The sequence below is a fragment of the Pseudonaja textilis genome, chromosome 4 (genome assembly GCF_049901715.1).
Source record: "Pseudonaja textilis isolate UNSWEBS1 chromosome 4, rPseTex1.2, whole genome shotgun sequence".
Taxonomy (NCBI): domain Eukaryota; kingdom Metazoa; phylum Chordata; class Lepidosauria; order Squamata; family Elapidae; genus Pseudonaja; species Pseudonaja textilis.
The window spans coordinates 35,823,306-35,895,394 of NC_141993.1; the positions used below are offsets into that span (position 1 = coordinate 35,823,306).

The following is a 72,089-nucleotide window of genomic DNA, read 5'->3' on the forward strand; positions in this document are numbered from 1 at the left end:
CTGTGTGAAAATTACAGCACACCTGAAGGAATCCAGTGACTTTACAAAAGCTCTCTGGAAAATCTTGTATGATTTATCATTATACTACTTTGTATTGGTCAGTAAAGAATTCTGAATGCTTTTGAGTATATAGAATTCCATGGAAAGAAGATTCATAGATTTGAATCATAGATTCAGCCAACATACAATGGAGAATGAAGTTCTTGCCTTGTACTATGCTATAATTCATGATGCAAAAATCAGAAATTCTGTTTCTGTCTCTCTCTCTCTATGTTGGATACCAAGTATGCATATTTATCATCTCATTTTATTAAAAACATATAAAGCAGTATGGAAGATGAATCCATATATGTTGCTTCTCTTCCAGTTGTAAGAATTAAGATTAACATAATAACCAGAAAGTTAACTTAGCTTCTTAAAAATGACAGAAGCCGTCATCAGGGAATCACTTGTCCATCTACAGAAGTTCTCAGCATACAATCAAATGATGAAAGTAATACCCTGGCATCAAACAAGCCTAAAATATACTTGGAAACTATACTTGTTTGCATATGAAGTCATACTATTATATGTCAACTACTAAATGGGAGGGAGGGGAGGGAGGGAGGGAGGGAGGGAGGGAGGGAGGGAGGAAGGAAGGAAGGAAGGAAGGAAGGAAGGAAGGAAGGAAGGAAGGAAGGAAGGAAGGAAGGAAGGAAGGAAGGAAGGAAGGAAGGGAGAATCTAATACTGTTTTACATGACTGCGCAAGAATTTTGTATTAGTTCCATACATAGCTACCCCCAAATCATTGCAGGACAATGAAATACCATTCAATGAAGATCTTATTTGATATCAGAAAGATCTATGAGGAAAGTATAAATATGTTTACATAGACATGGTTATAACCTTCCACAAGAGCAGGAACTTTATGCTTGACTGTTCATTCTTTACAATTCTTTTTCTGAGAAGGGCTACATTTTTTGAAAGCTTGAAGTGTATTTAAATAGGGGAAAGCATGTATGCAAAAGTGTTTTTGAGGAATGACTTTTGCAAAAGATGTAAAACCAGGAAGGTTTGTCTTTTGAATGATACATTGAGGACAAATACATGGTAATTTTTCAATGAAAGTTATTTAGATGTCCCAATTCTGGGTGGGTGTGGGTGTCACATTAATATGTAAAAGTATAGTATTCCTTTGGTGTGTGGGCACTTGTAAAGAGGAGAGGGGGGAAGGAGGGAGGGAGGGGGAGAGAGGGTGGGAAGAGAGAGATGCAACTTCAGATAATAAACAACATTTCTTTTTTATGATTCTAAATATAGCTGAAATTCTCAGAGGGCATATTTTTTAATCAAAGCTGATAGTTTTTTTATTTCACACCCTTTCCTCATTTAAATAAAAGAGCCACTTAGCATAAATCTATCTTCTTCCCTCCCTCCCTTTCTTATATATATAGGCACAAAGAAAAAAGAAGGGAGAAAATTGTTGCTGTTATATACCTGTTGGAGAATTCCTTATTCAAAGTATCCATACTTTCTATTGCCCCAAATAGAGTGTTTTTATTTTTTACCTAAGAGACCATTTTCTTGCAATTATAATTCTAAGATCCAACTATTTCCTCCTTTTCAAACCCAATTATCAAGGCACACACACACACCCTCGCAAAGAAGAAAACCAGCAGGTGCGATAGAAAGCTAAGCCTGAATTCCTATATATTAAAATAAGAATTACATATTCTAGAATATCTGTTGAATGGCTGCTAGTTTTAAATACAATTGTACAGAAAAGTGAGAAAGGGTCTGTTTTAGATGTGGCAATTTTATTTCATAAATTTGTGAAAAAATTTTTTGATGTGGATCAATGGGCACAAACAGTACACTGGGTACAGATGGAATACCAGTAAATGAGGGGGATTCAATATCAGTAGAATTCCACTCTTTAAGCCCATCCCAACATAGCTCATAAAAGAGGAAAGAAAAGAATCAACAGAAGTCTGAACAATATATCCTTTCATTTAGTATTACTCAGTCTGAATGTTTTCTTATTATTATGCTGAAAATTTAGCGCTAATAAATTCCCAATGTTTCTTCCGGTTTAAGCATTCCAGTTACTGGAAAGAAATGTCTAACGCTGTTCAGATTCACTTGATGGTAGTTTCAGACTTAAACACTTATTTTTTCATACATTGTTTTTAACATAAATATTTTCATAAACAAATACAATGAGCGCATAGAACTGTCTGTATGGAATCCGTGCAAACTGCAAACGTTTTGATCCAGTTCTGAGCACTGACAAAGGAGTCCTGTACAACATTTCTGTATACACCTCTTGAAGCTGTCAGTCAGGGCTTCAGGACCAGACAGAACACAATGTCCACAATGACTCTTATTGTGAAGATTACATTCTAGACTGCCAGCAGTCTGTATTTAGCCAGTGTACTGCAGACTCACATTAATGCAAAACACTTTAGGTATTTTTTTCACAGTCAGAAAACAATAGCAATATGGAAACAATTTAGGTGAAACAGCTTCCACTCTTGTGGGATGTCAGTGTAGCACACGACTGAGAAAGTCCAGAAGGAAAAGACTAAACCTGTCCTCCAATGGACACATGCAGATTGCAGAATATATTATCTCATACAATGGTGGTTCTTCTCAACCACTGAGATGGTGGGCCATGAAAGCTTCTACAGCTTTGACTGAAAATAGTGAAGCAGTGTAGTTAATACTTGAAATCTACATAATATCCCCATTTTGATGTGTGAAAATGCTTTAGTGTGTAAAGGGGCATGAGCATCACTTTAAAAATGTGAGCAGAGTCCTGGACCAATAGTAGTACATTTCTTGTATTTGTACATAAAGAAAGCAGTACCTCAAACTAAGAATGTATAGATGAGATGCCCTGATCCTCACCCAACAGGTTTATGTGCAATTAAGTATGACCTCATATGGCCATATCTTAGGAAGAATAGTTATGTCTATTTATAATAGATCATGTAGTTTATGTAATCACATTTTAGCAGGTGTCAATTTGCCATCACATATCAAAAGTGTCACAAGGTTCTCCAGTGTTTTTCTGTTTCAAAGGGATAGTAGGTATGTAAGCACCATCCTTTATTCTCTAATCCATACCAAATCCATGTTTAAATAAAGACAAGATTATGTCTTTGCGGATATGGATGGACATATTTCATGAAGCTGAAGGAGATCTTGTAGGTTATGTTGTATAGCAGAATTAAAAGGCATCCAACTTTGCTTTAAAATTAATTACCTACATTGACAAACACTTAACAGGCAGGCTTTCTGAAATATTGTCAGCTGATGATCCCAGAGATGTCCGCCTATCATTCCTCAGCTTTTGTCCACCAGTATTATGCTACATTTTCAAAAATAGTTCTGCCCTCTTCATTCGTTCCCTTGCAAAAAATTTCGACTTTGTGATTCACTTGTGAGAGCTGATGAATTTATTGAGCCTCTTTTCAGCATCTTGTTTATTATGTCTTTCCACGTTTTCTTGTACTGATGTCGTAACAAAGAATAAACAAAGGGATCTGAAACAGCTTTACTATAGGCCAGACACTTGGAAATAACTCCCCAGTGAGCATTGATGGGAACTATTGATGACAATTCTACTAATCTGCCAAGAAAAAAGACAAAGAAAGAAAAATTAGTGTCAGATAAACATATCAAACATTTGAATGATCTATATTAAAATATCATTCAATAACTCCATCTCTACCAAATTTATAATCTCTGGGAAATTTAGAATAGAATAGAATTATTTTTTGGCCAAGTGTAGTTGGACACACAAGAAATTTGTCTGATGCAAATACTCTCAGTATACATAAAAGTAAAGATACATTGATCAAGAATCATAAGGTAAAACACTTAATGATAGTCATAGAGTACAATAAGCAATCAAATCATACTAGGAAATAGTCAATATAAACCATAAGGATACAAGCGAGAAAGTTACAGTCATACAGTCGCACGTGGGATGGGATGGGTGATAAGGACTAATGAGAAGATAAACAGTAATAGTAGTGCAGACTTTGTAATAGTTGAACAGTGTTGAGGGAATTGTTTAGCAGAGTGATGGCATAAGAAAGAAAGAAACTATTACTGAAAATACATAAAACTGCCACTTAGTTTGTGCGTGTTCTCCAGTCAATGTGCATACAGTGTCTAAGAAATACACCACATACCTATCAAAATGAGGTGGGGATCTCATTCTTGAAACTATATTAAATCAATTGCATTTATGGAATTAGTGGAGACACTTTCAACTGATCTGCAGAGAAGAGGCTTGATTGCAGACTTCTTTTCCAACAGATATTTTTTAATAGGCATGATTTTTTGGGGGGGTCAGCATTGTTACTGCAGGCCACTTCTGCTGACTATCAGCTGCCTGTAATTTGGCAGTTCAAATCCCACCACGCTCAATGTTGACTCTCTCAGCCTTCCATCCTTTCGAGATCTCTCAGCCTTCCATCCCCATGTTGTTGGGGGCAATATGCTGACTCTGTAAAACTGCTTAGAGAGGGCTGTAAAGCACTATGAAGCAGTATATAAGTCTAAGTGCTATTGCTATTGTTGGACAAAGAAGCGGGCTATATCTCCCTACCATAACCTTCCTAATGCTAACTGGGTGATCAGTAAGATAATGACAAGACTATCTCTCTTTTCCATTGAATAAATGATGGCTGGTCTGAGGAAAGTAGATAAATCAACATAAACGTATATTTCTCAACATAAGTCAAGAAAAATGTTTTTTTTTCTTGGAGACCATCAGATGGATTGCAGAATGTCTATACAGCAGATAGAATTATAGTAGAGAAATAAAGCATCCCCGGGGGTTGTTAAAGATTGTGCAAGGAGTGTATGTCAGGGCAGTGATGAGTGAGTGATTAATTAATGCTCCAGTAAATAAAGGAATTTCAAGCTTTATTATTATCTCAAGCAAACAGGTTTAAAAGCATCACATAAAAAAGCATACATACCAAGCAACTTAATACCCACATCTCTTACAAGCTGCCAGGAGCTCCTTTATAAAAACATGAGAGATACCCCAAAGGTAGCTACTTTGCACAGTACCTGTCCTAGGTTCTTTGCAGAACCTCCCCACAAACACCCCACCCCCCAGTTTTTTTAATTAAAACCTGATAGCATGACCTCATGGCCCTGCTATAGACTCTGAGGTTGTCATATGACTCGGGAGTGGGAATTGAAAGTCTGAGAGTTTTTATAGTAAGGAAATCTTTGCCGGGACAAGAAGATCCCTGATTCCTGACACCATTATTCAGTAAAGAAGAGTGAAAAACAAGATGGTTAACTCAGAATGAGCTCTAAACTTCTAGACTTTTCTTAATATGAAGCAGAAATAAAAACTATGTCACTAAAATTTTTGAAATAACAAGAGTCTTTTGCATTTTGACTATAATTCCCACAGAATCTTCTGTGGGAAATTATACTGATCAGAAAATATGTTGAATTCTTTGGTTGTGGACAGATTATTTGCACAATTTCAATGAGCGATGATAAATGCTCAATATTTGTTAGTTTTAACCAAATATTTCCTACATAAATTACACACACACACACACACACACACACACACACACACCCCTTTTAAATACTGGCTGGCCTGGTGCATTTCCTGAGTGTAATTTCCCATGAAAATGAGTGTGAGGGGAAGAGAGATCAAACAGGATCCTGAGTTCACCAAAAGCTTTCTTGCCTGGTTGAGAGACTATATCATGTGCTGAGGATATGTCTGCACAACATAGCATCCATCTTGCTAATGGCCCATTCATGAAGCAGGTTGAAGCCAAGTCAAGGGGATCTTATCTTGAAACTGGTGTATTTCGTCACAAAATAGAAAATTCTTCTATGCAAACATTCCATGTTGCACACTGAAAAAAATTTATGGAAGGTCAATGATCTGGCCTGCTTCAGGATTTCTTCCCCTACCCACAGAGCACTGTTTTGGCTAATAGAGTAAACATAAACTTGTTAAATTACTGTTCCCTTTTGAGAGGGGCAGGAAGAAAAATAAATTTTAACATGAGCTATCTCCCTTTTTTCCCTCTAGCTGAAATGAAGACATTGGCTCTAGCCTAATCCTAAGAGGAAATGCAGTAGAAAAATACAAGGAGATAGTGGAAGAAAGTGTGCTGGGAATGGTAACTTCAAAGAAAAGCAAATTCCTCCCTACTCCACTGAGGCATTTGTTATGAGTTTCCATCCAGATGGAACCTCATTATTTGCTCTTTTTTGGTTGATGCTCTTTCTGGTTAAATGCACACACTAAATTTATGAGTTGGAGAGTCTGGTTTTTGAGACAGGAAAAGTTCTCAAGCTCCCATTCCCCACCCCCACTGAACTCTGTCATCAAAGAATGAGTGATAATAATAGCAGAAACAGAAGTTTGCTGCCTTGATGTAAATATCATGATTCTACTAGTCTCACTCCCGAGATCAACATACTTTTTTTCATCTCAAGGACAAAAGGAAAGCACATTGGTCTCTATCTTATTGTCTCCCCCACTGTCAGTATATATCGGTGGACATTCTCATTCATCCAGATCATGGCTGTCCCAAAGGTACTTTTTCAAGAGGTAACTGGACTTTCTTATTTTTCTTTGAAAATGTTTCGCTTCTCCTCCAAGAAGCTTCATCAGCTCTGAGTGGATGGTGGGAGATGGAAGGATTTGTAGTCCTTGTAGACAGCTGGTCATTTGTATTCTTTTAGAGAATCATAGAGGCCACCTGGAGGTTTATCTGTATGGCCTTTATTGCTCTACATTTAAAAGACAAAGGCCACACTTTTGAATCTCCAGGTGGCCTCAACAACTGTCTAAAAGAACAAAAATGACCAGTTGTCTGCAAGGAGTATAAATACTTCCATTCCCCACCATCCAACCAGCTTCATGGATGAGAAGTGAAACATCTTCAAAGAAAAACCAGAAGTCCAGTTGCCTCTTGAAAAAGCACCTTTGGATGGGTTCATTAAATCTTTTGGAAATTTCCCTTCATAGAGAACTTTACCTGTGCAGTCAAAGAATATGCTCACAATTGCATCTGTAGAGGTAAACTATAATGAACCAATACACCAAGAATATTTATGAGTACAATATAATGGTATCATTGAAAAGCTGCAGCATATATTACCTTCAAGTGAACAATTAGTTCCACTTTCTTATAATTAATTTCTGTCAAACTGTCAGTTTCAGGGTTTTCTATCACACACAGTAAGTCCCACTCTTATCTGTAAGATCTCCATTAAAAATATTGAAATGTACACAAGCCATTTTGGATTTTCCAATATTCAGAAGGTTTTACAGTATTGTTGTCAAAGAGAAGCAACAAGAGAATGTAGAGATAAAGCTAAAGTAGTTCACTATAGGAAAAATATAATTCATACACTAATGTTAATTGATTGATCTTTAATCTATATGTAGCTTTGAAAAAATAGATATGAGCCACTGGGATTCATTCCATGCACACTGAAATAAACCTTTCAATGCATATTGAAAATAATTAATTATGACCTTTACAGAGCTTGGCAATTTTTTTTCTGTTAGGAAATCAAGTAAGTGTTTTAGATGCAATTATGACTTGAACTTTAAAAGCCTGGGTTTAATTCCCTCCCCCTTTTTGGGTGGGAGTAATAAAAGACTATATAAGCTACATCAAGAAGACATCAAAAGATAACTTTAAGCCATTATTCTAAGAGAGAAATTATAGGCAGTAGCTATTATCATTATGTGATTGTGCCTTTCTGAGTCTAGATCAGAGTGTCTCAACCTTAGGAATTTTAAGTTGTGTAGACTTCAATTTTCCAGAATGCTGGGAGTTGAAGACAAGGTTGAAACATACTGGTCTAGACCATTTCTTGATCCAGACAAAGGGTTACAAATTTGACTGGTTTCAGTATTTCAAAAAGATATTTGTATTGGGTATTCATCAGAGCCAGAGAGAGTTTAATTCCCTCACATTCTTGATTTCTACAAGGAGAAAATATTTTAGCAAATTTAGAAACTGCTAACTACAGTATATATTAGTTATATAGCGAGACAATCTGGTGGTCTCTCTCTCTCTTTTTCTCTCTTTCATCCATCCATCCATCCATCCATCCATCCATCCATCCATCCATCTGAAAACATACTTAACACTTCTTCTTTTTCTTGTTTTCCTCATAAATAGGGAAATCCTGTAAGCTGAATTGGGCTGAGGGAGAGTAACCGGCCCTAGGTCACCCAGCTTGCTTCCGTGACTAAGGTGGGATTAAATCAGTTTCCCAGTTTCTAGTTAGGTTCCTTAATCACTACCCCAAACTGTAACTGTATTAAACATACTCTCCTTTATCATATAAATATTAATATATTCATAGAACTGGTCCAAAAAAAGTAGATACCACATGAATTTTTAGGATATATATATAGTTTAAATCAATGACAGATGACTTCCAGTTTGGGCTTCTTCAGCGATGGACTGAAATCCGCGATTGTGCGTGGTTTTGATCTGTGCTCGCTGCTGGAGCGCCCCGAGCCACCCAGATACAGGCTGAAGCCACCCTGTAGAGGTGGTGAAGAAGGGGGAGCCATCAGCGGGGTTGAGGAAAGCCACATCTCTCCTCCTCAGCTGGCCATTACTCCCTTTCCCAAAGGGGGTTGCAGCAGTGGTCAGAAATGGCCACATCAAAGAAGAACCCGACCAGACAAGATTGTGCAGGAGGAAGTTTAAAGGAGAAAGTTTGACTGAGTGGGTTGAATGGAGAACATCTATTTAAGGTACCTGGAACCTGAATTTTAAAGACTAATACTATTCCTAAAAAAGATGTTAATCAGTGAAAAAGAAAGGAAATGGAATTGGCTTTTTTTCCTTTCATATTGACAGTTTTAATTGACTTGGAACATTAAGAAAAAGCAATTTGATTAAGAAATTGATACTAATCCACTTTGACATTAATAGGCTATTTCTAGCTGAAAATAAAGTGTCAAAGGGATATAGATTCTTGGATAATTTAAAAATTTTCTTAAAAAAAGAAAGAAAGCTGAAGAGGGAAAAAAGGAAACAAGAGGGTGGAATCTGGAAAATGGAGGAGACCTCCTGGAACTTAAAGAAATCAATAGTGGAATTTTAACAAGGCTTGCAAAGGATACATTGCAGATGAAATTTTGTTACAAGATAAGAAGGCCCCTGGAAAGAGAAAGTGAGAAAAGAAGCAAGAAACAGTTTTGGATTATTGGATGATTCCTGGAATTTTGGATGGTGGATCCTAATGAAACAATTGGGGGTTGTTTAAATTTTTTTAAAATGGCATCACTCCTTGAAGAGTTAAAAATGAGACTTAAAGAACAAAAAGAAGAAGCACAAGAGGGAAGAGAATCTTTTGGCTTCATATTTCAATTTTTAGAAATGGAGATTTTGAACTATGAAAAACAACAAGAAACACTGGCAGAACAAGAAGGGCAGGATAAAGGAGAAGCCATCTTTAATGACCAAGTAACTTTAAGTGGAGTAAAAAAGGGAAAGTGGGGAAAGGGAGTTAAAAATTTAAGCATTGAAGCAAAAACCAAAAAAAGAGTAATATGAAAAGCAATCATAATATCAGGCAGAAGCAGAAGGGAGGATCACAGAAGGGAGAATCAGATAGAAAAGGGAATAAAAAGGAGAGGGAGAAGAAGAGAGGGAAGAGGGAAAGGAAAAGAAGCTACAAAGGACAGAAACAAGATATAAAGGTACAGGAAAAGCGTACAAGAATTAAAGGTATAAACCTATTTAAAAGACACAGAGACAATGGTTAAAATTTAACTTAAGGAGAGGATACTGCAATGGTGCATGGGATAGCATTTTTATATTAGAAATAGAAAAGGGTTAGAAAATATGTTAGCTGATTGAAGTGATAGAAAAAATTTCTATTGATGTGTAGTGGAATATTTGTTTGTAAAGAGAATAAGGCTCTCAATGATTTAAAAAGAATGTTTAAAAAAACTGAACAGAAACATGGAAGATTTTTATCAGTTGACAAGATGAATTTGAATAAGAATAATAATTTGATTGACTACTGTTAATAACTATTGTTTTGTTTTTTATTTAAAGACAGTAATAAGTAAAATATGAAATATAGATGATTAAAGTGAAAGACAACTGATATTACTAGGTAATGTTTGTTAAAAGAAATAGAAATGTAAAATATTGTTATTAATATTAATGGCAGAACTGTACTTGAAAATGAATGTTATCTGTAAAGGTGTAACTTAAATTTTTAAACAAGGTGTTACACTCCAGTCTAGTAATTACTGGTGAAAATTTGTTTTATGAGAAAAGATAATATGAAATTGTAAACAGGACACACGAAAGTATAAAAACATTGAAAGATTTTAAAAATTAGAAAAAGATATATAATTGAATTAAGAAAGGAATGAGATAATTTAAAATAAGGCTATAGGAAATAAAGAAAGGAAAAAGCTATTGAAAAAATTGTGAAAATAGTTATAAGTTATGGATTAGAATGTATAAGATAAATATTGAGTTTGAGTATTGAGTTTATGTCTGTATGGAGAAGTGATAACCCGGGGTCATGCTGTTCTCAAAAAAAGATATTTTATTTGTATTTATGTTTTGGAAAACTTAAATAAAACTTTTATTTAAAAAAAGAATCAAGCTTCCTTATATCCTTGTTGTTGGGTCTTTAAAAGAATAGATCAATGGTTATTACTATGACATTAAAAAACTATCAACTATTTTTTTGCAGTAGTTGATCCAATTATTTTTTCCAGTTGTTTTTCTAATGATTTTTTTGAAACCATCATATGCTTTTTTGTTTGCTGAGTGTTTAAACTACTAGGCAATTTTGGAGAAATTAGCCATTGATTTCTACTCTGCAAAAAAGAGGTCCCAATAAATCCTGCCTTTTCTTTCTTTCTGCTATATCGTTAAGTATTAGATACTGGCATGGGGAAGTGTTGAACAAAATATTCTCAATAGTCTTCTAAGTGGTCTATCTATGTCTTTTTTTCTTTGAGCATCTGAAAAAGGCAGAGTGGGAGACCTGCTCTTCGGTTGGCCATGTTTATTTTATTTAGAAAGGAGCAATAATTGGGAACCATCTCCAAGAAAGGAGTTGGAGTTGGAGTTAGGCATCTGTAGAAGCTGCTATGTAAACTTGACAAATGTTTGATAATACCATTGACTTTCTCTATGATAGTGATACATTATTTTTATCCTTAAGAAGTATCCATTCTAATCTGTCAGTTCTGTTGTGCATCCAAACACAAGATCATCCAAATGTACTCTTTCTTTTTCTTCTTCCTCCTCCTCCTCCTCCTCCTCCTCTTCCTCCTCCTCCTTCTGCCACTGCTACTATCTGTTATTAGTACTACTAGTAACAGATATCCAAAAAGATCCGTAGGTTGTTTTAAAAAAGACTATTGATTGCTATCCTTCCTCAGCACACATTCTGTTGTTTCTCTTCTAATTCTACATTAGATAGTTATTTCTAATACTTCCGCATTATATCTATGTTTTTTACAACCGGCATTAGGTATCGTGGTCTCTTTATAGAAAGGAGTCCTTGAACTTACTGGCAGATCAATTGCCATTAATCTTTCCTTCTAAAAAAGCATTTAAACAGTCAGCATATATCTGTTATATTTTCCATCCATTGGATACAACATAAAAGAGAAGACAAAAATAAGACTAGCAAAATATTGCAATATGGTATTAACAGATACTCAACTGTATGAATACTGTATAAACAAAGTTGTTTGTTTATATATTTTCAGAAATTGCAGATCACTCCAGTCAGGGAATTTTGGATGACATGCAACTTCCCAATACATAATTAGGATTAAAAGAACATAAATATTTTTTTTTAAAATGTACAGTAAACATACAGTAAATCCTGGAGAAAATCTACATTGCTACTAAGAATTGACAGTGACATAATGGAACATCAACAATTCATCAATAAGACAAAACTGAGACATATATTTAGAAGAATAAAACCAATTCTCCCTCAGGAAAATAGTTGCAGTGACCATTTTCCAGTACTGGTAGCCTAAATGTTATTTAAATGTAATTATATTCGATAAAGTTAAGCACATTTAACATTAACTGATCAGTACTGGTTGTCAGGACTCCAGTAATGAGCCCCATTTAAATCATGTCTCTGGCCTGATTTTCAAAGCTCAAAGAAGATTTATTAGGAGAAGACATGCCGGTGCTGCTGGGTGTAGCTGACTCTGAGACACATCATTCATTGTCACCCTTGACCCTGGTTTTCCCCCAACCCTGGGTGTATCATAATTCATATTCTCCAATGGGACACATCCATAACCAAGTGTCATCAAGCATGCTCTCCAGTTAGAATTTTGTGCAGCAGAAACTTTGGTCGCCTGGAAACTATCTATGTGTTCTGACCCAACCGGGTTCCCAGAGAGCAAACACAAAGGCAGCAGCCCCCACCTTTCAAGGTTTAATCATGAATGCTGTTCCTTTACAGATAAAAGGCTGCTTTCCAACAATTATCTCCAACAAGAAAGAGCCTTGCCAAGATGTTTGTCAAGGCTGCCAAAAACACAGAGATAAGAACTAATTTACAAGATTCACAAACTAAGATGTCCACCAGTTGAGCTAAGAAATTCTTTGCTGTCTGCAAAGAATGCTTTTCCAAACCTGGCTTTTATCCTCTTAAGGGAGGGGCCATTACCTTGCAGCCTTACTCCCGAGTCGCCTGTGCTGCTGTAATTGCTCTTTCCTATGAGTAATCCTTTGTGCGTGTGCACTTGGCACAGGCTCCTCAGGAACCTCCTCGTCACTGCTGCCAGTCCCCACAATCTCTGAAGGCAGCAGTCCACTCCCTGATGGTCCTGGCCCCTCATCGGAGTCATAGCTCTCCTCAGCCATCTGCACCTGCTGCCGGCTAACCACAACACTATGAAAGCATCCATGGAATGCAGTTTCATTTTTGCAGATGCTACACTACTCCCCCCTCCCTTTCTGTTGGCAACTCTGCAAGACCAGAGAAATATTTTATGAATTGACATTGGTATCAAATAATATGGTGGTTCAAGTATTAGCCTATTACAAGTTACATACCTACAGAAAACAACTAAGCTTGAAACAAGTATTAGTTACTAATTAAAATAGGCAATAGTCAACCCCTGCAAGATGCTATTGGCTAGGACTGATTTAGAACAGTTTCAGAATATATTTGGGGCACAAGCAGAGCACTGCTTTAAAGCAGATGCTTTTTGATCCCTGATTCTCATTTGAGCCTTAAGTGTTCCTTAATTATAAGAACAGAAAGCTGTCTTACATTTATTCCAGTGGCTACGTAGAAATGGCAAAGGTCAAGCAAACCACTAATTCATGGGTGGATGTATATATGTATTTACTACAGTGGTGGGATTCAGTTTATTTTACTACCAGTTCTGTGGGCGTGGCTTGGTGGGCATGGCAGGGGAAGGATACTGTAAAATCTCCAGTCAGAGGTGGTATTTGCTGGTTCTCCGAATTACTCAAAATTTCTGCTACCGGTTCTCCAGAACTGGTCAGAACCTGCTGAATACCACCTGTAATTCACTGGATATATATATATTTATTTATTTTAGACAGTATTAAATTATATTTTCCATTTTAAAATGATCCATCAGAATCTATCTATCTATCTATCTATCTATCTATCTATCTATCTATCTATCCTTACCTACTTACCTTCCTACTTACAGTATCTACCTGATCTATCAGAATCTATTATCATCTCTCTCTGTCTTTCTTTCTCATCACTCTCTCTCTTTCTGTCTCTCTGCCACCTATCTATCTATACTTTATAAACATACTTTATAAAGATCAGGCAGAAGATAAGTCAACTTTAAAGCTGTTCTTAACAATCTTATAGTCCGGCTACATAATGGTATATTCATCCATCTATCCATCCTAATCTAATTTATCAACTCATGGGTCATCTATTTATGTTTACCTGATGCCCCAAACTAACCACTATGGGCATGAATCCAAGCTGTAATGAAATAATATTTCACAATCAATATGTCAACTGACAAATTAACAAACAAAAAAAATCAAATGTTACAATGAAAAATAGTCATTCTGCACTATGTCTTTTGAGAAAATAACCGTAAAAATGAAAAATCTGATTATACATCTACTCTCCAGAGAAGAATCTAAGAGAAGCCATCTCTTATTCCAATACTTTGCAACACTAATCCATTATCTTTCCTCTCCCCAATGTATTGCTCTGTCCCAATACATTGTTTTCTCCAAGCACTGATCTAATAGTAGGATAAATTCATCTTATATTGATAGAAAAGAAGACCCAGCTATGTATTTACAACATGCTATTCTTAGATCCCCTAGTAAGTCCTTTAATTTCATGCAAATATGAAATATTTTTAAGGGAAGAGCAGTATTGGGACCTCATAACACAACTGCCAAGATCTAAGCAATGTTACATCACTGTTAGTCTCTGGAATTGACTGGGGAAGTAAGAAAGAATTATTTTAATATAATGCGTCAGATAAATCTAGATGATGTAATGCAGGGACCTCTAACCCCTGGTTCATGGACTGGCACTGCATCGCAGTATGCCAGCAACCATGCTACACAGACAAGTGAAGCTCCATCTGCAGGATGCAGGCAGCATGTAAAGTCCGCAGGAAAGTCTTTCTCCCGAAAACCTGTCCCTTGTGCCCAAAAGATTGGGAACCACTGATATAATGATTTATCTATCAGGAACCAAAGAAGTTTTCTTTTCATATTTGGAGTTTGATTTAAAATGTTTTAATCAGCCTACCTAATGTCAGTGTCTCCAAATGTGTAAGTATGAATTCTCCATAGGTGTAGCCACAGACTATTATATCTGAATATTTTGGACACTAAAAACATTTGAAACCACTATGGAGATAGCAAGGCTGAATAAATAATTTATTCTAAAGACAAGCTGGACAAGGGCTATTACATGTATCAGATAAACATTTCAATTTATGAGTCAAAATATAGAAGCAGAAGATAATAACTGTATTTGATATAAACTCCTACAGTTTGGACATATGTGCATGAAGTATTAGCACCAGGAAACTAACATCAGTATGCATACTGCTTTAAGTTTCATATGTGTGCCAAGATCTTCTCATTTTTTCCATCAACTGTTCTGTTAAAGATAAATATACACATTCCAAATATTCATAAAAGCTAACATAATCTTTCAGATTTTTTCCCTCTTGTGCTGTTTCTGAAGTACTGCAATCAACATTTCAACAATTTAGTTCTATTCGAACAATTTAAGTGATGTCTTTGAATATAGATTTCCCCTCAGTCTTTATTTTGCAGTAACAGTGAACTTTTTTGACAATCATGGCAGAACTGAGATTTTTGTGATCTTGTGTTAGTTAAACTGTACACTCTTATTCATTAATAATTTCATCACCAGCGGTGCTCACTTACAAACTGCCTGATCTAGTGATTGTTCAAAGTTATAACACTATATAAAAAAACAACTTTGCAACCAATTGTCACATTTACAAATACTGAAATCACTTGTGATAAGCAGACTTAATGGAGAATGAAGAAGTAAAATAATAAGTTACAGACACATGATTTGCTTAATCATGATAATTCGCTTAGTGACTAAATGGGAAGTTAGGTCATAAGTTGGTCATAGTCATGTGATTTTTCCATTTAGTGATCATCAACCTTAGCAACAGAGTTGTCAGTCCCAACAGGAGTCACTAAGCAAGAACTACCCTATATTTGGGCCATATACTCCCTCCCTATTATGCAGTGGTAGGCTGATGCTGGTTCAGACCAGTTCTAGTAAACCACTAGTTCCAGCCGTCAGCTGGCCCTGTCCACCTGCCCCTGCATATTTCCTTTTTTCTGACTCTTCTGATTTACGTGGCACAGCTGATTTTCATGCCTCAGCTGTTCTACCTACCAGGGCTGCCCTAGAAAGTAAGTAGATGAGCTTCAAATTGCTGTTTTTGAAAGCGGCGCGCATGCGCAATGAGCGTGTTAGGCTCTCTCTCTCTCTCTTTCACAGAACCGGTTGTTAAACCAGTTGCAGCCCACCACTGCTATTATGTTACTATTACTAGAAACATTTTTCTAATCTTTTTTAATATATTTAGCAGTGATAAATCCTGTTTGGGGTTCCACAGTGATAAAGTTGAACTATTACTAATAATCACCATGTGGGGGCCACTTGAAATGTTCTTTTATGGTGATATATTTGTAACATGGCACAGAGCAGATATGTCATTAGTAATAACTGAAGGGAACAAAGAAAGATGAGAGAGTCAGGAAAATATCCAAGTTATACAGCCCAAACACTAAGTTTTATCAGATAAGAACATCATAAAATACAGGTCTATAAACATGGAAATATATGACATGACATCTTCCTAAAATTGTTTGCTATGGCTTGAAATATCTGTACACAAATAAATGTGTACTCATATTCATGCATTACAGAGCTTAAAAGAGTTGTTGCATTTTATGGTCAACATTTTAAAATCTTTCTGATCTTCTTCTGTGAGAATCTGATTCCAGTCTTCACAGCATTTATTGGACTATTTGTAATGCAAGAAACAAAATGCAAGCTGTCAACACTTACTAGTGCAGTGAACAATAAAAATCCTGAGCAGAATGTTGCCAATTGAATATTGGGTATATCTTTGGAAAGGACTGAAGTGTCATAAAACTTACCTTGTGATTACATATGGTGCAAAACAAAGTATAAAAGTGCCAATAAATGTACTGATCTTCTTGGTTGCTCGTTGTCTCCGTCTCTTTTGCTCTTCTAGGCATCGCTCTCTTACACTGTACAGCATTTGACACAAACAGGAAAATCAATCAATAAACTGAGGTTGCATTTCCACATTTTTTCTTTAGCCATTTCAATATGCATTTTTTTCCAAGAGGCATTCAAATTATATAGAATTATTTTTCTGAATCATAATATTTCTTGATAAAAGGTTATGTAAATAAAACATTTCAACTGTAACAAATCATATTATAATATAATTTATACTTTTGTAGATCCTACGTAAATAGACAAAAGTTAATTTATCGCATGTTGCTTATATTCATGTTGGAAACATAAAGTTTGAATATGTGTGTGTGTGTTTATGTGTGTATATATACGTATACAATAACATCTATATATGGTTGCATACTTTTAACTTTCAGGACCTTGCAGATTTGCAGAAAAGAATTGGCAATAACAATCTGCAAAATATCTGAAGGCTACTATGCAATATATACTTGTATTCTTAAGTCTGGAGTGAAATGAGAAAAAAACCCAAGGTATATCAAGACAAGAGTAAGGAATGAAGAACTAACAAAGCATTCAGAACAGAGTATAACAAGAGTTGGAAGAAGTCCAACCCTTTGCTCAAGCAGGCGACACTATACAATTCTGGACACACGGCTGCCCAATCTCTTCTTGAAATCTCCACTGATGGAGTACCCACAATTTCTTGGGGTAAACTATTCAATTGATGAATTGTTCTTGCTCTCAGGAGAGTTCTCCTTGGTACTAGTTTGCATCCCCCTTTAATGATATTCCACCCATTTTCCTGAACTCAGGTGTTTTGGAAAATAGTTTGATCCTCTCTTTTCTGTGACAGCCTCTCATATTCTGGAAGGCTATTAATCATATCACCCCTAGTCTTTCTCTTTGTTAGACTAGAGATACCTAGTTCCATCAATTGTTCATTGTTCATCTTATCATCTTTGATGTTCTTCTGTGCATTCTTTCTAGAGTTTCAGCATCTTTTTATATCATGGTGACCAGAACTGGATTCAGTATTTCAAGTGTGGTCTCTTAAATCAATCAATAAATAATTCAAGACTGTAATTATGTACATATCTGCATTGACCATCTTCAAATTGACCAGAGATCATTATGTCCTCCCATTGGACAATTCCTCTTCAGTGAGCTCTCTTATCTTTGCTATATTGTTTACATTTTTACTTCAGGTTGATGGGTCTTTCTGGACATACTTTTTATAAATCTGACTGCCTCTCTCTCCATGTTAAGTTTGCATATTGGTATTTATAAATTCAAGTTAAAGCATCAACAGAAATGAAATCAGCTGGATATACAAACAGGCGCAACAATCACTATTAAATAAAAAGTTATTTCCAGTTACCCTGTTGCTCTTTAATAGTTCCAATTCCCCCCTTTTCCGGCATTGCTGAAGTAACATAATGATTATGATTTGTCCTTAAAAAAAAAAATCTTAAGACATAATGAAATACCGCAGCCCTGGACTTATTTTTAAGGGGAGGGGTGAGAACAAAATATAGCAAGGTCAAGAAAAGTAAAATAGCAAAAAAAATCTGCTGACTTTTTGAAACATCAAATAAGTTCAGCAAGATCATAGCCACTGTACTATTTGAATACCATAGTTAAAAGAAAATTCTAGAAAATCATTAAAAAATCAGAGTACCTGTTGACTTATTCAAGCACATATTTCTTTCTCTAAGAGTTGGCCTGAAAGATACTAAAACACCATAGTTAAAATAGAATGAACTGTTCAGAACAACATAAAGGAAAAATGGTTTTTTAAAAGCTTGGCAAGAAAATCCACCTGAAGATCATTTTTATGATAAGTAGAATACAGAGTGTTATTTTCCATTTCTACCTTCTGGTAACAGTTGCTGGTGTATTCTTGCAACAAGGCAACAAACAGTGTGGATAAGCCCACAGTAAGTGCGGGGAAAGAAAAAGTGCTAGAATCTACTCCAGCATTTCAATCTCAATGGGTTAAACTGCTTCAGAAATACTAAAAAAAAAAAAATTGCCTTGTTTGAAAGCATAGCCTTTCTTCAGAAAATGAATAGCACTGCAGGTTTCTACATGGATGATGCACAGAAATCAAAACATGGCTATTATTAAAATAAACCTTTAATCTAGTTCAAATAATAAAAATTTCCTGGCACTAGCTGGTCTGTAACTTCACTCAACCATCAAGGCAGTGGATGGGTTCCTTGAAAGACCCTGAAAGACCCTGTTTGTTGATGGAAGCTTCTTTCTGTCTATATTTATATCTTGTAGTGTTTATGGCGGTACTAGAAAACAAGGGATGTTTTCAGAGTATAGCACAGCAGATGAATGGATGGATGATTAGGACAGGGGTCTGCAACCTTAAACACTCAAAAAACCATTTGGACCCATTTCCCATAGAAAGGAAAACACTGGGAGCCACAAAACCTGGGTGGGCGTGACCAACTCAATGTCACTCCCACCCAGCCACGACACACACACCCCGCCATGCTTACCCAGGTTTTGTGATTCCCTGTGTTTTCTGTGGGGAATGGGTATCTTTCCCTCCCTCCCATTTCTGTTTTTGTGTGTGTGTGTGTGTGTTTCACCTTCTCGGGTATGGTGAGGAGTGACTGGGAGGAGAAGTTGAGGAGCGGGGCCAGCCAGTGGTGGGATCACCCAATAGGGAGCCGCAGCAGAGGGCCCAAATGTGGCTCTAGAGCCGTGGGTTGCTTGACACCCAGATTAGGAGAAGGAAGGGAGGAAGAGGCGGGGAGGGAAGGAAGGAATATAATAGGAATAGGAAAAGATATCTCCCTCCCCATTTCAATTCTAAGCAGCAGGGTCCAAGTGATCTTCCTATGCAGCTTTCATTTCCATAGGATTTCTCCTTTTGTTTGACATTTTAAACAATATTTACAGATTTGATTACAACAATAAGCAGTCTGACAATGACCTGTAAAGCTGAAATAATTGATAGATCATACATTGAGCACTTTAAGATTCAGGCCAGTACCAAAACTTTAACTAAGATTAATTTGATAATTTTTAAATATTCATCTTAATCATTATAACTGTAAAAAGAGGGTTTCCACAAGGAGATAGCTCTTTAAAAATTAACTTCACTTTATGGGAAAGAAAACTTCTGTTAAATGCAGCTCTAGTGACAGTCTGGGAACCTTTTTGGGGGGCGAATACCAGTTTCAGGTCAGTAAACTTTAGATGAACCATAATTCTTCAATCCAGTCTGGATCTTTCCTATTTGACTACTACTATTGAAAGCAGAAAACTTCACATGAAATGAAATGAACTTAGAACATCAATCCTTCAGCCAAAAATTGTGTACAATTCAGTATAAAAATCTAGTTAGTTGTTCCTGTTGTGTCATCTGACAAAAGCTGAAATGTTATCCTGGTCTGGGAGTCCAGATAAGTGGCAAACATTTATGAAGTTTATCAAGTTATCTTGCAATATCATAAATGACTTGTAAGCTGAGATCCAGCTGGTGAATTATAAATTGCTCAGGCTTGATATAATTATAACTGATTCTGCCTTGAGAACAATGTACTTTGAATTCGCCCATACAATCATAATATGCATATAATGTTAATACATTCAAAGAAGCTGTTCTGCAGGTGTTTAAAAATTTCTTTTATCGAATATATATCATAGCAATTGTTAATCAAAGCAACAAGTACAGGTAGTCCTCGACTTACAATAGTTCATTGAGTGATTGTTCAAAGTTACAACAGCACTGAAAAAAGTGACTTATGGCTGTTTTACAACCTTTTAAGCATCCCCATGATCATGTGATCAAAATCCAGATGCTTGGCAAGGGACATATATTTAGAACTGTTGCAGTATCCCAAGGTCATGTGATCACCTTTTGCAACCTTCTGATGAGCAAAGTCAATGGAGAAGCCAGATTTACTTAACCAGGCTAACTAATTTATGAACTGCAGTGATTCACTTTACAACTGTGGCAAGAAATGTCACAAAAAGAGGGGCAAACTTCACTGAACAAATGTCTCACTGAACAACAGAAATTTTGGGCTCAATTGTGATCCTAAGTCAAGGACTACCTGTTTGTGATTTCTTTCCTTCCTATCTTCCTATTCTGATTTGGAGAATAAAGAAGAAGTAACAAGTGGACAATAATAAGAGCCAGTTTGGTGAAGTGATTAAGGCATCAGGTTTAGAAACTGAGAGACCGTAAATTGTAATGCCACCTTGGTTGGCTGTGTAAACTTGTGTTAGTCATTCTCTCTCAACCCTACGAAGCAGTCAATAGCAAACCACTTCTGAAATCTTGCCAAGAAAACTGCAGAGTCTTCTTTAGGGAGTCATCAGGAGTCAATACTGACTCATAGGCAATTCAAAGAGAGAGAGAGAGAAAAGCAAAAATGGCTTGTAAGCTGCGTTATGATCTCAGGGTTCAGGTTATTGGGCCTGGGAATGGGTGAGAGCAGGAGAAGATTAAATTTTCATGAGACACAGTTGGACCACAATCACTGACAAATTGAGCCAATTTTAGGCTTTTTTTCAGACATGTGAAAAGCGATCAAATTCCTAAAATAACCATGAAGGCCTGATGAAACAGTTTATTTTTGCATACAGTTTAAAAAAGTAACCATGAGAATCAAGGTTTTTTTTTTTTTTTAGTTTAGGTTGCTTTTGACATTTACATCATATTAAACATGGGGCATGCATAAGTGAACCAACGTGCCTACCGTCCCTGTCCTATTGTTTCTTTTATTTATTTATTTTTTCTTATATGTATCCAGGTTTTCATAACTATGTTTTTATTTATACCTATTATCTTGTAAGAAATTGACTAAATAAATAAATAAATAAATAAATAAATAAATGTACTGTCACTGGTGTCAACCATCCTTTTCGGGTGACACTATAGCCGTCTATGAGCTGTTCCTTTCAGAACCAGGAGGAAGTAAATTCAGAGCCAGCTTATTAATGTTATATTATATAGTACTAATGCAAACTAGTTCTCTTATAGTGCTCAAAAAGTGCACAATAGAGGCATAACATGATTATTTGCTATAGAGCAAACAAAAAATAGAAAAATCCAGTAAAATGGAATTAAAAATGCCTTTTACCACTTTCACTAAGAAGATAACAAAGCATGTACAAAGAATACTTATCTGGGGATGCATTCAAGGAAAAGCCCTTGTCCAGAGTGCTGTGGCTGAAGGTTATTACAGTGAAGGGTCATTTCCAATTTGCCATCATCTGCATTTCAATATCAGGTTACTTGGAACAAGTTTCTCATAAATGTCCATGTTATACACTTAGAAATATCCAATTATGTACAACTATGGTGGAATATGATTTATGTTTGTAAATTGGTTTGTTCAACTGACATGAAGTCAAGTCATTGTGGAATAGGACCATTTGGAGAAAATTTTAGTTATATACGAGATAGGATGGATGCCTTTAACTCACCATGGATCCAAATCAATATGTTCTAATAAAGTGTATAAGTGAAATGGTACAGCAGAGCCCATCTCCTTTTACCATATACTTTCTGGATCTATATACTGTACTGTATTTCTATTTCCAATCAGTGTTTAACAGCTTTTTAAAAATGAACTATAGAAATACAATATAATTAACAAGGCTTTATAATGTCTTCATAAAATGGATTAAAATTATAATTGCTAATGCTTTAGAAAGCCAGTTTATTAGAAACCAGGAGACTCTGTGTTCTAGTCCCACCTTAGCCATGAAAGTGACTTTAGGCCAGTCACCTTCCCTCAGCATTTAACATCAGGCATGGGCAACAAGCCAGTTGATCAATTCCTGTTGAAATGCTCTGTTTATCTTAAATACCAGATCCTGCACTTGTAAGAAAAATGCTCCCACAAGTCACCATAAACCTATGTATTTTGCATATGTAAATTAAAATAGATAGGGATTACTCTAGAAAGTTAATTTCTCAAGAGAGTTGGAATCAAATGTTATTGTTTCTTTTTGCAATAGGAACCAAATCTATCTAATCACCTCCAATGCTGAAAAAAAATTGCTAATGTAATCAATCAAACTACAGATATATGTAATAGAACTTAATAGAACTTTAAATGTATAATTAAATCATTGTGGTCAATGCTCTTTTTATTTTAATACATTACTGTACATATAATGAGAAGCATGACCAATGATATTATTTAAAAACAGGAAAATAAATCATGCACTGTATAGAATGTATGTATGTATGTATGTATGTATGTATGTATGTTTGTATGTATGTATGGTATTCAGCTTTGTTCGGGTATTTTCCCACGTAATTATAGTTGTGCTTTTAAAGTTGTAGCAACATTTTGGCAGAATCTCATCTGCCATCATCAGGCTTCTGTATAGTGTTTGTATAGACGAACATGCTGAAATGTTGCTACAACTTTAAAACAACATGCTACGTGGGAAAATCTGAACAAAGCTGAATACCATACATGTAATACCAGCGAAAACTTAAGAAAATATATATGTGTGTGTGTGTGTGTATGTTTGTTTGTTTGTTTGTTTTTGCAGGTACTTACATGTATGGTATTCAGCTTTGTTCGGGTATTTTCCCACGTCATTATAGTTGTGCTTTTAAAGTTGTAGCAACTTTATATATATATATATATTAACATCATTGCTTTTAAAGAAATATCCTGTGTCAGGGCTCCAACAAATCTACCCTCATTCAAATCAAAAGTCTCTAGCTGCATCTCAGAAAAAGTAAATTGGTTTATTAAAAATTGCCAAAGGAGTATCTTCTTAGCTGACAATCCTGAATATCCTGAATATTTGTTGCTTTCCTAAAATATTAAACATTAACTTAACAAAACAACAAAATAATAGAGTTGGAAGGGATTGCAGCTGCAGCACTCTGTTGGCTCATATTTAAATGTTGTCCACTAGGATTCCTAGATTTCTCTCACAATTATTGCAATTGAACCAAATACCACCTATTCTATACCAGTGCATCTGGGTTTTTTTGACTAAATGTAAAACCTTACTTTTCTATCACTGGATTACATTTTGTTGGATAGGGCCAGTATTCAAGTCTGTCAAGATCCTTCTGGATCTTGAGCCTGTCTTCTAAAGCATTGGCTATTCCTACCAGCTTAGTGTCATCTGACAATTTGATGTTCCCCTTCTCATTTTGTCAATCTGATATAAATAATTAAGTGGAACTAACACTGATACTATTCACAAAATATGCCAGTATAACAGTCTGGATGCAATGTTACTGAGGAAATATTTTTCATATTACCAGAAAATCATTATTCTTTACTAATAGAATTGGGAAGAAACCAGCAAACTTGTGAATGCTGGGTGGTAAAAGAGCAGGGAGATTAGACTGGGAAAGAAAAAAAATGAAAGTTAGAAGGAAGGAAGGAAGGAAGGAAGGAAGGAAGGAAGGAAGGAAGGAAGGAAGGAAGGAAGGAAGGAAGGAAGGCAAAGAAACCTTAGAGGTATGCAAAGCTTTTCAAATTTAAAAGATTTTGAATCTTTAAAAGATTCTGCCCATTCTGGAAATGTTTGAGCTCCAATGTTATGTTTTAAGTTGAAAAAAATTGTACACCCCTATTCAAATACCAAAAGAAAGAACAAAGATATTGAAAAGCTTTAATAGATTCTATTTTGATTATAAGGTATTGTTGATTGATTTTAGGACCAATTTGAATAATTAATTTATTCATTAATATATTCATTAAATCAATACATGCAGTCTTAATTCAATAGCTATTTTCAAATAGTGCTGTTATGTATTTTTAAGTCTGAATGGAGCACTGTAAAATTTGCTGCATCAATAACATAATGGGAAGAGTTAATGTAAAGGCTTAATATAGGTTTATAACAGGGATTGTGAAAGTTGGGGTTTCAGCAAACTAAAAATTCACACAGGGGAAGAATAAATTCCCCTGTGTGAATTTTTAGTTTGCTGAAACCCCAAGTTTTATCACAGAGATAGCTAGTGTGCATATTCCCTTCTAATTTCATGATGCCTTGGCATTCAACCATCAAGGAGACCAAATTAGTACACTACCCTGACATAAAGGGCCTTTGGGAATTATTTTTTGGGAAATTTTCCCAGTCCTAAATTTGCAATATACAATCAGTACAGTACTGTAAAAATATGAGTACCAAGATAAAAAGGCCGGGTATAACCAATACTGAATATTCCAGTATGTACCAATCTTATCACAATGGTAAATTATATCATAAGAAGTACTATAGTACTTCTTAACATTTTTGTCAGACTGTGATACAAATTTCAGTGCTACAAGAGGAATAGTAGTTATAGCTGGGCTATTTAATTCTTTACAACCAAGGACTGAACTAGCCTTTAAATAATGAATCAGCCAAAAGGTAGACAGAACAACTACAAAAAGAGGAGAAAAGCAAATATGATCATTAAATGGCTTCAGTTTAAATCTAATATCTTTAATTCAATCCCAACTGATAAGTTTTTTCTGCATCTTAATCTCTTTTTGTCTCATTAAAAAGTTACAATTTGATGGCACCTTTTGGAGTAGTTTTGGAGTCTCATGTTGCTATTTTGAGGGTCTATGGATTTATTCTATAATGAAATGTATATCCCATTTTTATGTTTGAATAAACATAAAACACAGTCACAACATTTTAAGGATGTCACATATAAGTATAAAATCAAAATCAAAAATTACAATCCAGGTCAATAAAATACATTAAAATAATGAACATAAAGAACTTGGTGACATTTTGGCAATCATCCTAAGTACTTAAGAGAGAAGATGATCCATCTCCTTGGAAGAAACACCGTCTCCCACAGAGTAAAAAGCTGAGCTTCTGACAGTGGAGGCATCTTCAGATGGTCCTCTAAGTTACCAGGCAGGTTCATACCAGGAAAGGCAAGCTCTCAGTACAGGTAGTCCTTGACTTACAACCACTCATTTATTGACAGTTTGAAGTTTCAATGGCACTGAAAAAAGTGACTTACAACAGTTGCAGCATCCCTATGGTCATGTGATCAAAATTTGGGTGCTTGGCAATTGGCTCGTATTTATGACGGCTATAGTTTTCCAGAGTCATATGATTCCCTTTTGCGACTTTCTGACAAGGAAAGTCAAGGATTTACTTAACAAAAGTGTCATTAACTACAGTAATTCGCTTCACAATTATGACAACAAAGGTTGTAAAATGGGGGCAAAACTCACATTGCAAATTGTTTTGCTTAGCAACAGCAATTTGGGTTCAACTGTGGTCATAGGTCAAGGACGACCTGTAGTCAAGAACGTGTTTAGCACTTAAAATTGTATCCAGCAGAACAGAAGGTGGGAGCATTGAATATATATGCTACATTGAGTTCCTAAAAAATAAAGGAAGGACAAGTGAAGTAAATGTCATTAAAAATAAATAAATGATGGGGAGGCAGAACAGATCTTGCATCATTGCTCTAGAAACATGATCCTTATTATAGCACTACAAATCCAACGACAACTAGGTATTTAGGAGCACTCCCAAAATGGCTATTCTGTTTTAATTCTAGTGATATTTTTTACTGTTCATGGCCCAGAGTCCATTAGGAGTGGGGAAGCCTAGAAATGTTATTTCAAAATAGCAGATAAAGGACAGAAAGCACAATGGCACATATCACACTCAGCTCTGAGAGTAGATAGGCTTAGATTATTCACTTGTGAAATATCCCATATCTAACCTGTCTCAAATATCAGCCAAACCTGTTTACAAAAAGGAAAGCTTGGGCCTTTGTTGATTTTGATGAGTTAAAGTGGAAGTTAGCAGAGGGAAGGATAAAGGGAAAGGATTTTAAGAAATATAGTAATATTTTTGAAGGGATAAAAGACAGGAAGAAATGTACAAAATTCTAAAATACTATACTTACAAAAGTATTTATGTACAGTTAATGGTATTAAAGGTGAAGAAAAATATAGATATTAGGTGATAAAAAATTTCAGGTGATTTCAAGGACACTTTTTGCAATTTTCTTAGCAACCATAGTGAAGAGATTTGTCATAGTCTTCTAGTGTGCAGAATTAAATAAAATATTGAACTTTGTTTTGCCAAGACTCAACTATCTCAGTTTTTTAAAATATTCTTCCTTTATTTGGTTACAGTATTATTCAAACACTTTGCTCTGAAGAAACAAATACTGGTTACCAGGATGAGATGGCTGGCATTTTAGTTCAAGCTTATTAAATATCACAGTATCAATACTTAGGCTTGCATTGGTTATATGGCTCAGTTAATGGATTTACACAGCAGTTTTCTACATTCAGTAGAATTTATTCTCAGGATATGTTACTTAGAATGTTTATAAAACTCCAAGATTAATGCATTTTGTTATATAAATAAATCACTTTGATCTATTATTAGATATCTCATAATATGAGATATCATGCCGCATCATTTCTATATTTGTTCTACTAGTTACACTATATATGTACATAAGTCTCTTTATGTATGAATTCTGGTAATATGCAATTCTCCTATTCAGAATAATTTTGATTATCTTCTCTTGTTTATCTAAGTAATGATTCAAACTTTTGGACACCTCTATTTTTATAAACTGCTTTCTGCTTTATCAGTTTTATCTGCTTTATCAGTTTTCCCACTAATAGTCTTTGTTATCACATTTCTTGCCATTGGGAATTTAAATGTGCTTAAAAATGTAGACATTCCATGGAAAATGAAATCTATGCCAGCATACAGCTAGTAGAAATAATCTTGCTCTTTAGCTTTGATTAAGATTTCCCAGCCAGCTAGGAGTGTGGGAAAGCCAAGCACACACTGCTAAGGCCAACTTGTAGTTTGTTAGTTAGCACTGGAAAACAAAATAATATTAATGGTAGAGCAGCCTTTCAAAATTAACTCATATAATACCACATAAAATTGAGCTTTTGCTTTGAATCTGGAGTGTATCTTTATAGCCATACAATTTAGGAATGCAATGATATACACATGAAGCAAATCGTCCATCTGTCTGCCATCCTTAACGTGAAATTCAAAAAAAGGCTGTGATGGAGGAAGTTAATCCAAATTTAAGTTAATGCCTTAAATCAGAGGAATCTAAGGTTACAAGATTGTGTTCATGTGGAGGTAGACAATAATTAAAATCATGTTCAGTACTGTATAGTTACACTAAAAAGAAAATGAGATAAAGAAAATGAAGGGTGAGCTGACAGGGCAAATGAATAGGATTAGAATAAAGAATCCCAAGTGTAATTTTTCACTTAATTAATTCATGTATAATTATTAAAATTATCAATATAAGTTAGATGCTTAAGCTTTCCAAATGATATGAATAAATAATAACTACTGTCCTTGTAACCAGTGCCAATGAAGTATCATCAAAAGATCTAAAACTTCAGCTGATACCGCAACCTCATGTGCACATTATTCAGTATTGGGTTTTCTTAAAAATTCTATCTAGAAGGCCAAGACGTCATCAAGATTAAGTTTTGTTCTCAACAATAATTGCAACGGTACCATTTTCAAAATTGTTATTTGTTTTATATTTCACAACCTTCATTCAAGTAGTCATCAGAGCTGGTCCTGTTTAGGTTCTGAAATTAATTAATGTCAGCTAAGTGCTGTCATTTGTTGAGGCAAATTAAAATTTAACTGTTTTAAATTAGCTCTATGTGAAGACAACACTGGGAGTTGTCCTTTTTTGCTTTAGGGGGTTTCAATTTTTCTGTAAGCCCTTCAACAACAACGAAAACAAATTAGAAGTTTTAAAGCATCCTCAAAAGATACGTCGGAGGTCCACTTTTTTCTGTTTAAAGCTAGTGGCAGATTCAAGTGTGAAATATCAAAGATTCTCCCCTTCTACTTAAAATAGTACAAATGCAGTTCTGAGCTCTTTGAGTCACTATTAGAAGGCCTGTAAATGACTTTATAATGTGCTATATAGCAAATCCAGAAGTGTTCATTTGGGTAGTTAGCATAATTCCTATAAATGCCCAAATATAATCCATATTTATGTAATAAACATCACACTCAGGAGGAAGCTTCATCTCATGAATTGTAAACTATGAAGGAAAAAAAGAAATACAAAGGAATGCAATTGATAATAGCCATTGGAATTAGCTGTGGTTCTTTGAAGTCATCTTAGTTATATATAACTCTGACATCAATTAACTGAACTGATATATATATATATATATATATCTATAATGTGGTTCTTTTTCCTCTGAATGATTCACTTATACTTAAAAGCTGATAAATCACAAACAACCCAGACAAGTTTTCAAATAGAATCAAATATTACATATTGCATATTGCATAGTAAACTCTCTCTCATCTTAATTAACAGCCAAATCTTCTTTAAGAGCATATAGGAAAAATATTTAATTTAATGGGAAAATTTCCCTTTTGCTGACAAGGATTGATTGATGGAGTATTTGGACTTTTGTTTTTCTTGTCTAAGAATTGAGTTATAGGGACAAGAGAGATTTTGAAGATAATAATTGAGTCTGGTTACCTGTACTGGACTTTTTCTATAATAATTGATTGACATACTATTTTGGTTTTTTGTACTTACCAGAGAAATATACTATGGGGAGAAGAGATATTAATTTTTAGTTAGAGATGTTTATAAGTTATTAAAATTGCTTTTACCAGGTGGGAAGGAAGGAGAAAATTACTACCCTTTCTTTGCCTTTCCATTTTTTTCTGTTTTCCTTTTTCCACCTCCCCTTTTCTTTCTTTTTAAAATTTCCTTGTTTGTATGTTTTAATTTGCATTGACTTTTGTCATTTATGTGTATCATTCTTAATAACAAATATTTGAAAGCAAAAAAAAAACAAACCTGGTTTCCTATCTAATTTAATACATTAAGATGAATATAAGGTGAACTTCAATATCAGATTTCAACTGAAAAAAAAAATTCTTGGAAAGAAAATGAAGACATAAAACCATATCATTCTTAGTTGTTATTCCTAAGTAACTATATCACATAATGAATAAGAGAACTCCAGCTTATATTTAATACTGAGGTCCATGTATGTATCCATGTCTGTGAAAATAAACCCTACTATGGATTTAAATCAGGTGCTAATCTTCATAGTCAAGGGTTCCTTCATATCTTCTCATCCTCTAGCAATATTAGAAGTTTGAAAAATTTCTGTTTCATTATAGTTTAATCCAGAGGTCTCCAAATTTACCAACATTAAGACTTGTGGACTTCAACTCCAAGAATTCCTCAGCGAACTATGCTGGCTGAAGAATTCTGGGAGTTGAGGTCCACAAATTTTAAAGTTGCCAAGTTTGTGGAATCCTGGTTTAAGTCCACTGAAATATAACATCAGAACTTGGTACACTTATATTGCCTATGATCAATTAAAACAAACCAAATCCAAGCTGTTGCTTTTAAACTGGTTTGCTTCAACTCTGTAGTTGTGGTCAACTACTACAGGGAATCCTTGACTTACAACAGTTTGTTTCATGACCAAAGTTACAATTTCACTGAAAAAAAGTGACTTATGACCTTTTATTTGCACTTATGACCATTGCAGCATCCCCCTGGTCACATGATCAAAATTCAGATGCTTGACAACTGACTCATACTTATGACCGTTGCAGTGCCCCAAGGTCATGTAATCCTCTTTTTTGACCTTTAGACAAGCAAAGTCAGGGGGAAAGCCAGATACACTCAACAACCTTCTTATTAACTTAATATCTGTAGTGATTCACTTAATAACTGTGGCAAGAAAGATCATAAACTGGGACAAAATTCACTTGACAAATGTCTCACATAAATTTTAGGCACAGTTGTGTTCGTAAGTTGAGGATTACCTATATTTAGCATTTGGATGCAATTTTCAGCAACATGTCAAGAAGAAATGGAAAAATATATATGAATCAAAGATTTACGTATATATCTGTTATTTTTGAATGAAGCCAATACGGTATTCTCAGATATTCTGACCCAACATTTTTTCATTCTAACTATAATAATAAAAGAGACCTTTGATGTTTATGTAATTGGTTTCAAATGTTGTTTTGTATTGGATTCATAATATTCTGCTTTACATATTATCACGTGGGAAATGAAAGAAATACCCCCACTTTCAAATTAATGGTGCCTGATGATGGGACTCTGCATCTATTAAAGAGTTTGCCCTATAATACTTTGATCTCATGTTCCTTTTATGGAATCTTTTGTAACTGAATGGAGTTTTTAGCATTACTTGCATTTCAAATGTCTATTATGTGTGTCACCTTGGGTTAGAATTCTTCTACAAAATAGTTTCCTTATTCCCAAGTCACATAATCTTCATTCCATTTTACTGGAAATTCTATTTTATTCTGAAACCACATTCAAAATAATTTACCTTAAAATGATTCAACTTTGAACTTTTTCTGATATATCAGACTAAAGTTGTCTCAGGGAATCTAGGTTATATTGGAAGCAATATTGAAAGAGACAAATTTAAATGTGTTCCATCTAGGCTATTTTTCTAATTTTAATTGCACCTCAGTTGATACTGAATTGTAGTGATTTATAGAATGCTGCCATTGGAATGTGTTTGCTTCCATGAATGCTGCAACCAGCAGCCAAAATAACATAAAACTGTAAATTACAGTCCTGTGTTATTTTTAAATATAAAAGTGTATATTGGGACATCTAATCACAACTTTCTAGTAGCTTGTGTACCTTGATCTTAAGTGGTTTTAAGATGTCAAGCAATGAAACAGAAGCATTAGTCTGAATCTCATTTCTTATCAAGTCCCATAGTAATCTTATATCCTTACTTCCTGTCTTATGCTAGCCTATGGGATGGTTTTTTGGGGGGAGGCAAGGTTAATTAATTAATTAACCACACATCTTCCCTATAAGGAGTCTTACATTGGCAACCCTCCAAGTTTCTAGTTCCATACATCATTTTTTAAAAATTGTTTAATAACTTTAATTTTAAAAAATGGGATTCTGGACTAACAATAAAGAACTTCAGCATAGTTTTCTTTGCCTTTGGATCACATCAGTTTTATCTTAGACAAGATAAAATAAAGAATAAAAGAAAGAATAGCAACTGTGACTCTATGCTCTAAGTATTCCCAGCTGCCCAACAAAAGGGCAAGGCCTTTAGGAACACCGTAAGGAGCGGGGTTAGGATGATTGATATTCAAATAAATTAGTGTTTTCTGATTTGTTATTTATTTATTATTTTATTTATTAGATCTACATGGCTGCCCATTTCATCAGGGTAGTGTATAACAATACAATAAAATAACACCTGTATAACAAACATAATATAATCATATAAAGTTTCGAGTCAAAAGTTAGTACTATTAAAAATAAGACTGAAATATATAAATGCCCCCAATGACAACCATTTTGTGAGTAGAAAAATACCCAAGGAGCCATTTTGTGAAAACACCCACAGCGTGGTCTCAGAATTTAAAAAACTGCTTACTATTACCCTAAAAGTAGAGACCCAATGTAAAAATGCGTATTACTCATCATTCTTTTACTTTGCATAATTATCTATATTTTCTTTGTGTTACATATTATTAATATCAGTATAGTTCCAATAATCCTAACTTAATTTTTTTTCTTGTTGGAGATGACAAGCTACCAGAGTACATTACTTCTATTTCATTTATTCATGTGCAATAAGTGCAAATTGGGACATTATATTCACCTTTATTTATTTCTTACAGTGACATCTTTACAGTCAATTTTTATATTATCCATCATAATGTTTCTTGTTTTTGATGATCCCTCCCACACACACACACACATATACACATAATACACAAATACTTTGAATTCTCAGTAAATCAAGCAGATTGCTCTGTGACTTTGCCCCTTGAAATGTTTCTTCATCTCCCTTGAGCAAAACCTAGTCTAGCTAAGATAGTTAGATCAGTTTTCCCATTGAAACCTCTCACTTCTCCTTTGTAAGTCTCTGTATTACAGATCTTCTAATTATATTTCCTCATTCCTGCTTTTATCTTCCATCTTCCCACTGTTTATGCTTTCTTATCATAGTGATTCCTTCTTTCACCTCTAGCCTGGGATTCATCTTACTATGCATAGAAAATGTGGGTTGATTTAAGGACTCTTGAGTATACTTAACTCAACTTTCTATCCTTGTCAGTATGAATTTGTATCTTCATGCTATTTTTGATGTATTTGTACTAGTTCATTACTTGTGTTTATTTTTGGAATAAATATTTCTCTGGGCATCCTTCCTTCAAGGAAAGTTACTGACTTTACAGTGACATTCCAAAATGTACAAAAACCCAGAATGGCATTTAGTATGCTATTTTCCCACTGATATATCTTAAGGGGATATCAGAAATTTCAGTTTGATTTTATTCATACAGTGTTACACTGATCAACATTAATGAACAGACATGAATTTATTCACTCACTAGCAAAATCGTTGAAATGCACTACCCTATAGGAAATGCATCCATGTGTAAACTTTTAGATTCCAGTACAGCCTTCAAAACACATTCCTAGATGACTTTTCTTTGTCTGCCACATACCCCTAACACATTTTCAAAATATTATTAGCAATACATTGTGTAGACTTTTGGGAATAGAAACATGCAGAAGAAAAGTAAGGAAGAGCTACATTTTAGACAGAGATAGTTGATAGGAATCCTTAGCAGTGTGTGATCTTATTAGTAAAAGATGAAGGCATCTCCTTACCTGGGATGGATGTCCACAAGGAGCACAAGGGTCTGCATAGTAATCACATCAATCCTTTTACAGTGAAAGCGTGCCACCTTCAGCACTTTCAGATATGTGAAACACAAGACTATGAGAGAGAGGAGAAAGCTAAAGGAATGAAAGATTCCTGTGAAAATCATAAACTGGGTCCTGTCCTCCAGTCTCTTGTTGTACAGGGTGCAAGAGGCATAAAGGTGGTGGAATCCTACCCAAGAAAGAGAAGTTGCCACAATTGGAAAAGAAACTGAGTGTAACCACGTGTAGCTCAGGATGAAGGCAGCATCTTTGTAGCGCATCTTGGAATGGTAGTTTAGAGGAAATACCACTGCTATCCACCGGTCAATGCTGAGAGCTGCCATGCTCAGCATGGAGTTGGTAGTCAAGAATGTCTCTGAAAACCCCACTATGTGGCAAAGCTGGTCCCCTCCAGGTGGTTTCTTGTAAATGATCCCAGCCAGAGTGAGAGGCATGTTCAAAGCAGTCATCAACAAGTTGCAGAAGGTCAGGTTGAGGATAAACAATCCCGGGACTTGCTTGCGGATATCTGCACTATACAGAAAGCAGATCAGCACCAACACATTGGACAGCAACGATACAAGGATGAGCACCACAATCAAGAAAGCCAGGATCACTTCCCAAATGTTCATGGTGCCTCCATTCACCGGAGGAACATTTCCAAAACTGCACCCAGCTGGCATCCAGAAAACATGGTGTGAGGCGCTCTCACACCCTCCTCCTCCTCCCCAGCCTGCTCGCACTCCTGCATGCCCTCCGTATTTTTAGAAGAGCTGCAGTCCCTCCACCCCCTGCTGCTGCTTCTTTCCACGTCAATGCTTTTTAGAGAGAGGCACAAAAAGCAATGGGAATGCCCATTAAACTACAAAGGGGGTGATTAAAAAAAAACAACGAACTGTGTAGATCATCCAGAATCAAGGCACGACTCTTCTAAAGAAAGCAGAATACTCTGAGTGACAGGTCTTCTGAGATCTCTCATTATTGGTCCTAATGCTTCTCAGCAGTTCAGCAGTATTTATTTTCCCTGTCTCTCTGTCTCTCTTTCTCTCTCTCTCTCTCTCTCTTTCTCTCTCCCACCCACCTATAAGCTTTCAGGCTGACTCTAACCTGCTTTTATGATCACGGATATATCTCCCATTAATGGATTAAAGTGTGCACACTGCTGGTGATTTGCTGGCATGATTGATTCTCCATCATTTTCTTTTTATTTTCCCCCAGTGCACATTTTCTATATCAGTTTCATCCCTTCAAGATTTTGAAACGACCAATCCCAAAGTTCCACACACACCCCTTTTCCCCCACTTCTGCCATTTCGTGCAAACTGATATTAATTTATTCTTCTTTTATTTATGTCGGTATGTGTTTTTCTTCACTGTTCCCATTGTTTTCACAAAAAATATGCAATCTGAAGTAAAATTCAAAATTCTTGAATGTAAAAGAAAATTCTTTCATCACAGAAACAGGGAAAAAATACCATCCAGACTGTCCCAGAGTTTGAGTTTAAGAAAAAGTCTTACAGTTGCTTTATTCATGCAGAGGAAGATGTATTTACATCTATGGGTGTTCCCAAAGAAATTGGAATCCTTTGTATAGGCATGATTGTAGGGAGAACAAAGAATAGATGATACATGAAAAAAAGGAGAAGAAAAAGGGACATAAAGTGGAGGCAAGAGAGAGGGAGAGGGAAAGAAAAAGAGAGAGAGAATGAAAGAAAGAAAGAGAGAGAGAGACACACAGAGAGAAAGGGAGATAGAAAAAAGAAAGAAAGAAGAAGGGAGGGAAGGAAGGAAGGAAGGAAGGAAGGAAGGAAGGAAGGAAGGAAGGAAGGAAGGAAGGAAGGAAGGAAGGAAGGAAGGAAAAAAGAAAGAAAGAAAGAAAGAAAGAAAGAAAGAAAGAAAGAAAGAAAGAAAGAAAGAAAGAAAGAAAGAAAGAAAGAAAGAAAGATGGATGGATATAAGAGACTTGGAAGGCTCTTGTTGATTCAGACTCTAAATGGTTATTGATTGGCCCTATAATTTTCTACAATGATGAGGAACTGGTGATGTGATTTTAAATTTTAGAAGCTTACATTTTCAAGGACTAAACATGCTAAGTAAAGGCACTCACTCCATCATTTAGAATTCCAAAGGCATAGCTCTATTCCCCATCCTAATTTCTAGGCTGCTCCCCTCCCACAATTTTCAGCATTGACTTTGACAATTTTAAACTCCTCCCATGAAAGAGATGTCTGGAAGTTAGCTATTCCCCTATTATACTAATGCTAATGCACCATTTTGAAGGGGACAAAAATCTTTTGAGATGGTAACCAAATCCATCTGAATCTATTTCCCTTTTTTAGAATTACTGATTAATGTTATGGCCAGAGATATCAAGCATATTTTTTAACAAAAAATGATTATGTAAGAGACAGAAATATAGCAAATGTTGATATGAATAAATGAGGCTTGCATCTAGGTGATAGACTTAAAGAGAGATTGTGGGCTGCTATTATTATAACAAGAAAGACTGTTAATAAATCTTACATTGGGGAGTATAAGAAAACTATTTCTCAAGCTTCTCTCCCTCTCCTCCCCACTCTCTCTCACACACACACTCTTTCCATGTGTGTTTGTGTGTGTGTGTGTGTGTGTGTGTGAGAGAGAGAGAGAGACACACAGAGAGAGATAGGAAGACAGAAACAGAGAGGGAGACTGACCACAATGGAGAAGGTTTTTTTGTAAATTTTTATTTTATTTTTATATACAAAAAAATCCATTCCATTTCAATCATGCGTAGATTAGGTACATATTTCAAATTACTTAGCCATTATTTAAAATATTCTTCTTATTCAACTTAACAACATAACAATAATCACATTCCCATGTAATATAAATGAAATCCAGTATGCCTATTACATTAATTCATCTTATTACTCTATGAATAAATCTAATCCCTTTTACTTTATTCTATTTTCTATCCATCAGAGTGATGGTTTCTTTGAGATTGATTGGACAATGTTGACAGGGGGAGGAATCAGCAATAGGGTGTGCCTTAGAAGACAAAAAAATACACCCAGAAATTTGGCATACTAACTTCAGTTCTGGGTTTGCTTTCCTGTAATCCACTTGACCTTTAGTAAACTATACATTTCTCAACAAATGGAATCAAGGATCATTTTTGCTTAAAGGTTCAAGTTGAGGCAGGACTGACAATAAGATATGAAGCACCCTACAAATGTTCTTTTTTAATGAAAATAAATCAGATCTCTATGAGTTTCCGTTGCGTATGATGAAAATTGCTTTTTTCCAACATTTTTTCCATTACATTATTTGAAGAGTAAGCCAGCTTATAACTGTTGATTAAAATGCAGGCTAGAGAACCTTCTCCAGGCACAACAACAACAACAATATTGTTGAGCCATGGTGGCGCAGTGATTAGAGTCAGGAACCTGACTCAACTTTTTTAACAACCAGTTCTGTGCGCATGGCTTAGTTGGTGGGCATGGCTTGGTGGGCATGGCCAACTCGATATCACTCATGTCAAGGGGTACTTCTCCTCGCCTGGCCTCTCATGACAGTGGGGATGCTGCAATGGTTACAAGTGTGAAAAACAGTCATAAGTAACTGTTTTCAGTGCCATTGTAACTTTGAATGGTCACTAAATGAACTGTTGTAAGTCAAGGATTACTCTGTACAAAAATACAAAAAGCTTATTTGCTTGCAAAAAGTTGCCCTAAATACCAATCATTAGATTTAAAAGACCTGCAAGCTGGAGTTACAAATCAGATAGGGTGCCAGAGAACCTTGAGGAATTAAAATAGTTTAAATGCAATGATAACTATCAGCAGACAACTCTTGCTCATAAAGTGAAATCCTTAGCAGAGGAGCTCTCTGCTCTTTCTTAAGCTCTCCAGAAAGAGCACATCCAGGAGAAGAAATCCTTAGATCCTTTTGCACCACTTAAAGATACCAGTTGGTCTCATTTACCTTACAACATATCCTAAGGAAATCATCCAAATTTAAGGAAAGGTCACATGCTCCCCTCCCAAAGGCAGTGAAAAAGGCAGTGCCTAGCTTTCATCCTGCCTCTTGGAAGTACAGCCCAAAAGAACAATGCCAGATACCAGTAAAGCAGTGAAGGAAGACCTTCTCCCCAGATAGAAAAAGAAACCATGAGGCAGGAAAAAATTCAAACACAATGCAAATAATTAAATCACAACAGTAGCTGTTGCTTGTTAAACTAATTACCAGAACAAATAGACATGGGAACTAGTCAGATTTCTCAACCCAGTTTCTTTTCAGGAACAGAAATTAACCTTTTTCTTTCCAAACAAAGCTGAATAGGGAAAATTATCCCATCAATAAACACAGTATTAAATGTCACCAAGGACAGAATTAAACTTCACAAAAAAAAAAAAAAAACCAGTTTTAGACCAGAACTCAGAAAGGGTATGTAAAGTCATGTTTGAATGTCAATCTTTCTAGCTAGCCAAAAAGCCTTGCTGAATGTCACTCATCTTGGTTCCTTGTCATTAAAAGTTTCTTTCCGGCAGCTCTGCTTCATTATTCAATTATTTCTTCAAAATACTGATCCTGGCTGGAAGAACTTCAACACGGCAGTATTTCCTCCCAACAGCAGTGTTAAAAACTTAAAACAACCCTTCCCCTTTAAGAAAGTACCAGCAAGGAAAAAAAACACTCCTTTGGAGACAGTAAATCTAGGCATACTGCCAAGAATGTAATAAGGGTGGAAAAAAAACAAAAGGAGATTTCTTCCAACAACCGCTTTTCCAAACTGCTTAGAAAGTTAACTGGTTCTAGAGAATAGGTGAGAATCAGTAGAATCCCACCCCTGGTTAGAGTACAGTTCTGCAGGCTACTTCTGCTGACTGCTGGCTGCTTGCAATTTGGCAGTTCAAATCTCACCAGGCTCAAGTTTGACTCAGCCTTCTGTCCTTCCGAGGTGGGTAAAATGGGGGCCCAAATATGCTGGCTCTATAAACCTCTTAGAGAGGGCTGTAAAACACTGTAAAGTGGTATATAAGTCTAAGTGCTATTGCTATTGTAATGCTTTCCTTGAAACTTCAGTTCTTATCTTGAAAGCAGAAATAATAGCGGCTCATCTCAACCAAGAGCTTTCTATATAAAGTGATCTGTTAGCTGGGCTATAAGATTTTCAGAGCGGTGAAGCAGTGCTGTATGTTTTCTACACTTTATCATTTGTCCTTGTGAATTGCTAATAACTGCTTATCATTTAGGTTTTTGGGATTTTTTTTAATGCAAAGAATGGCTGAAGATGTTTTGCCCTTTGTTTGTTTTTTGTCCTTGACTGACGGCTTTTATGAAAGACTTGAAAATCAAATTAATCCAACAGTAGCAGCTGCCCACACAAACCTTTGACAAGGAAATGTTCTGTGGATGGATCTGTGGGGGTGGAAAGCAGAGCTGTTTCCTGTGGACAGTTTCTGAGCATTGTTGGAGTTTATTCCATATAATTAATGAGGTATTGAAAGGTGTTCATTTCCAGTTGTGCAATTTATGAACATAGACTTTCTAAATATAGTCATTGAATAGACATAGACATAAAACTTAGTTCTATCAACAGGGTAGAGGTATTTGGTTTTCTCTTAAGGGACTAGTGTTTAAATGAGAAATTATCTTCTTCGTTGTCAAACATGTACAGTTTTATTGCAAAAGGAAAAACGATACTTCCCATGATGCACAGTATTTTCTTTGGTTTTTTTTTTTTTTTTGAATAGTTGTTCAATTTCATATTGTTGTTGTTGAGGAGGAGGACGAGAAGGAGGAGGATAGAAACTACCTTAAAAAGCCTTCAGAAGAGCAACTTTCTGAAGGCTGACATCTACAGGTTGTTGCTGAAATGTAGTAAAGGTAAGCCATGGCCAATTTTCCTCCACACACTTTCTGATTGAAGGATAGAGCAAAACTATCATTTAGGACACCAAAGGGTCAGGCTGTAAGATTTGACAAATGTTTTTATTCAGCTGACCAAATGATAGGAAGTCAACATACCACCTGGAAGAGGAGAGGATTTGGGTAGGGCAAAAGCAGCAGCTCAAATTGTAGAAGAGGTTAGAAGAGGGTTAGAGGACAGATGTGTTCACATGTCATTTGACTGGTGTTTGGACATATTTTCAGAGAATTGAGTGACATTTTATTCCATGCAGCCTTACAAGAGGCTTGATAAAAAGGCTTGAACACTCTTTTTAATTTAAAAATTAATTTAGTTTTTTAAGAACAAAAAAGGCCAGCATAGCAAAAATAAAGCTAGGCTCTTAGAAAACAGAGGATTCTTGTTCAGTATTATCTAGAAAGTCCTTTTGATCATACAATAGTAAAAATGTAAAGAAGGGTGGGAATAGTTTACACAATTTGGGCTTCCTTCTAAAAACAAGGTAACCAAGTATGTCTTTTTCTTTTCAGGACTTACAAGCCTGGGATACTGGATGCCTCAGTGAGTATGCTCTGCACAAGAGGAAAGAAAACTTACAAGATGTGAAATATATGCTTTTCTGGCCTCTTCCTCTTGGCTATGATAATGTGCTTTCCCTAATACTTCAATCAGGAAGTGTGTTGGATGTGAATTGTACTGGCCCATAGCCTACCTTTACTGGACCTCAGCAACTATCTGTAGACGGCAGCCTTCAGGAAATTGCTTTGTAAGGCTTTCTAGGGAGAGTTGACATGCCAAACATCTGTCAAGCAACTCCCTCCCTTCCCATTTTTACACACACACACACACACACACACACACACACACACACACACACGTCTGCCTGAGTAATCTGAAGAGCTGCTTTAAAATAAGCTTGAACCACGAAGCTCTCAGTGCTTCCTGCCTCTGAATCTTTTTGTTTTTTCTGTCTCTTGAAGCCGATTTCCCCTTTGAATCCTTTGTTCCAGCAAAAAAAAAAAAAAAAAAGCCTCTTCTCTCTCCCGCTATATTTCACATCTGGGTGTATGTGATGCTTTCCATATTTTATTTCCTCAGCTCACATATGTGTGCACGTGGACACACATGCTCTCACACCCTGTACCCAAACTTCAAATAGCAGAATCCCTTGATCGATATCACTATCAAACTCCTGGCCATTCCATCTTCCAAAATTGAAAGAAAAAGGCCAGGTGTTCAGTCTCTCTTGCAATCAAAGCCAAACCAGGCATGGATGAACAATACCCAGCCATTTCCTAGAGCGGGGGCACTTCCATCGCAGACTTGCTGGGACAGTTGGAGTTTAGCAGATTGCTGAACCTGACTGTGTCATCCATAGCTTTCTTACCAGGGTGCCCTTGAATGTCTGCAGGGAAATTTTAGTTCAGAAAAAGAAGGAAAGTGGTATCCAATAAGGACTATAAAGAATCACTTGTTGAATTAACAGGATACAAAGATTCTGATTCTGTCCCTTACTAGTTTTGACATCAAAACACTTGAAGGATCATCTTTGCGAATAAAAACCTATCAAAAAGAAGACAATTAAAGGAAGTCCTGCTGCATGTACTTTGACTGCCAAAGTATCATAATAGGGTCACTCAATGGTAGATCATTTTATCATTCTCTTATATGGGTAGAGACCTTGTCTTGTGTCCCACAGCTTCCTGAAACCACTTTCCTCATTCCCTTCCCTGACACCTTCCTGTTTAGCTGGACTAATGGTTCTGGATAAATGTTTGTGAAAGAGTTTAGCAAAATTCATGCTGTCCAGGGGTGGGATTCTACAGGTTTGCACCTATTATCTAGAACCGGTTGTTAACATTCTAAGCAGTTCAGAGAACCGGATGTTAGAAGAAATTACTGGCCTAATCCTGTAAGGAAGGCAGGAAGGAAACATTCTGGTGTGGCTTACAGAAACTGCCTCTCCATTAACTCTTATTACATTCTTGGCAGGATTAGATTTCCTGTCTCAGGAACTTCTCTGAAGGTGTTTTTTCCTCCTTTGATGGTACTTTGCTTGTGTTGAATGACTATTCAAAGTTACAATGGCACTGAAAAAAGTGACTTATGACAATTTTTCACACTTACGACTGTTGCAGCATCCCCACAGTCATGAGAGGCCAGGCAAGGAGATGCGTGCCTTGATGTGAGTGATGTTGAGTTGGCCACACCCAGCCAGTCACATGACCACCAAGCCATGCCCACCAACTAAGCCACGCCCACAGGACCAGTTGTTAAAAAATTTGAATCCCACCCCTGATGCCATCCCAATGAGAAGGACAAAAAGGAAGATCGCTACCAACCCTCTGATAAGGAAATCCTGAAACAGAATAGTTTGGAGCAGAATGGGGAAGAAGGACAGGACACCTGTTTCAGAAGAAAAGGAGCACTTAAGTGAATTGGAAAATAAATGAGGTACTATTCTGATTTCGGAGGGCAATATGTTACAAAATTAGAGGGCTGCTTCTAGAAAGCTAAAGTTACCCTATAACTTTGCAGAGGTAGAAAGCTATGACATCTGATCTCAATCTGCAAATCTTAGCAGTGATAATTGTAGATAATTGTGGAGGCAATGAAATTGTAAGATATAAAGAGCTTTATAGTAATCCACACCTTGAATTAAGCTTGCAGGACCACTAACAACTAATGCAGCTTCTAGAGCATTGGTGCTTTGCACTGTTGTATGAATTTCTTCTTGCCAGTGCATTCTGATCCACAAACACCAAAATAGGTGGCCCGAGGAAAGCTAAGCAAATGGTAACTGGAGCAGTAAGTTCAGGAAAATCCCCAGGTTGCAGATCTATCTTTGTATAAACAATAATAACCCATGCGGATCCATGCCTATAGGAAAGTAGGGTCATGATTAAAATCTGAATAAAATCATTAATAATACCAGAGCCATGGTGGTGCAGTGGTTAGAATGCAACACTGCAGGCTAATTCAGATGATTGTTGGCTGGTCAGCAGTTCAGTTTGATTCTTGACTCATCCTTCCATCCTTCCAAGGTCAGTAAAATGAGGACCCAGATAGTTGGGGCAAACATATTGATTCTGTAAACAGCTTAGAGAGGGCTGTGAAGCACTGTGAAGTGGTATGTAAGTCTAAGTGCTATTGCTATCTCAGAAACCTTATCAGAAAATAATATTTTGGAAAATATTGTCTGATTTACTATAATATCTGAATCAAACATTTCATATAGCATCTTTTTCAATAGCAGAAAGTGTTAGTTCAATAGGGAAGGTTTTGTTTGTGGCTTTGCTTTCGGGAATGACCCAAAATATAACCCTGTTCAAGTTGTCCTCAACTTAGGACAGTTCATTTAGTGACCGAAGTTTCAATGGCACTGAAAAAGTTGACTTATGACCATTTTTCACATTTATGTCCATTGCAGCCTCCCCATGGTCACATGATCAGAACTGAGATGCTTGGCAACTGACTCATATTTGTGTGAAAATATCAACAGTTGCATTGTCCTGGGATAAGACCTTTTAACAGGCAAAGTCAATGAGGAAGCCAGATTCACTTAACAATCATGTAATCACCTTAACTACTGCAGTGATTCATTTAAAAACCTGTGGCTAGAAAGGTCACAAAATGGGGCAAATTTCACTTAACAAACATGTCACTTATCGAGTAATTTTGGCTTACTTGTGGTCCTAGGGCAAAGTCTACTTGTAGATCAAGTATTATATGAGTTTTTCTATATGCTGGGAAGTAGTTGTTCATTAAGGTGATAACCACAAACATCATTTATTCAGATTTGGATAATTTATCGTCTAGTTTATTGGGAACAAGCCCTATCCTTACACACACATATACACATACATATATACTTAAACAAATGTGTTTTATTTGTGGTTGAAAATATGCTACAGCCAGTACCTGACTGAAGCAGTTTCACTTATTTCTGATTCACATACCTGAATAGGGACTTGGAACTGTCACATAAGCTTTCTATAACCCAAAGTTTTATGCGTGGATTAACTGGTGTAAGTTTAAGAAGCATAAATAAATATAAATGAGAAGAATAGCAAATAAAAAAGAACAAAAAATGCAATCATGCCTACAACATCTGGAATGTAACTTTAGCTCCAAGTCCCTTTTTATTAAGACCAAATAACAAGCGATAAACAAAACAAAGTAAAACAGAAAAGAATTAATGCTTTTCTACTTCAAAGTATTATAAAGAAAGACCAAGGACAAATGCCAGCTGGATGAATAGTTCAGCTTTAGAGCACTTCAAAGAGTTACAATTACAGTAGAAATGTGGAATTTTGATATCCAAAAAAAAAAGGCATTTGGGAAAGCTGTTTTTCTAAAAGCTTGAATAGCAATTTATAAATATCTATAAATACACATATCAAGAAACTTAACATGAAAATAAAGCCCGGTAAATTGGGCTGACCCAATGAAAACTGTGGCAAGGACTATAGTTAATTTTTTCTCCCCTAAACAAACAGATTTTCTTAAAATAGCCATAATGGGAGAAAATGACTAATCTGTGTTTTTGCTTTATCTTTTTCTTCATGCTGCTATATTTATCCCTTGCATTACATGGTTACTTCCTTTGTGATGATCAGAGAAAGATGGAAAGGGTAGGGGAGAAAAATGCAGCAGTGGAAATAAATGGCATATCCTCTTATCTTTTTCCCCATTAAGATGAAATGTATATTAAGCCCATTTTAATTCATTTTAAGCAATTCAGTTTAAAACAGTATAGATCGTCCCCAAGTTATGACAGTTTGTTAAGTGACCATTCAAAGTTACAACAATACTAAAAAAAGTGACATGGTCACTTTTTGACACTTATGACACAACATCCCCATGGTGTTGTGATGTACATCCAGATGCTTGACCAGTGCTTCATATTTATGACAGTTGCACTGTCCCAGGGTCATGTGACCAACTTTTGTGACCTTCTGTCTGGCCAAGTCAATGGACAAGCAAGGTTCATTTAACAACCGTGCTATTTATTTAACAATGGCAGTGGTTCACTTAACCAATGTGGCAAGAAAAATCATAAAATGAGCCAAAACTCACTGAACAAATTTCTCACTTAGCAACATGAATTCTGGGCTCAGTTGTCTCAGTAAGTCGAGGACTACCTATATTAACTGAAACTGATGGATACAAAGTGGTTGGTTTTTTTGTTGTTGTTGTTATTCTGCTTTCTCTGGAAAGTTGCTTTCTGCAAATCAAGGTAGATTATATTTTCCCTATAAATATATTATATAGTCCCTTTTCCTTTTATTTGACAGATTATATCTTCTATTTCTTCTATTAACTTTCCATATAAGGATTTTAGCCAGTGGTGGGATTCAAAATTTTTACTCCCAGTTCTGTGGGTATGGCAGGAGAAGGATACTGTAAAATCTCCATTTCCACCCACTTCAGGGGAAGGATACTGTAAAATCCCCATTCTCTCCCCACCTCACTAACCTGCTTTCCAGCTCCATTCTCCTGTGCAGGGCAACAAAAGAAGACCCAGCCAATCAGCTGGGACTCAGGAGGCAGAGACTAGCTGGGGGCAGGGTCAGTAAGAGGTGGTATTCCGAACTACTCAAAATCTCTACTACTGGTTCTACGAAGTACTCAAAATTTCCACTACCAGTTCTCCAGAACTGCCAGAACCTGCTGAGTACCACCTCTGATTTTAGTATATGATGGTAGTTTGTACAAGTCTTTTAATCATATATTTCAATATTAAATCACTATTGCTCATAAGCAAACCGAATGAAGTAACCTGGCATCACCTTTTTGCAAAACAGGTTAACATCCATCACAGCCACGTTTTATTCTCTTATACCTTCTAATCACACAGTTCAATTATTTTTATTTCTACTACCCTTCCCACACTGGGGCAGGCAGCTGTTCATTTCTCTCTCCAGCTAACCAATTCAAATGAAAGGACTCACTGCTTGAGTTCATGCAACTTCTGAAATTAAAAACAAAAGTGTTTCCCCACTCTAAGAAAGCAAAGTAAATAGTTAGCATGCAATAGGGATGTCAAACTGGTGGCCCACAGCAGGATGCATCACGTGCAGGATATGCCCACCCCAGATCCCCGAAGGAGAAACATCACATGATGACAACATGATGCCACGAGTTTGACACCCGTGGCATACATGTTTAACTGTCTGCATAATTGTCTGCATAATTATAATGATAGTCCCATTTCCAGAAATATACTCATTGAAGAACCACAATCTGTCCGTCTCCTTCTCTCTTTCTCTACGGATGATAACTAGTATTTTGTCCACATTTATGAAAGAAGAAGTCAATTGTTACCCCCAATGTCTGAATTCATTACAAAGGGCTTGCATTTTAGAGTAATTTATAGGACTGCACAGAATGAGCATACTATAAATGATTTAAAAAGGAAATATACTTGACATGTCCATAACCCATTTCAGTTGCTTACAAAGCTGATGTCAAGAAGATGGCTAAATGTAGTATAAAGTTTAATTTAAAAATCATTTTAATTAATACTCTTAGGTGGACGATGTGAAAATTCCCTATTTATTTCTTTTATCCATTTTTCCAAGTCTTTCTTCTTTCCTTTCTCCCTCCCTCCCTCCCTCCCTCCCTCCCTCCTCCCTTCCTTCTTTCCTCCCTTCTACCAACTCACAACAATGGAAATGTCTATTTTGCTATCCAAATTCATGGAAACTGAACCCTAACCCTTGCGGATTCTTAGCTATGGATGTGTCTCTAGTTTTGAATGCCAATTAATATCAGTTCTGACAAATACTTGTCCCTGCTGAATACTGAAGGGATCTATTGTAATCTATATCTACTGTTATTCCCAAGCTTTTATTATATACTTATGTGATACAGTGTCATAGACTTTGAGAAATGAAACTGACATGATTTTGAAATACAGACATTTAATAGTTATTGGTTATAGACCAAAAAACCCTATATGTATGCTTTGTGATGCTTTTAGTTTAGCAATAAAACTTTGCTTTTTGGAATGAAACTTCTTGGTCTAGCCATAAAACTGGAAATTGAGGCAAAGGATAGTAGAAGGTAAAATTCTGTTTACTTTCTTGTACAAATGTTTCTGAAGCCATGATCAAAGAAGACAGACAGTTTAGGATATGTTTTCAATTAAATGATCCTGGAATTAGGCTATTTAACTAATATTATTCTGCAGAATCTTAGAGAAAATGTAATTCTAGAAATAGCTTTCTTCCATTAGTGGTAAGGATATCCAAGATAAACATTTTTCAGAAACTCAGAATTCTGGCTGAGTTCACATTTTTCCACTCGGTTTTGAAGTAACCTAAATCAGTGTTTTGACTTGAGTGATATTTTACAATGTACAATGCTTCATACACACAGGGTGGGAGGGATCTGTGTATCATGTTGATGCCCGGAAAGCAATGTTGTTAAAACTAGATAAATATCATTCTAAAAGTGATGCTCATCCTGTCTCATGAATAATACATCATTTTTCTTCTGGCTACCAGAGAGCTAAGGGAGAGAAGATCATTGAAATGAAGGTTTGACTTTAGTGTAAACTACATTATAGTGTGCAATCCTGTACAGACAGGATATGAAAGAATACACACTATTCCACAAAATGTATTACAATCCAACAGATACTAATTAAATTCCCTGACTTTGGAGCTTATCTTTAATGCCAGCTTATTAAAAGAAGAGAGGGAAAGAGAAGGGTGCATATGCAAATGTAGAAAATGAATGCAAGCTTTTTCAAATGAACTAGCTTTTACCTAGTGATCTGCTGTTTGTATTTTGGGCTGCATCAGATGCAGAGTTCCTTCTTTGAGCCAAACCAACACAGGGCTTCCATGTCCACCTATGAAAGGAAAAAAAATTGAACTTGTTTGCACAACAGCTTTACTGGGTTGAGGTGAGGTTGGAACAGAAGGTCCTATGAACATCATAACATAACCATCAGCAAACTAGAAGGGATTACTGTTAGTCTTAAACATCTTCAAGGCTCCCTTCATTAACTATGTTGTCCAAACAAGGATGAGAGAGAAATATCAGGAAGTGTCAGCCTTCCAAACATTTTAGCTTGACCCCATATAGAAGTTGCTTTCAGATAGTAAAATTGTCATACAGGAACTTAAAATAAGTTTCTCAGTGGGAATTAAATCCATGTGATTCACCTCCATGCCCTGAAGGACCATGTCAAGGCAAGATATTTCCATCTTTTAGTGGCCTAGTAAATTCTGCGGACCAAACCTTGGGAATGATGATTCTTGTTCTTCCTCCAAAATAAATAAATTTTCTTTCTTAGAAGTAAAGAAAACTGGCAAAAAGAGAAAAGATCATAGGTCAGTGAATGCCTTGTAGACTTAGATTGCATCCACTATTAAGACTTAGATTTAATCCACTATGGGAAATGGTAAACTGTACGATAGTATAAACTACTTCCTTATGAGTTATCTACTTTGTCAGGATTCCCCATGGCTATTATGGTACCAGGAAAAAAATGGCATCCAGGTATTTATTCCTATTCTGCTTTCCTGCTTTTGTTGCTTAAAATGTTGCTGCTAATTTTGCTGTTGGTTATTTTCTTTTTCTAGGCTCATCCCTGCTCTTTGATTGGCTGCTTTGCAGAGAGACAAATGCCTTCTCAACAACATTAGTGGTTATCATTAAGTCTAATATTTTCTGAAGCAACCACCTTTACCAACAGTCTTACAATAGCGCAATAGTTTTAACAGTTGTCTAACACAAGAATCTTTACTGGTTCAAAATGTGGCAAAACCTGTTTTGAGTTGTTATTTTTCTTTTTTCTGAGCTTCCTACTTTTGTAGGTTTTTTTTAAATAAGAGCAGAAATATAGTTCAATCATATCCAGTTGTTTGAAGAAAAAAAATCCCTCCTCCTTTTTAAAAAAACAAAAGCAGGTTCTATATAACATTTTTGAAAAAACCTTGTCGTCTTAAAGCTCAATAGTTAAGGTAGCACTCAGAGCAAAAGGAGATCAGCACAAGAAAGCTCAAAAAACCTTCTTAGGTCTACCTGGTTGCTCAGCAACACAAAGTTTGACTTAGACAACCAACTTAGATTACTTCTGCATTTGTATGAACTAAGGCTATAAGGAGAAATTAATTCTCTTTCTACACTTGAACAAATTCATGCATGAAACAACAAGAAATGTTTTTATATTTGAAGCGGCATAACAAACACACTGAGCAATAATATGAAATGTTACATGTGCTTATGCATACATTAGATATCCTTGTTGAACTTTGCTAGAGATAGGGCATATTAATATAGTAATTGAACAGTTACAATTTCTATCACCAACATTAGTAAACAATATTGTATTTCCATCCAGTTCCTGGCCCTATAAGCAATAGCAATAGCATTTACTCTTATATACTGTTCTATTGTGCTTTACAGCACTCTGTGGCATTATTTTCATATTGCCCCCCAAAATATGGGTCCTCATTTTAATGACCTCAGAAGAATGAAAGGCTGAGTCAATCTTGAGCCAGTCAGGATCGTACTGCTGGCAGTCAGCAGAATTAGCCTGCAATACTGCATTCTAACACTGTGCCACCAGGGCTCCTAATGCCACATTCTTTTGTGTAGAATTGTTTAAATTAGATTTCCTCTATATTGTCCTTTTATCCTAAACAGTCTCTATACCTCTTTTTCATAGAATGGCAACAGAAACCAAGGGCATAATAGGCACATTTCATCCTTTGACAGACAAGGATTCTTGGCATTAGGGCCTCTCCTTTTGATCTTAGTAAATGGCGAGGTTAATAGCAGATAATCAAGTATTAAGCCATTTAGAGATTTAAAGTTCAATATCAGCAAACTATTACCTGATAGGTAGGCAGTGCAGATAAGTCATCCCAGTTAAAAGCCTAACTGTATCAATTACATTTTCCAGACATTTTTCAAAGAAAGTTTCATTTAAAGTATATCACATCAGACAAGACAGATTTTAACACAGACATTGATATCTGTTGCCTAAGTCTGACTGATTTAGGATGAAAAGTAGTTGCTCTATTTTGACAATTATGTAACCCACTCCTTACTATACCCACATAATATAGTGATGGGACTTCAAGGAATATTCCCCAACTGCTAACTTGTTCTTTTTGCTGAAATATCTGGAACAGGTTACACCTCAATTCCAGAGTACGGATTTCCCATTAGCAACAATATTTCAATCTTGTCTGGATTTACTTTCAGCTTGTTGTCACCCTTGAAGTCCATTCTTGAGAATAAGCAGCATTCTGGAATACAGATTGTTTCTTTGGAGCTGGGTGGTAAAGAACAGTAAAACTGGGAGCTGTCAGTATTCTGATGGTATCCCCCTCAACAATCTAAACTTCCTTCCCTAGATGTTAAAGAACACAGAAGACAGGAGACCTTGTGGAACAGCACCAGCAGTGAATAATAGTACCCAGGTTTGGGCATATCCAAACAGGAAGGATTCAACCACTGTAAGATAGTGCTTTCAAATTCAAATCTTGCAAAACAGTTGAAACGAATACCCTAATCCGGGTGTTTGCAACCCATGGCTCTGGAACTGCATGTGGCTCTTTCATCCCCCTGCTGTGGCTCCCTTTCAGCTGAACCCACCACTGGCTGGCCCCATCCCTCCTCTTCCAGTAACTCCTCACATGACCCGAGAAGGTAAGAGTGATGGCGGGGGATGGAGACTCATTCTGCATTGTAATGGGTTCCAGGAAGAGCAGGGGACACTGTCTCCCCCATTGTGAAGTGTGCTAAAAAAATATATATATATAAAGTTTTTTATTTTTTAAAAAAGACAAATACTAACAAACACAAACATAAAACATCATCATAAAACCATCTTCCAAAATACAGTGTGTCTGTTACATTTCTTTTGTGCAATGTCACAATATCAATGGTCTTCCCTTCCAAACATACATTCATATTACATAGGTCAACTATACATATTATATTATGTTATATTGTGTTATTATTGTACCGTTATTAGACCCAACTAAAAATTTATATATTTCTTATCGAGCAAATCTCTATTTTAACAAACCTGGGATCATACAATTCATTTCCTTATATTCAATTATATAACATCATTGCATCATATTATCTTACATATTATACTATTCCTTTCCATAACAAAGTTTACTTCTCTATTTTCTTATCTAGCCATTGATAAAATAAATCCCAAATTTTATAATATTATTTATCTTCTTGCTCTCTGATTGCTAATGTCAATTTACACATTTCTGCACATTCCATCATTTTCTTAATCACCTCTTCCTCTATTGGAATTTTTTCACTCTTCCAATTTCTAGCAAATACAGTTCTAGTCGCTTTTAAAACATTTATAGTCAAATACGTCAATTCTCTACTGTATTCTTCAGGCAAGATACCCAATAAAAATATTTCTGGTTTCAAGTCTATATGCTGTTTTGTCATTTTTTCAAGCCATGTATGAATCTTAGTCCAGTATCTCTTAGCTTCCATTTAGATCCAGGTATCTGATGACACTTCCAACATCTTTCTGATTTGTTCTTGAACATACTTGCTATTCGTGCTGGGGGTAAATGCCACTTGAAGTGTGCTAAATTTAACTGTGCTGAACAAGGTGCTGTGAGAAGAGCGACCAGGCTATGGAGTTGGCAACAGCAGTAGTGTCGGCCACAGCCGGGCTGGGCCAATGTCTCAGGATGGAGAGCAAGTCTCATGTGTCTCCCCAAATGACCAAGGTGCACACAGCACCAAGGCCCAGAAGAAGTGCCCGTGAGATGAGGCAAGTTCAGAGGCGCTTAGCTCCCGCTCTGGAATATGGAGCAAGTCTCTATCCCCTCCCATCGCCCTTACCTTCTCAGGCCAGGTGAGGAGTGACTGGGAGGGGAGGGTGAAGGGCAGGGCCAGCCAGTGGTGGGTTCAGCCAACAGGGAGCCACAGCAGGGGGATGAAAGAGCTTCATTTATCTGGGAATCTGCAATGAGTTTTGATTTAAATCATATGGTAAGAAGAACCCAAAGAAGAAGAAAGAACAACAACAGCAAAACAAAAAAACAAAAAAAACCAACCCCCCGCCTGTTTGGGGAAATGGTTCAAGAGCAGAGGTGGTATTCAGCAGGTTCTGACCAGTTCTGGAGAACTGGTAGCAGAAATTTTGAGTAGTTCGGAGAACCGGCAAATATGACCTCTGACTTGACATTTTACAATATCCTTCCCCTGCCACACCCACAAAGCCACGCCCACAGAACCAGAAGTAAAAAAAATTGAATCCTACCACTATTCAAGAGGGAACACGCACACACAGAGAGAGAGAGAGATATGAGAGAGAGAAAGAGATGAGAGAGAGAGAGAGATTAGAGGGAGGGAGGGAGACAGAGAAGGAGAGAGAGAGAGAGAGAGAGTTGAGTGACAGAAGGACAGAAAGAGGGAAAGGGAGAGAGAGGGGGGGAGAAAGAGAGAGAGAGAGAGGAGAGAGAGAAAGACACACTGAGAGATATATTCCTATTTCCCACAGAAAAGGAAACACCTGGGGCCACAAAACCTGGGTAGGCATGGCTGAGGGGGTGGGAGTGTGTGACATACCCAGGTTTTGTGGCTCCCTGTGTGTTTTTTTCTGTGGGGAATGAGTCCAAATGTCTCTTTGAGTGTTTAATATTGCAGACCTCTGCCCTAATAAATGGTACAGAAGATAAATGAGAACCATCAGGGTTGTGTCCTATACATCTAGTTCTTGTAGTCAAGCAACTGAATCTATATTAGTAATGAATCCTTACTTAAATTGGTGAAGAAAATCAGTTTCATGTATGTACATCTAGAACCGAGAGGTTCTAGATGTATATTCATCAATTATCTTATCAATTATCGTGAAGGAAAGGAATATTTGGGACTAGTTTGTAATTAGATAAATAATCTAGAACAAGGGAGGGTGTTTTTTCAACAATGGTCTTATTGCTTTAACATACAGTTCTAGGGAAACAATCATTAAGTATGCATGCTAAAAGAAGGCATAGAGAAACCTGTCTTAAACATGAAGCCAGGCCCAGCTTGGCTGTTTTAATCAATCAGGACAGTCAAAAGTCAAAATTAGAAGTAGAGCATCTTTGTCCACATCTTCAAAAAGTCAGAGCGAGAAGAATATTGCTATTGTTAAGGAACAATTGTGCCCTGTTGAAGCCCAAGTGAGATCAAGTTTTGCTTCTGGCAATTTATCTTCTAATAACAGCTTACAATGTGTTCATATGGTCACCCAGCCATAATTGTCATCAGTACTATTATTCTGAGCCAACAATGAGCAGATGAGTCTCCAAGTCTCCAAGTCTCTAATGGGGAGATCATTCCTCTCTCTTCTTTCTCAACCTTGTTTTGTTATTTTATTGCCATTTTAAAGTCAACTGCTAATTGAACTGCTAATTCAACTAATACATCCTTGCCATTCAAGGATGTATTAAAATATATTTCTAAAACATATTGCTACTTAATAAGGAAGAAAATTGCAACATTTTTAGGTCAGCTGTATGCCTTTTTTCCCTTGCTCTATTAAAAAGATGCCAGGTGCCCTCTGTTTTAAAAGTGTCATACATCAAAGTGTGAAATTCAATATAATGTATATTATTACAAATGTTATAGCTTTGAAGTTTTGCTTTTGTTAGAAAAAGATTTGCCAGGTGTCATCAGAGATAAAATCTGTACTTTAAACAAGGATCTTGCCTTCTCCCATGCTTACATCTAAACAGTAAGAAAACCCATTTTGGTTGGTGGAATGCAGATGTGAAAACAATGGTGATGGAAGAAGGAATCTTCCTTAAAACAAGGAGATCCATTATTTCCTGACTCCTGCAGGACCTTTAAAAGTATATTAGTCACCTGTCAACTTCAAGTTTTGCAGCACTCACCTGAACCTTGCTTGTTGCTACTGTATAAGAACAGTAGGGCTGTTGAAGAGATAGATGTAGGCTGAAGAAAGGATAGAGCACCAGTTTTAAGCATGAAACCATCTTATATCACAGTTTATATTTGCTCTTCCAACTTTTGGTTCAAGTACTTCAGTACAACGTAATTCATAGGGTCATAAAATCAAAACTATTTTATTTTATTTTATTATTTTTTAAAAAAATAATTTTATTGTTTTTTAAAGACAAACAAACACAAACAAAACATAAAAAACATCTTTCATAAATATACAAGCAGTGTGTCGGTTGGTTTACCAATTTTTTGTGCATCCATTTTGTAGTCTCAATTACAGTTACATTGCATGATAACTCATATTATCAATAAAAAATTAAATACCCTAGTATCACTAATAAACAATCATAATTCATTCATACTTTGTGAGATAACTATAATTTACTTAGTTTATGTTATAAAAATTCATATAATCCTACCAAATCTATCCTAAAAACATTTTATAGATATGATATCAAAAAAAAAATATCTTTATATATTCATTATTTTCTAAAATTCTAGATATTCTATTATTGTATTTTATCATCTAACCATTGATATAAAAGGTCCCAAATTTTATAAAATTGTTTATCCTCTTGTTCTCTAATTTCAAATGTCAATCTGCTCATTTCATCACATTCCAATATTTTCTTAATAATTTCCTCCTGCGATGGTATTTTCTCATTTTTCCAATTTTTAGCAAATACAATCCTAGCTGCTGTTAATACATTTACAATCAGGTGTTTCAAATCTTTACTATATGTGTCAGGTAAAATTCCCAATAAAAAAATCTCTGGTTTCAAGTCTATGTGTTTCTTTGTCATTTTTCCCAACCACATGCGAATTTTAGTCCAATATTTTCTAGCGTCCTGACAAGTCCACCACATATGGTAATATGAACCAGGTATCTGATGACATTTCCAACATTTTTCGGATTTATTCTTGAACATTCTTGCTATTCTTGTTGGGGTAAACTATTTAATTTTTAATTAGACAACATTGTGCAGAGCATAACATCTCCCTCTGATTTTATTTATATTGGTGTTCAGTTGTGTATTTTGGCATTTTTGTGAAACATTTTGCAAAATTACAAATGGGAACATAAAAATCTTGACATTTAGCAATGTTTCCCAAAATGGGTGTTTAATAAATCTTTGGGTCTGTGGAGCGGGTCAGGCATGCTATGGTCCCCTAAGCATTCCATGACTGACCACGTCCATCCCCCACAAACATGTGCACAAACATACATAGAGAATTTACATTGTGTCCCTAAAAGCATTGCCATAATAAAGGAAAAAAATTTGAGTCAACTGTTATATAGCTGAAGTTATAATTCCCTGATTATATATCAAATAACTCTGCAAGCACATCCAAAACTTTCACCAGAGATATCAGACTTTAGCCCCATCACAATAATGTGCATCATTAAAGACATTGCAGTGGAAATGGAGTGCCACCATTAGTGGAATGCTTAAGGAATTTCATCTGAATTGCTGTTCTATGACATGAGCGCTGTTGCTGAATTTAATTAAGACAACAATGAACCAGAGCTATCATTTCCAGAACCTCAGTTGAAATCAGCAAGCTAGCAGCCCTGAAAGAAGGCCACAAAGAAGCAAAGCAAATATAATCTGAATAGGTATCTCTTTATTAAAAATAAAAAATGTTAATGAATGTGCATTTTCAGTGTATTGGTATATTCAAAGTAACCCATCCTTGAGAGAATAACAATAGGAGCCATTTGGCTAATGATACTGCTCCTGTCCTATTATTGTGTCCTCCAAATTGTAATTAATTTTGGATTTGTAATAAGACCAAGAGAATTCTTTTTTTTTCTAAATCATGGTAACATGAAGAGTCCCAACTAGCATTCAATTAATTAAAAGGAAATTTTAATGAACTGCCTTTTCATTACAGCAGTTTATATTACGCAGCTTATATTAATTTAACTTCTTAACAGATGGCATTTAAATACTAACTCTGCAGAGAATGCCCAAGCATCAGGAGATGTGAAATTAATTGATCAATTTATTTGTTTGTTAACAGCACAATTTCCTATGCAAATTGCACAGTATTTATCTTTGCCATTATATGTATGTATGTATGTATGTATGTATGTATGTATGTATGTTATTCAGCTTTGTTCGGGTATTTTCCCACGTCATTATAGTTGTGCTTTTAAAGTTGCAATGTTTCGGCAGAATCTCATCTGCCATCATCAGGCTTCTGTATTGTGTTCGTCTGTGAGTCAGACTTTTACAGTTGTTTCAGTTTTAAATTTGGGGCTAGCCTACTGCTGTGCCAGAATGGTTTTTTTCTTCATCATGATTGGTTGGGAGTCTTGGTCTGTGTTTATTGGTCTTGGAGTTTGCTGTGTTCTGCTTGATTGGTGTTTCTAATATCTTCTGTCTGTTTTGTAGCTTTCTTTGTCTTGATTGGCTGGCAACATTGTGTTTCCTGTATTGGACGCTTTTAGTGTGGCTTGGCTCCAAGTAAATGGATGGCTATCATTTATTAGGAAGCTAGGTTTCATCTGGGTGCCTGGTTGGGGTGTGTTTGAGCTGGAGGTATCAGGTGGGATCTGTTTGTGCCCAGGTGTTTGCCTGGCTTGTGATGTGGAGATGTTTTTGTTTGCGAGTGCAGGCTTCCAGATAATTGACAGTCTGGTGGAGTCATCTCTTCTATTCATGCTTTCAGGTCTTTTTTCAATCTCTGTGGCTTCTCTGATAATTCTGTGGCTATCCTTTTACTGATTATTAAAAAGTCAGAACAGACCAGAAGTGATTGTGTTAATACATTTGCAGAGCATATTTTTAGTTATAGAGATATTAGAGGAGTATAAGAAAATCAATCATATGATTTTTATCACGTGATTAATACAGTGTTTTTAGCCATAACATGTTATAAACCTCAGAGGTGAATATCCTGGATTAATTTGTTTTTAACAATTTCTTTCTTTTTCCATTTTTATCAGTAATATTTGAGTAATATTTATTCATCTTAATTTTCAAATGTTGGTTGATGTTTCTGACCTTTTTTCTGTTTGCCCAATTTTTTTAAAAGTATTGGCATAGAGTTAAAAGCTGGTATTAAATGAAGAACTAGTACAATTGAATATTAAAGTTCAACATATTTAATCAAACACCAAAAGAAAGGAAGAAAGCAGAGGTAACTTGTAATGCTGGATTTCATTAAAATCACACACAGAAATATTTGATTGCTGAAAAAGAATTGGAAAGTATCTTTGCTAATTAAATCCTTTTGAAATGTTGAGTGGGCATTCCATTCATCCATGCATATCCCTGAGTTCTCAGATACCTGGCATGACAGCAAATTAATAGCCACAAATGTGAGAATAGTTCAAGAGGTCATGACTCTTATGTTTGTCCACGTGACATTTTCAAAGTGTAGCAAGTATTGTATCCATGAGAGGACTCTTAATTATAATTACGGCACAAATCTGAAGGGATATTCTTGTACCTATTATAAGTCCCTGGGGGAGTGTGGAGCTGTTCTCCACTCAGCTCAAGTGATTTTAGTTGTGGCTTTAACAGTAGCAGAAAAAGGACAGTGCACAAGGTACCAACAAGGTAAACAATATTCCATGCTACATCAGAAATGAAGTCCTACCACAAGCTGCTTCTATATACAGTAAATCAATAAGCTCCTAGAAAAGTCATGCACTTTTCTGATGTCTGAAATGTTTCACAGGCACATGATATCAGCATAGAGTATATAGATTTTATTTCATAACTTCATTTAAAAATCTGGTCTATTTTCCTTCTATGAAGAAAATACTGAGGTTCCTTTCGGAGGTTACCTTCCAGGACCCTGTCACTCCAGAGTGACCTAGGACATTCATATGATGATGTTGTTTAATAATATTGCCATCGGATGTAAGCTATCCCGAGTAAAGCTGCCAGCTTTGAAGTTGACTGATAGTCACGAATGAAAGCAAATATGTGTGTTCCAGGATAAAGTAGGATTCAATCACCAGGACCAGAGGTTTTGTCTTCTGAGCTTTCAGACTCATCTGTAGCTCATCCTCAATCTACATCTAAAAACCTACGCACAACATCCACCAAATAAATACCACATACAGAACAGCCTAGAGCACACAGAGAAGTTCCCTGAGGATGGACTCCAGCATGAGTCTGAAAGCTCGGAAGACAAAACTTCTGGTCCTGGTGACCAACCCAGATTAGATTCTGCAACATTGACTGATGGTGATTTTGTCAGTGCTGATGGTGTTGAAGTGCTGCTCCAGATGGTTTGGAATTGCACCCAAGATACTTATTACTATTGGTATTAATTTTGTTTTCTTTTTCTACTGTTGTTCTATTTCTATTTGCAGGTCTTTATATTTTGTGATTTTCTCCAATTCATTCTCTTCTCTTCTGCTGAGTCCAGGTATTGCAATGTCCACTATCCAAACTTTTGGTCTTTCTTACCAATAATAATTGTCAAGTCTGTGGCATTATGTGGCAGATGCTTGTCTAACTTTTCTTTAAAGAATTCAAGGAAGCATAGGTAGGGTTAGACCTCACTGTGCTTTCAACCATGAATTTAATGAAAGTATCTGGCCCCCCAGTCACCCACTAAATACTATAATATAATTCAGGGGGATAACTTGGACTTGGGTTTCAATAGAATAGAATAGAATAGAATAGAATAGAATAGAATAGAATAGAATAGAATAGAATAGAATAGAATAGAATAGAATAGAATAGAATATCAGAGTTGGAAGAGACCTTGGAAGTCTTCTAGTCCAACCCCTGCTTAGACAGGAAACCCTATACCATTTCAGATAAATGGTTATCTAATCTCTTCTTATAAACTTCCAATGTTGGCGCATCCACAACTTCTGAAGCAAGCTGTTCCACTGATTAATTGTTCTGTTGGGAAAGTTCTCCTTAGTTCTAGGTTGCTTCTCTGCTTGATTAGTTTCCCCCCATTGCTTCTTGTCCTACCATCAGATGCTTTGGAAAATAGATTGACTCCCTCTTCTTTGTGGCAGCCCCTGAGATGTTGGAACATTGCTATCATGTCACCCCTAGTTCTTCTTTTCATCAGATTAGACATACCCAATTCCAGCAACTAGTCTTACTGTGATTCCTTTGCTGGCTTTCAGTAACTGGGGACAGTCTTGCATCTTGTCTTCAATGGTCCTGTGCAATGAAAAATTGTACCCGTGTTAGTGGTCTGTACTACAGACAGATGGTGAAATTAGCTGAATGTTGTCAGGTATTCAACAACGTGGAAACCAAAACACTCTGAGTACAGTCATGTTCCAAAAACAACACTGTGCTATATTCTTGCCATTTTAATCTGATCATTAAAACTTTCACACTGCTTCTCATGTAAAAGAAATTCATGAAAAAAAATGTTATCTGTACCAGGTTCTGATGTAAGTGGTGGGATATATAAAATGTTAATTATAGTACATATGCATTTTTCCTTTTTGAAAGCAGATGGTCCTGATAAGGTGTGAAAGAGATTCATTTTGATATAGATAGATGTCAGGAAGAGACTAATAAGCCTCTTCTTATTTTACAGTAAATCTCTTACACTTGTTATTTGCAAATATATCTAGATGACCAGTAACAGTATCCAGATTTTTCCAGCTACCAAAGCCAATGTAACTGGCTGCATAGCAAGCTTGTTGGTGTGCTTTTTGCTTCTCCATATTTCAAAAAAGAAATAACAGCCTTTTACAAGTAGTCCTCAACTTAGAATAGTTTGTCTAGCAGTAATTCAAAGTTACAATGGCATGGAAATAAATGACTTGCAGACTTTTGTCACGCTCACCACTGTTGCAACATCCCCATGGTCACATGATCAAAATTCAGGCACTTGGCAACTGACTCATATTTATGACAGTTACAGTGTCCCAGGGTGGGGTCATGCAATCACCTTTTGCAACCTTCTGACAAGCAAAGTCAATGGGGACCCAGCTTTATTTAACAATTATGCTAATAACTTAACAATTGCAGTGATTCACTTAACAACTGTGACAAGAAAAATAATAAAATGGGGCAAATCCCACTTAACAATTGTCTTCCTTACCAACAGAAAATTGGGGCTCAATTGTGTGATAATTTGAGGATTACCTGTAGTTAATAGGCATCAGTTCTGTTGGTAGCTGTTTCCTTTGTCTCTAATTGACAATAATCTTTCCACCTTACTTTCAACAAAAACTCTTCTGCCAGCTGGAAAAAAAGGAGCTTAATTTTCAGTTTCAAGAATCAAATTAGAAAAGGGGAAAAAAAATAACTTGTACTAAAGTTTGCAGAGCTTTAGGGGCATTTGCAACATTGGAAAAGAAGATGATCCCATCACCCCAAATTCAAAACTTCCTTTTCATAAAGTAAATCTGGACATGGGATAAGAAGAAAACCTCCTTCTTTTATCTACCCTGTCATCTTTTAGAGTCTTTAACCAATCAGATATGTTGAGTGGGCGATTTGATTTAACAAGCTTCAGTCAAATCATCCCTTGAAGCAAATCTGTGAATTGAAGCAAAGACTGTTTTCAAAGCAGTGAATCAAATCGGTTGACCTCCAAAATCATGAGCAATTACATGTGTTGGGGAAAGTGGGCACCAAATGTGCTTCATGGCATTATGAAATAGATATCGCAACATAGATAGTTTTGTCAGGCGTCAGGACCAAAGTACATAAGGCAAGATTGGTGTATTGTCTTTTTTTTTTAATGATCATGACTTGCTGTGGAGGCCATAGCTCCCAATACTTCGGACATACAATGACTATTTTGCTGCTGATGGAATTCTAGCTGGCAATATGCAATGTTACAACTTTAATCCCATATATAGAGAATGCTGAGGGGGTGTTAAATGGTGTGGAAGGCTCTCTGACACTGACATGAAGAGCTGGTCAATGGGATTTATCTCCTTCTTAACCCTCCTTTCCACTAGAGTTCTTTTGAGATAACAAGGCTAATAGTGCTTTCTCAGCTTTCCCTTTCCTTACTCTGGTTAGACAAAATGTTTACGTTCACTCTATATTGTGTCAACAGCCTGTTACATTTTTCCTCTGCTCTTGTCAACACAACTGGGAATTCAATTCACCTCTTGGGACTTTTTCCATGGAAAAGCAGACTAGTCCAGAACCTGAGGCCCGGCAAGTTTGCTTTACTTTTTCTGATGTAAAAGCCACGGCATAATTTTTTTTAGCCCTCCGTGAGTGAAGATAAATGAGGGAGGATGAGGAGAAATATGTGGATGACCTAATGGTGTATTTTCTTTTAAGTGGCCACAATACAGTGGGCAAGCTTTAAAAGGCACACCTGGTGTCAGACAAGGAAGAAAATATTAAAAAGTAAATGTTATTGTTGGGAAAATAATAGATGCTTGCCTTTAAAATCGTAATTCTAGAAATTCTGGAAATGCATCTTTGTAGGAGCCATGCTTACTGCCTACCCTGTTGCCTACTACACACATATTACTGATTTTAGCACAGCAACCCAGAATAAAACTTGTCAACAAGAACTGAATGGACAAGCATACATGTCTAACAAAAGGATGTTACCTAAATTGGAATTGGAAATAGGACAGTGAATGGGTGGATTATCTCCAAACAACTTAATCACAGAATGTTTGCTAACACTATGTAATGATCATTGTTTAATTGATTCATGGTCTTGGTCTTTGTTGTCTTTTTAAATTTATATTACTAAGCTAAGCAAGGCAGGAAATGGAGTGGCAGCAATGCCCAAATTGGCCTCAGTTTCATTCAGTTTTTCCTTTTCAACATCATGTAGACAGACACATGATTTAATTTTGCTATTTCTTTTGATGACAGAATGCTGTGTTTCTGTGCTGGTCCTATCAACACAAGTATGACTGTAAACACAGCTTCCAGCACTCTGAATATGTATATTCATGCTTGACCAATCCAGAATATGTATTTTACTATCGAACCATAGAATTACATTTAACATGATTAGGGCAAGTTGAAATTTCTCTGGATTACAATGTGAAATGAATCTGTTCCAGACACTGGTCCAATATTCACCACTTTAAGAGTGGCAGACAGTAAGGCTAGGACTGTCATTGGTCTATGCTAGCTGCTTTCTCTGTTGACTTACAAGTAGTTGAGGAATTGGCATTGCTCAGTCAATTTCATTTGGTAATGTAAAGCAAATGCACTTAGAAGGGCACATCTGAAATTTGGATCAAATCAGAGCTACCAATGAATATAATCATATCAGGTTCATGTATTTGCCTCTCACCTGACCTATTTATTCATTATGTCCCACCTCTATTATTATTTTTATGAATAACTCAAAGTGGAAAAGATATCTAATTCTTACTTGAAGGAGTCTCTGTGTTTAGAGACAAAAGAAAATTCTTGTTTCTTTTAGTCTCTTGGGCTTCCTTCTTTTAAAGTTGTAATTTAGGCTTTTCAATCCCACAGATCCAGACTTTGCACAGCAGCATTATTGAAAGGACAATCCTGTATAACCTCCAAATTAAACATTATGCAAGAATTATAGTAGTGCTTGATTTTGAATGAATCCTCATTAGACTTGATTCAAATTGTTCTGGGGTTTTTTTTTTGGGGGGGGGGTGAGATTTTAATTTAACAACCTTTGTTACAATAGATGCTCCTGATCACAGGCAGAGTGTTAAAAATACTTGGAGTACTGTAGTTAAGTAACAGATTGTCCCATTTAAAAGAAAATTGTTCTGAATATAGTTATCTATATAGACAATAGCTTTACCTATCGGTGAATTTTAACAGCTTTTCTTCTATTTTAATTAAGAGCAAGATATATTAAGAAATACATGGATTGAAAAGCCTAAATTACAACTTAAAAAGAAGGAAGCCCAAGAGACTAAAATTCTTCCTTCCTGCAATTCTTCCTTCATCTTTTCTTCCTTTTTTTAATGTGATCATCAAAAGACAGTTGAGTGGCTATATTAGAATTTTATGTATTTATATTATGGAGATTTTCAGTCATCCAGGTCATGGTTGTGCCAAATGTGCTTTTTAAAAAGGCAACTAGACTTTCTTTGTTTTTCCTTGAAAACATTTTGCTTCTCATCCCTGAAGCTTCTTCAGTTCTAATCGAATAAGTTAGAATGGAAGAAGCTTCTTGGATGAAAATCGAAGTGTCTTTAAGGAAAAGCAAAGAAATTCTAGTTGCCTTTGGAAAAATATCTTTGGGAGTTGTATGTTATTAATTTGTATTTTAAAACAAAACTCAGCCTTTGTGCATCTGTTCTACCTATACATGAATCTTGAATCCAGAATTACTTAGATGACCCAACAATACTCTCTGGTCTTACTTCTTTTTGTTTTCAATTTTTGTTATCTTTTTCATCTCATGTGTGTATACATATATACAGTATTGTGCTTTCAAGTCAGTCTTGACTCCTGGTGAGCACCTCAACAATCTTTGCAGTATTCTTGGCACAATTTTGGAAGTTGCTTGCCATTGCCTTACTCCTAGGGCTAAGAGAGAAAGAGAGAGAGCCCAGAGTTGCCCAGCTGGCTTTGTGCCTAAGGTGGGACCAAAACTCTTGGTCCCCTGATTTCTAGCCTCATGCTTTCTGGAGTCCCTCACCATTACATGAAACTGACTCTTACCTCATGAGGCACTCCAAAATACATCATCATGAGCAATAGGTGTGAGAAATCTAAGAACTGAGTTAGTCCAGTGAGTGCCAATTCAAACAGAGGTGGTATTCAGCAGGTTCTGACCAGTTCTGGAGAAACGGTAGTGAAAATTTTGAGTAGTTAGAGAACCGGCAAATACCACCTCTGACTGGCCTCGTTCCCATCTATTCTCTGCCTCCTGAGTCTCAGCTGATTGGCTGGGTCTTCTTTTGTTCCCCTGCACAGGAAAACAGAGCTGGAAAGCAGGTTAGTGGGTGGGGGAGGGAGTGGGATTTTGCAGTAACCTTCTCTTGCCACGCCTGCCAAGCCACGCCATGCTCACCAAGCCATGTCCACAAAACCAGTAGTAAAAAAAATTGAATCCCACCACTGAACTCAAACATAGATAAATGGAGAAAGCTGCTTGTCTAAATTATTCTGAAAAGGCCAAATGGTACTGCTTTCGGTAATAAAATAAATGAAACTTTCTGCAAGAAAAGGCAAGGGGGTAGGAATGGAGAAGGGAACAGAAGTTGAAATAGTGCATCTCTTTCCAGCATCACTTGTTATCTCTGTTCAAACCTTTGATTAGATTAGTATTAACTCAGCAAGTTTACAGCTGCAGCATGCCAAAATACTATTTTCAAAATAAAATAAGGTAACATTGTCAGTGACAGAACATCTTGAAGGGCCACTCAAGTATTCTCAATTTGGTTCACTCTGGCTATCAGCAATTCCATGTATGATCCATTCCTGCCGATGTGCAATTCTGTTTAGCAGTGTTTGTTGGAAATGCACACACTTGCTTTCTGTGTGTGTGTGTGTGTGTGTGTGTGTGTATGTGTATATATATATATATATATATATATATATATATATATATATATATATATATATATATTTCTTTGCTGTACTGAGAGTTTTTTCAGAGAAGCCCTTGGAAACCCATGCTGTTTAATTGCCTGATGTCAATGGAGGATGAAAACAGCCTTAGAAGGAGGCCCTGCTGGGTGGAACTATAAACAGAAAGATAAAGATGAGAAGTAATGAGTGAATAAATCCAGGAGGGAAGCCCTTTGGTGTTTTTTTTTTATTATTATTATTTTAGTTCCCCTTTCTCACCTTACTTGGCACAACAAATTTACTGTTATATAGGATGCATTCCTGATTTTTTTAAAAAAACTGCAGTGTTTTCAAATTGTTTTCTAATGAATGGCTTCCCCCCCCCAACCTCTTTGTTCCTTTCAATTCAGTGCCGAAAACAGCAAAATGAGAACTGCACTATTGAATATAAACAATTGTACTGCAGTGATGTTCTGCATTTTTCCAGTGGGGCTAAGTGACTCATGCTGCAGGAACTTGCTTGGATGAACAGGAAAAAAAAAAGCCAGCTCATCAGCAGACAAAAGAGTGTATTTTTTCAAAATAATCCTTTAAGGAAGGTTTTATAGTACAATGCACATGAGCAATGCTCTGATAAGGACCAAGAGAATCCTTTAGCAAAGATGCTAACGTCATAATCCAGTGCAAGATTAGTGGTTGTCCAGAAGCATACTTGGTGAAAGTTTCATCTTTCTCAACTATGGCGTTAGCTCTTTTAGAAGCTCCATTGGTACTAGGATGGTATGCTGAACTTAGGCCTTGAGAGGACCCTTCACCAACATCCGCAATTACTACCAACATAGTATTTGAGTAGGACACCTTATAATATGAACATCATTAGCCCATCATTAGTCCCATAACCCATAACCACCACAAATACCACTGGACCATCACCAATCCATCACCCCTGGCCTGTGGATCCAGGCTCCATTTTAACAGTTCCATGCCCTTCAACTCTCTTCTGGGTTTTTGGCCGTAGTGTGTATTCTGTCCATGGATTGTTTCACGTCATCTTCCAGCGCTGCCAATGAAAACCAGCCATTCAACACAATAGGAACCAAAACAATGAAGAACAGTAGTGCTTAACATCAGTTCCCTCATCAGCACGAGACAACCTGACATGCGGACAGGACCAGAATATGGCTGGGTCGCCACAACATGCTGGCACAGGAGCGGGGAGCACAGACAGGTCTGTTGCAAATGATGAAATATATGGTTGCGACAATCTTCTTTTAACAACTCCATCTCTTTTGGGTGGACTCTCAGCGACTGAACGGAACTAGGTGTTTACTGGCTGGATGCCCTTCCTGTTGCCAATGCAGAGCTTTGTTCAGTAGATATATTGTCATTATGCCCAGAGAGAGAAATATCTGCCTCTACCTAGGATCAAACTCACAGTGTCCTAATTGTGGGGCAAGAGCTCCACATCTAGGCTACCGCTCACTCATATTTGGTGACAAGCCACTGGAATATTCATATCTGCTTCTTTTTTATATTTACATTTATCAGCTGGAATCTTGAAATATTTATTTATTTATTGAATTTATATTGCCACCTATTCACCCATGGTGACTCGAGGTGGCTTACAGAATGTAAAACCATATTTAAAATAAAAAATAATAAAAATTAACAAAAAGAATCAAATAAATTAATAAAGTACAATGGAACAAAATCTGGAAAAAAAGTTAAAAAATCACCTCCAACTCCCACTCCCTCCCAACGTCAGCAGATCACATGAGCCATTTGATGGGCTCCATCCCATTCTGGGATATGCTTGTATCACACATCATCCAAGGGTTACTCAGGTGTATTGATTAAAAGAAATATTAATATAAAAGACATTCACCAAATAATGTTCTAAAGCATGTGCAATTGGCATAATTAATGCATCATCTAATATATAGCCTTCTTTGTATATTTAATATTTGCATGGATGAGCACAGCATGCTGTAAAAAAACTATGAAGCCTTCTACTAATGTTGCTCTGCTTCTTTAGGTTTTATTGTCATTGTCCATATGGTAGTGTGAATATCTAAACTGGAGATACCATGACTTTCTAATAGAAGGTACTACATAGTTTTTTAATTTGGGTCAATTTAGATGTTCTGGCTAGATGGATAATTCAATGTACTTAAATGTAGATCTCCCTGCTCACTCAGCCCTCTACCACTATGAGTTGTAGCAAGATCTGAAGAGACAATGCTCGACCATTGTTGGCTACAATGTTTGTCCAAGGGCTTTGGACAATATCTATTGTCAAATCTCTCCCTTGTTCTTTTTCTCAATATGAAGATCCATGGGGAGAATAGAGGCCAGTAAAAACTGTTGCTACAACTTCTCACTCTTGTCATGGCTCAAAGAAAACAGATGAAAAGGCACAACAACAAGAAGGAACTGCAGGGGTTCCTGGAGCAATGTATACTTACATCAAAGCTGTCCCATGGGCGATGCTCACATTAATATGTGGATGGCAAGAGAGGTATGAAGACTGTACATTAGGATCAAAGCTAAAATATGTTTTCCACCAGTTCTTTCAACACATTTATCCCCATTCCTCAAATAAAATTGGTTTATTCACAGCTGAATGCAAGTTCTCTACCAATACCAGCAACTTATAAAAGCTCCTTTAGCTTCCTTTCTGCTCTTTTGGTTCAACAGTACTAGATTTATTTTTCAGCTGAGTTCTTTTGCAAGTTTGTTGAATATCAAACAGGCAAACATTTTCTTCATGTGCCTTTGTAGGTTTCAGGTTGACATTCACCCAAAGTTGGAGATTGCAAGGTTTTTTTCCAAATAATTAATCACAATTTTTAATTATCTTTTAATTAAAGCAGGCAGTATCACATCTCCAGGGGCTTTCATGCCAGCTTGCTCTCTTTGCAATATTAAATGATGCCAACTGAAGTTTGTTTAAAACCTTTTTTATGCCTATATCTGTACCAGCTCTTTGCAAATCAAATTTAACTATTTTCAGAATTAGGCCATTGCGTTGGACGAAATCTTGCATTTCCAAGAAGGCAGATGCATGCTCTGAATAAAAAAAAACATTAATACTTTTGCCTGCTTTTATATAATGATCTGGCACATAGACTTTATAAATCTGTTCACTTGTGATCTCAGTTTGAATTAGTATGATCCCTACTGACCACTGAACTTATTTCTTGGTATTTACAATGTACAGTATGTGAGCTACCATGCATACTATAGTTATTTTTTCCTGTATAACCAATCATTTCAGTAAATAATTGTTGGATAAATTTTAGATACATCTGAGAAAAGTGAAAAATAGCTCTAGGTGTCACAGACCTAAGAAAGGAATCCTGTTCAACACTGGGTCTCAATCCATTGAGAAAAAATATAATGACAAGAGTTTGTGTAGATCCAGGCACGATTCATTTTGGCTGTATGACCCTTTGGAAAGATAGTTTATCGCATTGCAAATAGTAATACTTTTTATGTTCATATATACTGCATTGTTTTAATTCTGAAGAATAAGAAGATATACAAAGCAGCCATTTGTATATATAAGTAGACATACATTTAGTCCCTTAGCCACATATCCTTAAAGAAGAATGAAGCAACAGAAGTTTCAAGGAGATTTATGACAACCTTTCTCCAAGGTTCTGCAAGTGCTGTTGACATGTTTATGCTAACAAAGTTTAACATATTGTATGATGCAGTCACTATGTCTTTATCTGATTTGCTAAGGATGTACATAAAGGCAGGCAGAAGGAGAACACGAATTATATAGCCTCATATAAATCAAAATCCTTTATTACAATCAATGACTGGATGGTCCCATGCTTTATACACACATATCTCCCTCACTCTCGGGGCTTGAGTTTTATAATCTCTCCCCATTTCTTCCGGATAAGAAGTTCTGAGACTGTTAGCTCTTGAAACCATACAATTCAAGAAAGCATGTAGTAATATCTTGATTCTAGAGAAAAACTTCTAACAGCAATTCTCATTATTTTAAAAGTTGTTTGCTTTTCTTTGACATGATCTATGGACATTCAAGAAAGTATGATATATCAATATTTGGACAATGTAGGCATAAATCTGCAAGGAAATAAATTTCTAGCCAGTATGAACTGCAGGGTAATTTTACTTTTCCATCTTCAAATTTCAAGCCTCGTATGAAGCATCTGTGTACAGATCCTTGAATTCTATATTACATGAGTGATGATAAATAAATCAAACAACCTTTCCATAAATAACTAGAAATATATGGGTAAGAAGAAAACTTGTACGTTCTGTCTTCCTCCCAGCCCAGCCCACAAAAAACCCACAAAGTGATAGAACTGTAGATTTGAAAGGGCTCACAAAGATCATCTAATCCAACCAGTGTGCTCAGGGAAACCATATAAAACATCCTCAAGAGACCAGCTTCTTTTTAAAAACCTTCAGGAGTGGAAAATGGATAATTCCCATAGATAGATTTCTTCACTGTTGTACAGGAGTTACTGTCTGACATGTCAGTATGCTTTTGGAAATCATATACTTATTTTGAATGCCCAGAATCATATACTTATCTTGTATGTATATTATGTATTATTCAAAAGTAGACATTCTGTTAAATAGCTACAGAGATAAATTTTTCTTACGGTTTGAGGGAACACCAGTGTGAAGGCTTTTCCTTCTGGTAGAGAATTGATTGGTTCATTTGCCTAAAGCAACTTTTTTTTAGACCACTGATGCTTTCTATGTAGTTGGTTTTCTGTAGTTGGAAATGTGGTTGGTTTTCTGTTTCTGGCTAATCTAAACAAGATCTTGAATCTATGTGAGAATTGAAGAATTGCCATTACTGCCTTGAGACTTTGGAATTAAAAAAAGGGAAAATACTCTCTTTCTCAACCCCATTTTCCCTTACAAATATGAAAAGTATGAATAGGATAATATGCTTCCTGCATATCTTTGGCAAGCAGCATATATATAAAAAAGTTCCATTATCTCTATGAGGAATGCTGTCTAATGAACTGATTTGAAATTGCCTTAAGCTATTTGTGTAACAGTTGGGTTTCTCTTTTCTCTTTCTCACTATTCTTTTCATAAGACACAATTAATTTTGACACAAAGTACCTGGCAAAGCATACATAAAATATAGCTCATTTTATTCATTCCAATAAAAGTAACCAGTTGGAAATGTTGACAGGTTAATCATGCAAAGGAGCTGCCTTGTTTAGTCATTAAAGTGTCAGACTAAGACTGGGAAGGCCAAGGTTCAAACCTCAGTCATGAAAATGTCATGGGAATGTGCTTATATAAAATGGAGAAAGAAAATGATATATTAATGTCATTGTGTGTTCATCTTTCATAAAACACAAACGTGGAAACTTCTTTCAAGGCTACAACATTTGCCCAAGTTATCAGTCATAATATCTGCCATTCATGGCAGCTAAATCTGCCCTTTAAGAGACAATCTGCCAGCAACTGCAGGTAATCTATGACTTATGGCCACAATTAAGGCCATGCTTTCTGTTGCTAAGCGAGGCAATTTTAAGTGAATTTTGCCCCATTTTATGACCTTTTTGCCAGTTATTAAATGAATCGTGTGGTTGGTAAGTGAGTTAAGCTTCCTCCATTGACTTTGCTTGTCAAAAGCCACCTGGGAAGGTTTCACACTTCCCTGACTGCCTCAGCTATATATCATTGAGAAGAAACCATCACAAAGCCTTCACTTTAGATTTAATTGAAGCTTGATAAGTCACAGCAACTGCAGATCAGCCAAGAGATGAAAGGCAGGATATTCCTTCTACCATAGTGGCCACCTCAAAATTTAATAAATGCAAAAACACCATATGCCATATGTGAGAACAGTGCAATTTGTTTCTTTGACAACATTTTTTTTTCCTCAGAACACTTGAGTCATCATAAAACAAACTTCATGGGCTACGTGGTCTATCATGAAATGAGGTCAAAATGACAATAAATATTCATTTTTTGACTTGGCACATTATACTAAACCAGGACTAGTTTTAATACTAGTAGGTCAATTAGCCCTTAATTTATCATCCCCAATGCCCTCAATGCTAAAGCAAAACCAGATAAACTACATTGTGTCTTGCCGTATCAACACAGTAACATTTGAAGGGCCAACTTACCAAATGCTGCTTAAAAACATAGCAGTGAAATTTTGGAGGACCATAAAGCTCTGTCTTAATAAAAATGATCTCTGAAGAAAAGAAAATCCAATCCATTGATAAAGTCTGCTTCCTCTTCTCTAGACCTCTGTTCAAATAATATTTTAATGGGGAGGGGTGCGACTGTTGATTTGAGTTTGCTTTTCCTCATTGCAACTTAGTTTACATGGCATAAAAACAATGCACTATATTTCTCTGTATTTTTGTGATCTCACGACAGAGTTACTTTTCTCAGTCGAGAAGGAATAAAAAGTAGGCTAAGAACATTAATATATAAATACATGATACAGAGGACAAGAGAGGAAAAATGAATAGTCTTTAGGTTTCTCATTTGAATTGGCTTTTCACTGACACATGTAAAATGCACTTCTTCTTTGTATGCATCTCACTTAAAAGTAAGTACCGATTCAAGAGACATCTGAGTATCATTCTTCATCCTAACTTTGAAGGATTCAGATCTGTGGTTGCTATTTAACTTGAGCAAACTTATATATCAAATGTTCAATATTTTCTCTGGCTACTGTCAGCTCCGTGTTTGAAGCAATTTAGCATTTTTCATATGTATAATGTAAGTGCTCGGTTATAATGCACCCTCTAACTTTTTTCAGCTTATACCCAAGAGTATATTTTATACAGAGAGGAGATAATATACCCTTTTAGGTGTCTGCCAATATTTCTCTGTTACCACTCACTTTGGGCTATATTTGTTCTCTGCGTGTTTGTGAGTTATAAATAGCTAGCAACTGTCTGCTTACATTGAGCAAGCTGTAACATTAATTCCCTCAAACAAGACCATCTCAGGTTGTAGGTCGCTATAGAATATTATAAATTATCAGAACATTTGTAATGTTCTTTGATTCTGCACTTAGCCAATATCATTTCAGACATTCTAGATCTCATGTCCCTTTATTTCTTACCCTCTTGACCGCAAATGTGATCCTGTAGAAATTAATGGACCTAATTATACACATGGGCTGAGCATATCTTCAGATCAGCCACAGGTAAAGTGGTCACTGCCTCACATATGCCTGCTTAATTACCACATCCATATTGTCTTTAATTAGTGACAAGGCAAATGTGACCTAAGCAAATCAACCAACCTATCACAGACATGGCAAATCCCTGAGTACTCGCAATATGCAATGACACAAAGTGGGGTGCGGCTGCCACACACAGAAGAGAGATGGTATAGAGATTAAGGTGTTGAACTGGCAACATGAAAATGCAGGTTCTAATCCACCCTCAGCTCTGAACATTTGTGGACAACTCTGATCCACCTTTGACTCCCAGCCAAACCTATCAACTGAGAGTTGTTGTTGGTTAGGGTAATAGAAGTAAAGCACATTACAGATAGTCCTCAACTAATGACCACAATTGAGCCCAAAATTTATGTTAAGTGAGAAATTTGTTAAGTGAATCACTGCAGTTGTTAAATTGGTAACATGGTTGGTAAGTGAATCGGGTTTCCCCATTGACTTTGCATTTGAGAAGGTTGCAAAGGGGGATCACATAACCCCAGGACACTCTAACAGTCATAAATTTGAGTCAGTTATATCTGAATGTAAATCACATAACCATGAAGATGCTACAACAGTCATAGGTGTGAAAAATTGTCATAAGTCTATTTTTCCAGGGCCCTTGTAACTTTGAATGATCACTAAACAAACCATTGGAAGTCTAGGACTACCTGTATTTATGTTGACTTAAGCTCCTGTAGAGATGAGAAATAAATCAATATATAACTTAATATAACTCAAGAAATAACTTCAGATGCCTCTGAAGTCTCTTCTAACTATACAGGTTTCAATGACATGATTCCTGGTTTCTTGCCTTACGAAATAAGGAGAAAAACATATGAATTTAGACTAAGCCTGGCAAAGGCTAATTTAAAAAAAAAAAAAATGAACAAACCCATCTCCTCTCTCAGAAAAAAAGGGAAATTCTAGTCCCATCTATTTTTGTCTGCATGTTTCTTTATAACTATTGGGATGTGGTGGCTCAGTGCCTAGATTCTGAGCTTGTTGATCAGAAAGATCGGCGGTTCGGCGGTTCGAATCCCTAGTGCTGTATAACAGTGAGCTCCCATTACTTGTCCTAGCTTCTGCCAACCTAGAAGTTCAGGTAAAAATGCAAGTAG

The 72,089-nt window shown here is 36.2% G+C and overlaps 1 protein-coding gene across 1 annotated transcript; it reads right to left on the reverse strand.

Moving 5' to 3' along the window:
• Positions 1–2,784: 2,784 nt before the first annotated feature.
• On the reverse strand, positions 2,785–34,237 carry GPR26 (G protein-coupled receptor 26). Its single transcript, XM_026704977.2, has 3 exons — positions 33,439–34,237; positions 16,706–16,819; positions 2,785–3,615 (listed from the first exon to the last, which is right to left on the reverse strand). The coding sequence occupies exons 1-3, from the start codon at positions 34,155–34,157 to the stop codon at positions 3,384–3,386; spliced, it is 1,065 nt and encodes a 354-aa protein (XP_026560762.1). The 5' UTR covers positions 34,158–34,237; the 3' UTR covers positions 2,785–3,383.
• Positions 34,238–72,089: the final 37,852 nt, after the last annotated feature.

Bases quoted from the DNA above. Each gene is read 5' to 3' on its own strand.
- GPR26 (XM_026704977.2), bottom strand. From the start codon at position 34,157: ATGCCAGCTGGGTGCAGTTTTGGAAATGTTCCTCCGGTGAATGGAGGC. The intron at 16,820-33,438 runs GTAAGGAGATGC...AATGCTGTACAG, and splicing joins CTTGTGGACATCCATCCCAG to TGTAAGAGAGCGATGCCTAG. The intron at 3,616-16,705 runs GTAAGTTTTATG...TTTTCTTGGCAG, and splicing joins GCACCATATGTAATCACAAG to ATTAGTAGAATTGTCATCAA.